At 51.3% G+C, this 71,479-nt stretch overlaps 1 protein-coding gene across 1 annotated transcript; it reads right to left on the bottom strand.

Annotated features, from left to right (window-relative positions):
- Positions 1-44,348: 44,348 nt before the first annotated feature.
- FGF4 (fibroblast growth factor 4) lies at positions 44,349-54,709 on the bottom strand. Its single transcript, XM_075567632.1, has 3 exons — positions 54,059-54,709; positions 51,689-51,792; positions 44,349-47,152 (listed from the first exon to the last, which is right to left on the bottom strand). The coding sequence occupies exons 1-3, from the start codon at positions 54,354-54,356 to the stop codon at positions 46,976-46,978; spliced, it is 579 nt and encodes a 192-aa protein (XP_075423747.1). The 5' UTR covers positions 54,357-54,709; the 3' UTR covers positions 44,349-46,975.
- Positions 54,710-71,479: the final 16,770 nt, after the last annotated feature.

Here is a 71,479-nt window from a genome sequence, read left to right as displayed (position 1 = left end):
GCACCCTCACACAACACCACACACACCGCACCCTCACACAACACCACACACACTGCACGCTCACACAACACCACACACACCACACGCTCACACAACACCACACACACCGCACGCTCACACAACACCACACACACCACACGCTCACACAACACCACACACACCGCACGCTCACACAACACCACACACACCGCACCCTCACACAACACCACACACACCGCACGCTCACACCGCCTCTTACGGCCTACACTGCCAACACACCTCCCCTTCACCTCACCGCACTGTCTCATCCTCACCTCTCCAACGGACACCGCACACCCCCCCCCCGAGGCAGCAGCGCTGTCTGATCCCCCCCTAACCACACCCCCAAAGCCCCCCACAAACCCCCCCTCTCACCCCGGCAACAGCGCTGTGTGATACTCACATCACCAACGGACACCGCACGTGGCTGCAGCTGGGGTCTGTGAGGTGCATGGACGCAGCCACAGTGATCGGCCAGAACGGGGACACATCATTCCCCCCCCCCCCATCTCCCCCCAGGGACAGCGCAACTCCGCGCCACTGACACCTTCCCCCCTACCTCTACTTGCGGCCACCGCCATCTTAGCCACTTGGCGCCGCGAGGGAGGAAGGGGTCCTTCAGCCTGCCGCCATCTTGGCCACTCAGCGCCGCGAGGCAGCCTGCCTGGCCACTGCCTGTTCCCCCACCGGGGAGGGGGGTGACTTGGAGCGCCGGGGAGGGGGGGGCATGTGCGGAGGGGGGGCATGTGGGGAGGGTGGTATTAACCCTCCCCCTCCTGAGGCAACAGCACTGTGTCATCCCAACATTAACCCCCCCCAGGCAACAGCGCTGTGTGATCCCAACATTAACCCCCCCTCCCCACCCCCCCCAGTCAACAGCGCTGTGTGATCCCAACATTTACCCCCCCCAACCGCCCCACCCCGAGGCAACAGCGCTGTGTGATCCCAACATTAACCCCCCCCACCACCACCCCCCCAGGCAACAGCGCTGTGTGATCCCAACATTAACCCCCCCACCTACAACCCCTCCCCCCCCAGGCAACAACGCTGTGTGATCACAACATTAACCCCCCCAACACCCCCCCCCCAGGCAACAGCGCTGTGTGATCCCAACATTAACCCCCCCACCCCCCCCCCCCCCCGAGGCAACAGCGCTGTGTGATCCCAACATTAACCCCCACCACCACCCACCCCCCCCCCCCCAGGCAACAGCGCTGTGTGATCCCAACATTAACACCCCCCCACCCCCCACCCCAGGCAAAAGCGCTGTGTGATCCCAACATTAACCCCCCCCCCCTCCCAGGCAACAGCGCTGTGTGATCCCAACATTAACCCCCCCCCACACCCCCCACAGGCAACAGCGCTGTGTGATCCCAACATTAACCCCCCCACCCCCCCGAGGCAACAGTGCTGTGTGATCCCAACATTAACCCCCCCCCAGGCAACAGCGCTGTCTGATCCTCACCTCTCCAACGCCCACCGCACGGAGCTCCTCCTGTGGACGCAACACACACACCCAGCATTAAAAAACCCCCACCCCTCCCCACATCACCACCCCCCCCCTAAAGCCCACATCCCCCCCCACCCCCGACCCCACATCCCCACCACCCCCCCAAAACCACATCCCCCCCAAACCCACACTCAATACAATCAAAATTTCAACGTACGTCTACACCAACACACCCCCTCCGCTGGAAACACACCTCCCACCAATACTCACCTCTTCTTTAAATAAAATATATTTGGAACACAATTAAAATTGAGCCGTCTGTGTCATTTATTGCACTAACACTCATCTCACCCTCACACACACACAACACCCACACACCCACACAACACTCACCAACACAACACACCTCATCCACACACACAACCAACCTTCACCGTGGTCACACACACACTACACTTAATATAATGCTAAATACCACGTGCATGCCAACACTCCCCTTCTACCACAACCAGCACGCACACACGCCATCAGCCACGCACACACGCACAAACACACACTCAACAAACCACAAACACACTCAATTCACTGCACTCATCTTTTCTTTACATTAATTTCAACAACACACACTTCACCATTACTACTATCAAAAATTCACATAACCATCTTTCACCAACACTTTCCAACACTAACATTTTCACAACTAACAACCGTAACAACTAACATACACTTACCAAAATTGCCCTCATATACATGTGCTTTCTACTGTTGTTGTTTTACAAATACACTTTTCACAAATATTACATAACATTCACATTAGCTTACAATTTTACAATACAACATTTACACATACTTATTCACACTTCACATCCCGGGCAACTCCGGGTCTCTCAGCTAGTGTATATATATATATACATATATATATATATATATATATATATACACACGTTGGGTATTGATTTATTTTACTTCTGTTGGAATGGGAGGAAAAATGTGTTGTGGTTTCCTACAAAACATGTTTGCACGCATTGTTTTTGTCTATATTTATGTGTGACTTTTTTTGTCCTGCATGGGATTCCCTAGTGGTCTAAGGCCTAGCCGCTATCCTGGCTAGACAAGCCTTCGTAAAGACTCGCTCTACTGGTAACCTGTGGTTTTGGGTACCGGGGGGCTTATACCATCCAGTGACAGACAAGACCACCGAGAGAATCTGCGAGACCTCTGCCATTAGCTGAATTACCTTCTTTTACACACTGGGTTATCCCACACCTCTCTGGAACAGTTATGTACTTGTACACTTGTTAAGAATTGTCCCAGTGGTTTCTGGGATAATGGGACCTATGGCAACTCAGAGACCACCGGGCTTTCAGAGAGCCCACAGAAACTCATCCAAATATAACCTTGGGGAGTCACTTTACTGGGAACGTGAGCTAACAATTAGCCAGGTAAGTATTTTAACTAATAGGCTTAAAAAGGTACAGAACACAAGAAAAGGGGGTTACATGCAAATCGGCGTCCGTAAAATAAAAGGAGAACGTACGTAAAATTCTAACACTAATACAGAAGGTAACCACACTGAGCTGGGTGCCTGTAGGCAGGGTGTTCTGATCTGTGGGGATGGAATGAGTCCTTGGAGCAGGGGCTTGGTTCCACAAATGAATAGCAGGGTTCCAGGTCCAGGGGTTCGGGCATAGTCAAGGTGTAGCCACCAAATTAACATGGCTGTAATTTCCCCCAAAGGAGTCCGTGGGTTAACTGCTTATTTTAGCATTTTGACCGATTTGAGAAGAAAAAAAAGAACACGGTGTTGTATATTTTTTATGGATACGTCAATATTATGGGCTTTTCCCCCCGCTCCATGTGACTGACACTTTATATATACACGAGGGATGTGTCCTAAGAATCATGCCATACAATCCTAATATCTGTATTCACGCCTTAAACATAGCAGTGCTGCTTTCAAGTTGCAAAATAGATGGCATACTATGTGAGAGGGGCAATTACTTCAATTAGTGAGGGTCTCATCATGTATGTTTAACACAATATAAACTCTTTTTAAGGCTTCATTTGCGCATACACTGAACACCCCATTGAGGATCAGGCAGCTGATGGTTTTTCTGGAAGGCTGACACATATCCTGCTTAAATGAACTAAGGTGCATTGACCTTTAAATAGTGTTTGCAGAACATCTGTGCTCTTAACACGGCTCGTCATGGCTAAGGTGAGGCTGCTGCTATTATCATGTCGTTCTAGGATTCATATGTGTGATTTGGGCATGAAATGTATAAGACTTTCCAGCTACCAATCACACTATAAAGACAAAATAGGTCCGGGCTGCAGAGCTAGGTGGGGGATACGAGACCGGGCATTCTGGCATTCTGCGACACATCAAAGCTTTATAGCTGTCTCTTCATTTGTCAGTTAAAATGGCATCTACCTTCTTGATTTCCCCCAAGAATTCAGTAATATCATCTTATCAAATTAGAACTAATTAACTTATTGTGTTTCTGTCTATCTTATTTTTCCCTGGTGCGCCCCTGCTGGAACAGCTCGCTGCTGTGTGTTCCGCGCGGGACAGGTCGCTGCTGTGTGTTCCGCGCGGGACAGGTCGCTGCTGTGTGTTCCGCGCGGGACAGGTCGCTGCTGTGTGTTCCGCGCGGGACAGGTCGCTGCTGTGTGTTCCGCGCGGGACAGCCGGCTGCTGTGTGTTCCGCGCGGGACAGCCGGCTGCTGTGTGTTCCGCGCGGGACAGCCGGCTGCTGTGTGTTCCGCGCGGGACAGGTCGCTGCTGTGTGTTCCTCGCGGGACAGCTCGCTGCTGTGTGTTCCGCGCGGGACAGCTCGCTGCTGTGTGTTCCGCGCGGGACAGCCGGCTGCTGTGTGTTCCGCGCGGGACAGGTCGCTGCTGTGTGTTCCGCGCGGGACAGCTCGCTGCTGTGTGTTCCGCGCGGGGCAGCAGGCTGCTGTGTGTTCCGCGCGGGACAGCAGGCTGCTGTGTGTTCCGCGTGGGACAGCCGGCTGCTGTGTGTTCCGCGCGGGACAGCCGGTTGCTTTGTGTTCCGCGTGGGACAGCCGGCTGCTGTGTGTTCCGCGTGGGACAGCCGGCTGCTGTGTGTTCCGCGCGGGACAGCTGGCTGCTATGTGTTCCGCGCGGGACAGCTGGCTGCTGTGTGTTCCGCGTGGGACAGCCGGCTGCTGTGTGTTCCGCGCGGGACAGGTCGCTGCTGTGTGTTCCGCGTGGGACAGCCGGCTGCTGTGAGTTCCGCGCGGGACAGCGGGCTGCTGTGTGTTCCGCGCGGGACAGCTGGCTGCTGTGTGTTCCGCGTTGGACAGCCGGCTGCTGTGTGTTCCGCGTGGGACAGCCGGCTGCTGTGTGTTCCGCGCGGGACAGCCGGCTGCTGTGTGTTCCGCGCGGGACAGCCGGCTGCTGTGTGTTCCGCGCGGGACAGCTGGCTGCTGTGTGTTCCGCGCGGGACAGCTGGCTGCTGTGTGTTCCGCGTGGGACAGCCGGCTGCTGTGTGTTCCGCGCGGGACAGGTCGCTGCTGTGTGTTCCGCGCGGGACAGGTCGCTGCTGTGTGTTCCGCGCGGGACAGCTCGCTGCTGTGTGTTCCGCGCGGGACAGCCCACTGCTGTGTGTTCCGCGCGGGACAGCCGGCTGCTGTGTGTTCCGCGCGGGACAGCTCGCTGCTGTGTGTTCCGCGCGGGACAGCCGGCTGCTGTGTGTTCCGCGCGGGACAGGTCGCTGCTGTGTGTTCCTCGCGGGACAGCTCGCTGCTGTGTGTTCCGCGCGGGACAGCTCGCTGCTGTGTGTTCCGCGCGGGACAGCCGGCTGCTGTGTGTTCCGCGCGGGACAGGTCGCTGCTGTGTGTTCCGCGCGGGACAGCTCGCTGCTGTGTGTTCCGCGCGGGGGCAGCAGGCTGCTGTGTGTTCCGCGCGGGACAGCAGGCTGCTGTGTGTTCCGCGTGGGACAGCCGGCTGCTGTGTGTTCCGCGCGGGACAGCCGGCTGCTTTGTGTTCCGCGTGGGACAGCCGGCTGCTGTGTGTTCCGCGTGGGACAGCCGGCTGCTGTGTGTTCCGCGCGGGACAGCTGGCTGCTATGTGTTCCGCGCGGGACAGCCGGCTGCTGTGTGTTCCGCGTGGGACAGCCGGCTGCTGTGTGTTCCGCGCGGGACAGGTCGCTGCTGTGTGTTCCGCGTGGGACAGCCGGCTGCTGTGAGTTCCGCGCGGGACAGCGGGCTGCTGTGTGTTCCGCGCGGGACAGCTGGCTGCTGTGTGTTCCGCGTTGGACAGCCGGCTGCTGTGTGTTCCGCGTGGGACAGCCGGCTGCTGTGTGTTCCGCGGGGGACAGCCGGCTGCTGTGTGTTCCGCGCGGGACAGCCGGCTGCTGTGTGTTCCGCGCGGGACAGCCGGCTGCTGTGTGTTCCGCGCGGGACAGCTGGCTGCTGTGTGTTCCGCGTGGGACAGCCGGCTGCTGTGTGTTCCGCGCGGGACAGGTCGCTGCTGTGTGTTCCGCGTGGTACAGCCGGCTGCTGTGTGTTCCGCGCGGGACAGCTGGCTGCTGTGTGTTCCGCGCGGGACAGCCGGCTGCTGTGTGTTCCGCGTGGGACAGCCGGCTGCTGTGTGTTCCGCGTGGGACAGCCGGCTGCTGTGTGTTCCGCGTGGGACAGCCGGCTGCTGTGTGTTCCGCGTGGGACAGCTCGCTGCTGTGTGTTCTGCTTGGGGATGCTCGCTGCTGTGTGTTCCGCGCGGGACAGCAGGCTGCTGTGTGTTCCGCGTGGGACAGGTCGCTGCTGTGTGTTCCGGGTGGGGACAGCCGGCTGCTGTGTGTTCCGCGCGGGACAGCTCGCTGCTGTGTGTTCCGCGTGGGACAGGTCGCTGCTGTGTGTTCCGCGTGGGGACAGCCGGCTGCTGTGTGTTCCGCGCGGGACAGCTGGCTGCTGTGTGTTCCGCGCGGGACAGCAGGCTGCTGTGTGTTCCGCGTGGGACAGGTCGCTGCTGTGTGTTCCGCGTGGGGACAGCCGGCTGCTGTGTGTTCCGCGCGGGACAGCTGGCTGCTGTGTGTTCCGCGTGGGGAAGCTTGCTGCTGTGTGTTCCGCGTGGGACAGCTGGCTGCTGTGTGTTCCGCGTGGGACAGCCGGCTGCTGTGTGTTCTGCGTGGGACAGCCGGCTGCTGTGTGTTCCGCGTGGGGACAGCCGGCTGCTGTGTCTTCCGCGTGGGACAGCTCGCTGCTGTGTGTTCCGCGTGGGACAGCTCGCTGCTGTGTGTTCTGCTTGGGGATGCTCGCTGCTGTGTGTTCCGCGCGGGACAGCAGGCTGCTGTGTGTTCCGCATGGGACAGGTCGCTGCTGTGTGTTCCGCGTGGGGCCAGCCGGCTGCTGTGTGTTCCGCGCGGGACAGCTGGCTGCTGTGTGTTCCGTGTGGGGATGCTCGCTGCTGTGTGTTCCGCGTGGGACAGGTCGCTGCTGTGTGTTCCGCGTGGGACAGGTCGCTGCTGTGTGTTCCGCGCGGGACAGCTGGCTGCTGTGTGTTCCGCGCGGTGAAGCTGGCTGCTGTGTGTTCCGCGCGGGACAGCTGGCTGCGGTGTGTTCCGCGCAGGGCAGCCGGCTGCGGTGTGTTCCTCGCGGGACAGCCGTCTGCTGTGTGTTCCGCGCGGGACAGGTCGCTGCTGTGTGTTCCGCGCGGGACAGGTCGTTGCGGTGTGTTCCGCGCGGGACAGCTCGCTGCTGTGTGTTCCGCGCGGGACAGCCCGCTGCTGTGTGTTCCGCGCGGGACAGCCCGCTGCTGTGTGTTCCGCGCGGGACAGCCGGCTGCTGTGTGTTCCGCGCGGGACAGCCGGCTGCTGTGTGTTCCGTGCGGGACAGCCCGCTGCTGTGTGTTCCGCGCGGGACAGCCGGCTGCTGTGTGTTCCGCGCGGGACAGCCGGCTGCTGTGTGTTCCGCGCGGGACAGCCGGCTGCTGTGTGTTCTGCTTGGGGATGCTCGCTGCTGTGTGTTCCGTGCGGGACAGCAGGCTGCTGTGTGTTCCGCGTGGGACAGGTCGCTGCTGTGTGTTCCGTGTGGGGACAGCCGGCTGCTGTGTGTTCCGCGCGGGACAGCTGGCTGCTGTGTGTTCCGCGCGGGACAGCCGGCTGCTGTGTGTTCCGTGCGAGACAGCTCACTGCTGTGTGTTCCTCGCGGGACAGGTCGCTGCTGTGTGTTCTGCGCGGGACAGGTCGCTGCTGTGTGTTCCGCGCGGGACAGCTGGCTGCTGTGTGTTCCGCACGGTGAAGCTGGCTGCTGTGTGTTCCACGCGGGACAGCTGGCTGCGGTGTGTTCTGCGCAGGGCAGCCGGCTGCGGTGTGTTCCTCGCGGGACAGCCGGCTGCTGTGTGTTCCGCGCGGGACAGGTCGCTGCTGTGTGTTCCGCGCGGGACAGGTCGCTGCTGTGTGTTTCGCGCGGGACAGCTGGCTGCTGTGTGTTCTGCGCGGGACAGCTGGCTGCGGTGTGTTCCGCGCATGGCAGCTGGCTGCGGTGTGTTCCTCGCGGGACAGCCGGCTGCTGTGTGTTCCGCGCGGGACAGCCGGCTGCTGTGTGTTCCGCGCGGGACAGGTCGCTGCTGTGTGTTCCTCGCGGGACAGCTCGCTGCTGTGTGTTCCGCGCGGGACAGCTCGCTGCTGTGTGTTCCGCGCGGGACAGCCGGCTGCTGTGTGTTCCGCGCGGGACAGGTCGCTGCTGTGTGTTCCGCGCGGGACAGCTCGCTGCTGTGTGTTCCGCGCGGGGCAGCAGGCTGCTGTGTGTTCCGCGCGGGACAGCAGGCTGCTGTGTGTTCCGCGTGGGACAGCCGGCTGCTGTGTGTTCCGCGCGGGACAGCCGGCTGCTTTGTGTTCCGCGAGGGACAGCCGGCTGCTGTGTGTTCCGCGTGGGACAGCCGGCTGCTGTGTGTTCCGCGCGGGACAGCTGGCTGCTATGTGTTCCGCGCGGGACAGCTGGCTGCTGTGTGTTCCGCGTGGGACAGCCGGCTGCTGTGTGTTCCGCGCGGGACAGGTCGCTGCTGTGTGTTCCGCGTGGGACAGCCGGCTGCTGTGAGTTCCGCGCGGGACAGCGGGCTGCTGTGTGTTCCGCGCGGGACAGCTGGCTGCTGTGTGTTCCGCGTTGGACAGCCGGCTGCTGTGTGTTCCGCGTTGGACAGCCGGCTGCTGTGTGTTCCGCGTGGGACAGCCGGCTGCTGTGTGTTCCGCGTGGGACAGCCGGCTGCTGTGTGTTCCGCGCGGGACAGCCGGCTGCTGTGTGTTCCGCGCGGGACAGCCGGCTGCTGTGTGTTCCGCGCGGGACAGCTGGCTGCTGTGTGTTCCGCGCGGGACAGCTGGCTGCTGTGTGTTCCGCGCGGGACAGCTGGCTGCTGTGTGTTCCGCGTGGGACAGCCGGCTGCTGTGTGTTCCGCGCGGGACAGGTCGCTGCTGTGTGTTCCGCGCGGGACAGCTGGCTGCTGTGTGTTCCGCGCGGGACAGCTGGCTGCTGTGTGTTCCGCGTGTGACAGCCGGCTGCTGTGTGTTCCGCGTGTGACAGCCGGCTGCTGTGTGTTCCGCGTGGGACAGCCCGCTGCTGTGTGTTCCACGTGGGGAAGCCCGCTGCTGTGTGTTCCGCGCGGGACAGCTGGCTGCTGTGTGTACCGCGTGGGACAGCTGGCTGCTGTGTGTTCCGCGCGGGACAGCCGGCTGCTGTGTGTTCCGCGCGGGACAGCCGGCTGCTGTGTGTTCCGCGTGGGACAGCCGGCTGCTGTGTGTTCCGCGTGGGACAGCCGGCTGCTGTGTGTTCCGCGCGGGACAGCCGGCTGCTGTGTGTTCCGCGCGGGACAGCTGGCTGCTGTGTGTTCCGCGTGGGACAGCCGGCTGCTGTGTGTTCCGCGTGGGACAGCCGGCTGCTGTGTGTTCCACGCGGGACAGGTCGCTGCTGTGTGTTCCGCGTGGGACAGCCGGCTGCTGTGTGTTCCGCGCGGGACAGCTGGCTGCTGTGTGTTCCGTGTGGGACAGCAGGCTGCTGTGTGTTCCGCGCGGGACAGGTCGCTGCTGTGTGTTCCGCGTGGGACAGCCGGCTGCTGTGTGTTCCGCGCGGGACAGCTGGCTGCTGTGTGTTCCGCGCGGGACCGCCGGCTGCTGTGTGTTCCGCGTGGGACAGCCGGCTGCTGTGTGTTCCGCGTGGGACAGCCGGCTGCTGTGTGTTCCACGTGGGACAGCCGGCTGCTGTGTGTTCCACGTGGGGAAGCTCGCTGCTGTGTGTTCCGCGCGGGACAGCTGGCTGCTGTGTGTTCCGCGTGGGACAGCCGGCTGCTGTGTGTTCCGCGTGGGACAGCCGGCTGCTGTGTGTTCCGCGTGGGACAGCCGGCTGCTGTGTGTTCCGCGTGGGACAGCTCGCTGCTGTGTGTTCTGCTTGGGGATGCTCGCTGCTGTGTGTTCCGCGCGGGACAGCAGGCTGCTGTGTGTTCCGCGTGGGACAGGTCGCTGCTGTGTGTTCCGGGTGGGGACAGCCGGCTGCTGTGTGTTCCGCGCGGGACAGCTCGCTGCTGTGTGTTCCGCGTGGGACAGGTCGCTGCTGTGTGTTCCGCGTGGGGACAGCCGGCTGCTGTGTGTTCCGCGCGGGACAGCTGGCTTCTGTGTGTTCCGCGCGGGACAGCTGGCTTCTGTGTGTTCCGCGCGGGACAGCAGGCTGCTGTGTGTTCCGCGTGGGACAGGTCGCTGCTGTGTGTTCCGCGTGGGGACAGCCGGCTGCTGTGTGTTCCGCGCGGGACAGCTGGCTGCTGTGTGTTCCGCGTGGGGAAGCTCGCTGCTGTGTGTTCCGCGTGGGACAGCTGGCTGCTGTGTGTTCCGCGTGGGACAGCCGGCTGCTGTGTGTTCTGCGTGGGACAGCCGGCTGCTGTGTGTTCCGCGTGGGGACAGCCGGCTGCTGTGTCTTCCGCGTGGGACAGCTCGCTGCTGTGTGTTCCGCGTGGGACAGCTCGCTGCTGTGTGTTCTGCTTGGGGATGCTCGCTGCTGTGTGTTCCGCGCGGGACAGCAGGCTGCTGTGTGTTCCGCGTGGGACAGGTCGCTGCTGTGTGTTCCGCGTGGGGCCAGCCGGCTGCTGTGTGTTCCGCGCGGGACAGCTGGCTGCTGTGTGTTCCGTGTGGGGATGCTCGCTGCTGTGCGTTCCGCGTGGGACAGGTCGCTGCTGTGTGTTCCGCGTGGGACAGGTCGCTGCTGTGTGTTCCGCGCGGGACAGCTGGCTGCTGTGTGTTCCGCGCGGTGAAGCTGGCTGCTGTGTGTTCCGCGCGGGACAGCTGGCTGCGGTGTGTTCCGCGCAGGGCAGCCGGCTGCGGTGTGTTCCTCGCGGGACAGCCGTCTGCTGTGTGTTCCGCGCGGGACAGGTCGCTGCTGTGTGTTCCGCGCGGGACAGGTCGTTGCGGTGTGTTCCGCGCGGGACAGCTCGCTGCTGTGTGTTCCGCGCGGGACAGCCCGCTGCTGTGTGTTCCGCGCGGGACAGCCCGCTGCTGTGTGTTCCGCGCGGGACAGCCGGCTGCTGTGTGTTCCGCGCGGGACAGCCGGCTGCTGTGTGTTCCGTGCGGGACAGCCCGCTGCTGTGTGTTCCGCGCGGGACAGCCGGCTGCTGTGTGTTCCGCGCGGGACAGCCGGCTGCTGTGTGTTCTGCTTGGGGATGCTCGCTGCTGTGTGTTCCGTGCGGGACAGCAGGCTGCTGTGTGTTCCGCGTGGGACAGGTCGCTGCTGTGTGTTCCGTGTGGGGACAGCCGGCTGCTGTGTGTTCCGCGCGGGACAGCTGGCTGCTGTGTGTTCCGCGCGGGACAGCCGGCTGCTGTGTGTTCCGTGCGGGACAGCTCACTGCTGTGTGTTCCTCGCGGGACAGGTCGCTGCTGTGTGTTCCGCGCGGGACAGGTCGCTGCTGTGTGTTCCGCGCGGGACAGCTGGCTGCTGTGTGTTCCGCACGGTGAAGCTGGCTGCTGTGTGTTCCACGCGGGACAGCTGGCTGCGGTGTGTTCTGCGCAGGGCAGCCGGCTGCGGTGTGTTCCTCGCGGGACAGCCGGCTGCTGTGTGTTCCGCGCGGGACAGGTCGCTGCTGTGTGTTCCGCGCGGGACAGGTCGCTGCTGTGTGTTTCGCGCGGGACAGCTGGCTGCTGTGTGTTCCGCGTGGGACAGCCGGCTGCTGTGTGTTCTGCGCGGGACAGCTGGCTGCGGTGTGTTCCGCGCAGGGCAGCTGGCTGCGGTGTGTTCCTCGCGGGACAGCCGGCTGCTGTGTGTTCCGCGCGGGACAGGTCGCTGCTGTGTGTTCCACGCGGGACAGGTCACTGCGGTGTGTTCCGCGCGGGACAACTCGCTGCTGTGTGTTCCGCGCGGGACAGCCCGCTGCTGTGTGTTCCGCGCGGGACAGCTGGCTTCTGTGTGTTCCGTGCGGGACAGCCGGCTGCTGTGTGTTCTGCGCGGGACAGCCGGCTGCTGTGTGTTCCGTGCGGGACAGCTCGCTGCTGTGTGTTCCGCGCGGGACAGCCGGCTGCTGTGTGTTCCGCGCGGGACAGCCGGCTGCTGTGTGTTCCGTGCGGGACAGCTCGCTGCTGTGTGTTCCTCGCGGGACAGCTCGCTGCTGTGTGTTCCGCGCGCGACAGCTGGCTGCTGTGTGTTCCGCGCGGGACAGCCGGCTGCTGTGTGTTCCGTGCCTGACAGCTCGCTGCTGTGTGTTCCGCGCGGGACAGCCGACCTGTACTTATTTGCATGTCATTTCCCAGAATCCTTGGCAGCAGTGGAAGCACTGCATGCTAAGAGATAATGGGGAAAGGCGGGGTAACAGACTTTTCTATGTGCTCACAAGGGGTATTTGTATTTGCTGTGTGGTGGAGGAGTTTTGTTCCTTTTCACTCACCATAACTTACTTTGTGTACCTCGTTATTAGCAGGACCCCTGAATTAGTGCAGTATCGGATTGTGGACGAACACGCTCTCCTGATTTATATTCTTTTATTATTGGAATAAATTGTTTCACAGGGACAGGTCCTAACTGATATACCATCGCATGATAATGAAACAGAATATATACCACCCTGTGTTCTTAAGCAAGCCGCTTGTTGCCATAAACCATTACAGTCACACAAGCCCTGATGCTGAACAGTTTGGGGTTAAGTAAGGGCAAAGGTTACCTGAAACGGCCTTCCTCAACAGAGCAAGTGACCTTATTAAAACTAATTAGAAGTAACAAACTAACAACAAATGTGATTAGATATCAGTTCAATTCTAACCTTCCTTTTAGATTGATCTTAATCAGCCATCCCCTTCAACACTGGACAGCATGAAACAACCCCAGAAAATGTTCATTACAGGAGAGGGGGGGGGGGGGGGGGGGTTTGGGACCAGCATCCTCCTTGTTTTCTTTCCTCTGTTACTCCCAAACTCCCCCTGGCTAATTATATCCCATTTCCTAGGCTCTCACTAGCGCAGTGTTTCCCAACTCCAGTCCTCAGGGAACCCCAACAGGTCAGGTCTTAAGGATATCCCTGCTCCAGCACAGGTGGGTCAGTAAAAATGACTGAGCCGCTGATTGACCCACCTGTGCTGGAACAGGGATATCCTTAAAACCTGACCTGTTGGGGTTCCCTGAGCACTGGAGTTGGGAAATGCTGCCGTAGCGAATATGTGTTTAGAATTGTGAGTGTCGTAATTCAAAAGTACAACCTGTTACTTTGGGTGTTTCCTCTGTATTGAAATGATGAGATTTAAACCCCTTTCATTCTGAACAATGAGATGTGGGGACCTTATGTGCCCTGTGAAGGAAGGGGAGAGAGAGAGGTATAATGCAGCCATAAATACTCTAGCACCTGGCATGAAGAAGTCACAGAAATGAATCATTCAGGGAAAATGCAATTAGGGGCAAGCGTTCAAAGTTAAGAGACAAGAGGTGGGAGACATGAAATAGTATTTTGTTCAGAGGTTTGCTCATGGAACAGCCACCCAGCTGAAGTGGCAAATAACAAAATAGACTTAAACGTTTAGGATGAGCACAAGAAAGAGGTGAAATCTCTGTGTAGGGGAAGACTCACAGATTTTCACTTAAAGTAAATAAGAAAATTGTCAGAGTTGGTGATCATTGCTTCATCAGTGTCCTCATTTAACCTGTTCAGTGCATCACTAACTTCCTTATTATACACAGTACTCTTTGTTTTTTTGACGTGCCGCAATGCTCAGAAGCAAAGTCTTGGGCTCATCCGGCCCTGGCAGGATACACATAAATGGTAGAAAGGGTCATTCCATTCAGCCGACTGTCCTATACTGAGACTTTGTGCATGGGAAAAACACTGCAGTATAGAATGAATTGCGAGTTTGTCACTTGCCATTATCTTTAAGTCTCTGATGTTATCTGTTGAGAAGGACTTCAAGTCATTCGTTTTGGATGTAATTTGTTCAATAGAGTGATCAGATTAACTCTTCCTTCAACGCCTGCCATCATTTCCCACTGTATTGCTGCTCATTAACATTAGTAATCCTCAAATCCTGACTTCCTTTGTGTGCTGTACCTGACCCCTTAGTATCCTGGCTTCCTTTGTGTGCTGTACCTGACCCTCAGTCTCTTGGCTTCCTTTGTGTGCTGTACCTGACCCCTCAGTATCTTGGCTTCCTTTGTGTGCTGTACCTGACTCCTTAGTATCTTGGCTTCCTTTGTGTGCTGTACCTGAACCCTTAGTATCTTGGCTTCCTTTGTATGCCGTACCTGACTCCTTAGTATCTTGGCTTCCTTTGTGTGCTGTACCTGACCCCTTAGTATCTTGGCTTCCTTTGTGTGCTGTACTTGACTTCTTAGTATCTTGGTTTCCTTTGTGTGCCGTACCTGAACCCTTAGTATCTTGGCTTCCTTTGTGTGCTGTGGCTGACCCCTTAGTATCTTGGCTTCCTTTGTGTGCTGTGCCTGACCCCTTAGTATCTTGGCTTCCTTTGTGTGCTGTACCTGACCCCTTAGTATCTTGGCTTCCTTTGTGTGCCGTACCTGACCCCTTAGTATCTTGGCTTCCTTTGTGTGCTGTGCCTGACCCCTTAGTATCTTGGCTTCCTTTGTGTGCCGTACCTGACCCCTTAGTATCTTGGCTTTCTTTGTGTGCCGTACTTGACCCCTTAGTATCTTGGCTTCCTTTGTGTGCCGTACCTGACCCCTTAGTATCTTGGCTTCCTTTGTGTGCTGTACCTGACCCCTTAGTATCTTGGCTTCCTTTGTGTGCCGTGCCTGACCCCTTAGTATCTTGGCTTCCTTTGTGTGCCGTACCTGACACCTTAGTATCTTGGCTTACTTTGTGTGCTGTGCCTGACCCCTTAGTATCTTGGCTTCCTTTGTGTGCCGTACCTGACCCCTTAGTATCTTGGCTTCCTTTGTGTGCCGTACCTGATCCCTTAGTATCTTGGCTTCCTGTGTGTGCCGTGCCTGAACCCTTAGTATCTTGGCTTCCTTTGTGTGCCGTACCTGACTCCTTAGTATCTTGGCTTCCTTTGTGTGCCGTACCTGACCCCTTAGTATCTTGGCTTCCTTTGTGTGCTGTGCCTGACCGCTTAGTATCTTGGCTTCCTTTGTGTGCTGTGCCTGACCCCTTAGTATCTTGGCTTCCTTTGTGTGCTGTGCCTGAACCCTTAGTATCTTGGCTTCCTTTGTGTGCCGTACCTGACTCCTTAGTATCTTGGCTTCCTTTGTGTGCCGTACCTGACCCCTTAGTATCTTGGCTTCCTTTGTGTGCCGTACCTGACCCCTTAGTATCTTGGCTTCCTTTGTGTGCTGTACCTGACCCCTTAGTATCTTGGCTTCCTTTGTGTGCGGTACCTGACCCCTCAGTATCTTGGCTTCCTTTGTGTGCTGTGCCTGACCCCTTAGTATCTTGACTTCCTTTGTGTGCTGTACCTGACCCCTTAGTATCTTGGCTTCCTTTGTGTGCCGTACCTGACTCCTTAGTATCTTGGCTTCCTTTGTGTGCCGTGCTGGACTCCTTAGTATCTTGGCTTCCTTTGTCTGCTGTGCCTGACCCCTTAGTATCCTGGCTTCCTTTGTGTGCTGTGCCTGACCAATTAGTCTCGTGACTTCCTTTGTGTGCTGTACCTGACCCTTAGTATCTTGGCTTCCTTTGTGTGCTGTACCTGACCCTTAGTATCTTGGCTTCCTTTGTGTGCTGTACCTGACCCCTTAGTATCTTGGCTTCCTTTGTGTGCTGTACCTGACCCCTTAGTATCTTGTCTTCCTTTGTGTGCTGTGCCTGACCACTTAGTATCTTGGCTTCCTTTGTGTGCTGTGCCTGACCCCTTACTATCTTGGCTTCCTTTGTGTGCCGTACCTGACCCCTTAGTATCTTGGCTTCCTTTGTGTGCTGTACCTGACTCCTTAGTATCTTGGCTTTCTTTGTGTGCCGTGCCTGACCCCTTAGTATCCTGGCTTCCTTTGTGTGCTGTACCTGACCCCTTAGTATCTTGGCTGCCTTTGTGTGCTGTACCTGACCCCTTAGTATCTTGTCTTCCTTTGTGTGCCGTGCCTGACACCTTAGTATCTTGGCTTCCTTTGTGTGCTGTGCCTGACCCCTTAGTATCTTGGCTTCCTTTGTGTGCCGTACCTGACCCCTCAGTATCTTGGCTTCCTTTGTGTGCTGTGCCTGACCCCTTAGTATCTTGGCTTCCTTTGTGTGCTGTACCTGAATCCTTAGTCTCTTGGCTTACTTTGTGTGCCGTGCCTGACTCCTTAGTATCTTGGCTTCCTTTGTGTGCTGTGCCTGACCCCTTAGTATCTTGGCTTCCTTTGTGTGCCGTGCCTGGCCCCTTAGTATCTTGGCTTTTTTTGTGTGCTGTGCCTGACCCCTTAGTATCTTGGCTTCCTTTGTGTGCTGTACCTGACCCCTTAGTATCCTGGCTTCCTTTGTGTGCTGTACCTGACCCCTTAGTATCTTGGCTTCCTTTGTGTGCTGTGCCTGACCCCTTAGTAACTTGGCTTCCTTTGTGTGCTGTACCTGACCCCTTAGTATCCTGGCTTCCTTTGTGTGCCGTACCTGACCCCTTAGTATCTTGGCTTCCTTTGTATGCCGTACCTGACCCCTTAGTATCTTGGCTTCCTTTGTGTGCCGTACCTGATCCCTTAGTATCTTGGCTTCCTTTGTGTGCTGTACCTGACCCCTTAGTATCTTGGCTTCCTGTGTGTGCTGTGCCTGACCCCTCAGTCTCTTGGCTTCCTTTGTGTGCTGTACCTGACCCCTTAGTATCTTGGCTTCCTTTGTGTGCCGTACCTGACCTCTTAGTATCTTGGCTTCCTTTGTATGCCGTACCTGACCCCTTAGTATCTTGGCTTCCTGTGTGTGCTGTGCCTGACCCCTTAGTATCTTGGCTTCTTTTGTGTGCCGTACCTGACCCCTTAGTATCTTGGCTTCCTTTGTGTGCCGTGCCTGGCCCCTTAGTATCTTGGCTTCCTTTGTGTGCTGTGCCTGACCCCTTAGTATCTTGGCTTCCTTTGTGTGCTGTACCTGACCCCTTAGTATCCTGGCTTCCTTTGTGTGCCGTGCCTGACCCCTTAGTATCTTGGCTTCCTTTATGTGCTGTACCTGACCCCTTAGTATCTTGGCTTCCTTTGTGTGCTGTACCTGACCCCTTAGTATCTTGGCTTCCTTTGTGTGCTGTGCCTGACCCTTTAGTATCTTGGCTTCCTTTGTGTGCTGTACCTGACCCCTTAGTATCTTGGCTTCCTTTGTGTGCTGTACCTGACCCCTTAGTATCTTGGCTTCCTTTGTGTGCTGTGCCTGACCCCTTAGTATCTTGGCTTCCTTTGTGTGCTGTACCTGACCCCTTAGTATCCTGGCTTCCTTTGTGTGCCGTACCTGACCCCTTAGTATCCTGGCTTCCTTTGTGTGCCGTACCTGACCCCTTAGTATCTTGGCTTCCTTTGTGTGCTGTGCCTGACCCCTTAGTATCTTGGCTTCCTTTGTGTGCTGTACCTGACCCCTTAGTATCCTGGCTTCCTTTGTGTGCCGTACCTGACCCCTTAGTATCTTGGCTTCCTTTGTGTGCCGTGCCTGACCCCTTAGTATCTTGGCTTCCTTTGTGTGCCGTACCTGACCCCTTAGTATCTTGGCTTCCTTTGTGTGCTGTGCCTGACCCCTTAGTATCTTGGCTTCCTTTGTGTGCCGTACCTGACCCCTTAGTATCTTGGCTTCCTTTGTGTGCTGCACCTGAACCATTAGTATCTTGGCTTCCTTTGTGTGCCGTACCTGACCCCTTAGTATCTTGGCTTCCTTTGTGTGCTGTGCCTGACCCCTTAGTATCTTGGCTTCCTTTGTGTGCTGTACCTGAACCCTTAGTATCTTGGCTTCCTTTGTGTGCCGTACCTGACCCCTTAGTATCTTGGCTTCCTTTGTGTGCTGTACCTGAACCCTTAGTATCTTGGCTTCCTTTGTGTGCCGTGCCTGACCCCTTAGTATCTTGGCTTCCTTTGTGTGCTGTGCCTGACTCCTTAGTATCTTGGCTTCCTTTGTGTGCCGTACCTGAACCCTTAGTATCTTGGCTTCCTTTGTGTGCCGTGCCTGACCCCTTAGTATCTTGGCTTCCTTTGTGTGCTGTGCCTGACTCCTTAGTATCTTGGCTTCCTTTGTGTGCCGTACCTGAACCCTTAGTATCTTGGCTTTCTTTGTGTGCCGTACCTGACTCTCAGTCTCTTGGCTTCCTTTGTGTGCCGTGCCTGACCCCTTAGTATCTTGGCTTCCTTTGTGTGCTGTACCTGACCCCGTAGTATCTTGGCTTCCTTTGTGTGCCGTGCCGGACCCCTTAGTATCTTGGCTTCCTTTGTGTTCCGTACCTGAACCCTTAGAATCTTGGCTTCCTTTGTGTGCTGTGCCTGACCCCTCCGTATCTTGGCTTCCTTTGTGTGCCGTACCTGACTCCTTAGTATCTTGGTTTCCTTTGTGTGCCGTACCTGAACCCTTAGTATCTTGGCTTCCTTTGTGTGCCGTACCTGAACCCTTAGTATCTTGGCTTCCTTTGTGTGCTGTACCTGAACCCTTAGTATCTTGGCTTCCTTTGTGTGCTGTGCCTGACCCCTCAGTCTCTTGGCTTCCTTTGTGTGATGTACCTGACTCCTTAGTATCTTGGCTTCCTTTGTGTGCTGTGCCAGACTCCTTAGTATCTTGGCTTCCTTTGTGTGCCATACCTGACCCCTTAGTATCTTGGCTTCCTTTGTATGCCATACCTGACCCCTTAGTATCTTGGCTTCCTTTGTGTGCCGTACCTGACCCCTTAGTATCTTGGCTTCCTTTGTGTGCTGTACCTGAACCCTTAGTATCTTGTCTTCCTTTGTGTGCTGTGCTTGACCCTCAGTCTCTTGGCTTCCTTTGTGTGCCGTGCCTGACCCCTTAGTATCTTGGCTTCCTTTGTGTGCTGTACCTGACCCCTTAGTATCTTGGCTTCCTTTGTGTGCTGTACCTGACTCCTTAGTATCTTGGCTTCCTTTGTGTGCCGTACCTGAACCCTTAGTATCTTGGCTTCCTTTGTGTGCCGTCACCCTGTGCTTTAGTAAGTGTGAGCTCAGCTTGAGCCTTCACTCTGTGCTTTAGTAAGTGTGAAATCACCTAGAGCATTACTTCTTACTTTAGTAAGTGTGAACTCACCTAGAGCCTTCACTCCATGCTTTAGTAAGTGAGAATTCACCTAGAGGGGTCCCCAACGCGGTTCCCGCGGGCACCATGGCAACAGCTTCTGCAGCACTGGAGGCCACCTCCCAATTTAAGTGTGTTGTGTGTCTGTGTGTGCGTTTGTCTGTATGTGCGCGTGTCTGTGTCTCTGTGCACGTGTCTGTGTGTGCACGCGTCTGTATGTGCGCGTGTCTGTGTCTCTGTGCGCGTGTCTGTGTGTGCGCGTATCTGTGTCTCTGTTTGTGCGCGTGTCTGTTTGTGCGCGTGTCTGTGTGTGAGTGCGTCTGTGTGTGCGCGCGTCTGTGTGTGCGCGACTGTGTGTGCACGTATCTGTGTCTGTTTGTGCGCGTGTCTGTTTGTGCGCGTGTCTGTTTGAGCGCGTGTCTGTGTGTGCGCGTGCCTGTGTGTGCGCGCGCCTGTGTGTGCGTGCGTCTGTGTGTGCGCGTCTGTGTGTGCGTGCGCCTGTGTGTGCGTGCGTCTGTGTGTGCGCGTCTGTGTGTGCGCGTATCTGTGTCTCTGTTTGTGCGCGTGTCTGTGCGCGTATCTGGGTGTGCGTGTCTGTGTGTGTGCATGTCTGTGTGTGCGCGTATCTGGGTGTGCGTGTCTGTGTGTGCGCGCGGGTCTGTATGTGCGCGTGTCTGTTTGTGCGCGTATCTGGGTGTGCGCGTGTCTGTTTGTGCGCGTGTCTGTGTGTGCGCGTATCTGTGTCTCTGTTTGTGCACGTGTCTGTGCGCGTATCTGGGTGTGCGTGTCTGTGTGTGTGCGTGTCTGTGTGTACGCGCGTCTGTGTGTGCTCGTGTTTGTTTGTGCTCGTGTCTGTTTGTGCGCGTGTCTGTTTGTGCGCGTGTCTGTTTGTGCGCGTGTCTGTTTGTGCGCGTGTCTGTTTGTGCGCGTGTGCCTGTGTGTGCGCGCGCCTGTGTGCGCACGTCTGTGTGTGCGCGTATCTGTGTCTCTGTTTGTGCGCGTATCTGTGTCTCTGTTTGTGCGCGTATCTGGGTGTGCGTGTCTGTGTGTGTGCGTGTCTGTGTGTGCGCGTGTCTGTTTGTGCGCGTGTCTGTTTGTGCGCGTGTCTGTTTGTGCGCGTGTGCCTGTGTGTGCGCGCGCCTGTGTGCGCTCGCGCGTCTGTGTGTGCGCGCGTCTGTGTGTGCACGTATCTGTGTCTCTGTTTGTGCGCGTGTCTGTGCGCGTATCTGGGTGTGCGTGTCTGTGTGTGTGTGTGTCTGTGTGTGAGCGTATCTGGGTGTGCGTGTCTGTGTGTGCGCGCGTCTGTGTGTGCGCGCGTCTGTATGTGCGCGTGTCTGTTTGTGCGCGTGTGCCTGTGTGTGCGCGCGCCTGTGTGCGCGCGCGCGTCTGTGTGTGCACGTATCTGTGTCTCTGTTTGTGCGCGTGTCTGTGCGCGTATCTGGGTGTGCGTGTCTGTGTGTGTGTGTGTCTGTGTGTGAGCGTATCTGGGTGTGCGTGTCTGTGTGTGCGCGCGTCTGTGTGTGCGCGCGTCTGTATGTGCGCGTGTCTGTATGTGCGCGTATCTGGGTGTGCGTGTCTGTGTGTGTGCGTGTCTGTGTGTGAGCGTATCTGGGTGTGCGTGTCTGTGTGTGCGCGCGTCTGTGTGTGCGCGCGTCTGTATGTGCGCGTGTCTGTATGTGCGCGTATCTGGGTGTGCATGCGCATTGGTTGGTGCCCTCTACTCTGCCCTTGGGAACAAAAAGGCTGGTGATCCCTGGTGTAAGAGGTGTGTTGTGAGACACAGATAATAACGTGGTCACTTTCTGATGACCGGCTGTTTCCTGCAGAGCATCGTGACTGTAAAACATAGGGTTCAAAACTAAGAGGAAGAGAGACAATGAATATGATCTCACAAGGGAGTTTCTGCCCCCGGAAAATACAAGGACAAGCAGTTGCCGACACTTAGCACTGCCTTGCAAGTTCTGTCTTCCAAAAGACTTCATTTGCATAGCTTTAGCACTGAGCACGTCATAATTAGAGGAACGGCGGTAGTCTTTCAGCAAACAGTGAGCCCCTGACAGCTTCAATGTGTATGCATCACGTTTCTGCTTGGATGTTTAGCTCGCACGTTGGTGATAATAATATGCTTGGAAGGTAATTAGATCATGCATATTCACCACGGGAATGAGTTCTAACTCAAATACATACATCTGTGGCTCTCTCTGTTAAAGGGTAATCATTTCAAACAGACATGAAACCAGAACCACTTTGCGGACACTGTTACAATGTTCATTATAGAACAATATGCACTCCAGGGAACATGTCCCTGGTTTATCACTGAGTGACATATTTGTGTTGCACCTGTGCTAAAAGCCATTCTTATGATGCCTTCATTCCCAGATACTCATCTTTTTTGTTCTTGTTTTACACTCACCGCACATCTTTGGGAAACCCTTAAGAAAATGTATAGTAAGGAGTAAGGAGAAATACTAATGTAAAGTAGTGTGCCCGTGTAGATATAACAGTCAATACACATTTTAAAAAAATCATAATATGAGATCTCTCCAATCTCTCTCTCTCTCCAATCTCTCTCTCTCTCTCCAATCTCTCTCTCTCTCCAATCTCTCTCTCTCTCCAATCTCTCTCTCTCCAATCTCTCCAATCTCTCTCTCCAATCTCTCTCTCTCCAAACTCTCTCTCCAATCTCTCTCTCTCTCTCCAATCTCTCTCTCTCTCCAATCTCTCTCTCTCTCCAATCTCTCTCTCTCTCCAATCTCTCTCTCTCTCCAATCTCTCTCTCTCTCTCCAATCTCTCTCTCTCCCTCCAATCTCTCTCTCTCTCCAATCTCTCTCTCCAATCTCTCTCTCTCCAATCTCTCCAATCTCTCTCTCTCTCTCCAATCTCCTCTCTCCAAACTCTCTCTCTATCTACAAACTCTGCCCTCTCTCTCTATCCCCTCCCTCTCCCTTCTCTCTATCCAAACTCTCTCTCCTCTCTCCCTGGATGGTTCTTGTCCCGGGAAGGGTGGTTAGGCCAACCAGGGGGTTGCTTGAGGGTTAACCCCTTCTTTGCCATAGCGGTTACAACCACTAAGGTAATTAAGGGGTTAACCCATCCCGCATCCCTCCCGGGAGGCCTAACCACCCTTCCCGGGGCAACTACAGAACACCTTTTACCCATCCCAATAAAACACCAGTAACCCCTTAATTATCTTAGCGGTAGTAACCGCTAAGATAATTAAGGGGTTACTGGTGTTTTAATAGTTGGGCATTGGCCCTTACATGTACAGGCAGAAGATGAGGACACCTTTATCCTGGCAGGGGTAAGTAAAACATTTATTAATAATTTAATTTGTTATGTATTTTACTGTATTTGAATGGGCAAAAGTGCAAGTAGCCGAAATCCAGTATGAAAGTGTGATGTCATAATGAAGGATGAATGATTAGCAAATGCTTCGAGCTAAATGGTATCTCCTACGTGATTGCGATATACTTTGTTTTTTTCCCATCTCAGAGCTCAGCCGGGCGGGGAGAGACACGCACGGAAGTAACAAGTAGCACTGGGAGAAGAAGTAACACCTATAGGGGAGGGTGTCATTATGAGATGACGAGGCAGTGTCCTAACTTTATTATTTTTGTCATTTAGTAAGGTGACATCCATCGGAAAAGGGAACTATTACAGTCAAGTAGAAATCCATTACGTTTTTATGACTGATTTAATTCCAGTAATTTTAAATATCGCCATTTCACGTCAAGGCGCTAAAATACGAGACAATTATTCGCCCCGACAGACCTTTCCAGGTCAACAGGACAAGCCAATGAAATAATGGATATTCTGGCACAAGCCCACTGTGGCAAGTGAGTAGGATCAGGTAGCTAAACTCTTCTCCCTTAAATGCACACGGGGTCCTGCTATTTTCTGTCACTTTTATTGGAGGGGGTATGCAGAGGGGATAAAATAACTGGCAGGTAACATTTGTGGGGAGAAGGTGAACATGAATACTTTTCTGGGGGAGCAGTGAAGGGTGCATCTACTCACTGTGTCTGCTGATAGTAAAAGAAAGCATGCTTTCCTGTCCAGACAGGAACAAGCAAGTGGGGCATAGTAATTAACAGAGGAAGGCAAGGGGAGAAGGCTAAACCAACTCAAGTTTGAGCAGAGGGAGGTTGCCAAGGCAACTGGCTGGGAAGCCACAAGGGGTAGCAACATTGTTGCAACTACACTGAGGACCAATGGCTGCCCGAGAACAGAGAAACCAAACATGCAGAGAGGTTCCAGGACAAGGGAATAATCCCATATATACAGGACATGTGGCAACTCTAGCTATGTAACGATGTAACTGTATTGTACCTGCTTATTCCCTGTGAAACAATGGCAGAGATTATTGTGCACGCAAATTAAAAGAATAAGATGCACCGTGTGTGTGTCGTTTCAAGTTCACATGAGTCAGGGCTTACTAACGGACAGGCATATCTCTGCTGGGTCCGTGCAATTAAAAACTGGTCACGTGAACATTAGACAAACGTCGCAGAGCACTTTTGCTGACCTCATTGCTGACTTGGATGACAAGAGATTACAGGATGGGTATGCTTGGCACATGTTAACAAGCTTTATTGCAGGAAATGCATTTAGTATCCCTATCCCTGGGTAACTTAAATAAGATAAGTGTTTGATGTGTAAGGCTGAGATTATACTGTGTGCTTCAGCGTGCGCGTTCTGACGCTCAAGCGATCTCTGCACATACTGATTAAAGTAATGGGGGGACGTGGTGGAGGCGTGGCCATGACATCACAGAGCTGGTTCGTCGTGATTGGCTGAACCGCTCACGTGACGCAGCCATCGCTTGAAAAGACAACGTTTTTTGTCTTTTCAAAACGCGCCGCAGCATCGCGCTCCGTCGTGCGCATGTGCACTAGGAGGCGGCCTCTAAGGATCCTGCAATTTGTACTTGGCGCATGCGCGTACACGCGCGCTTAAGCGACCTCGCACACAGTATGATCTCAGCCTAAGACACAATGGGCCATGTTTACTAAGTGTTGCTTTGCCATAAAACACCTTCCAGTGCCAGGAGACACCTCACCCCATACTCGCAGTAAGGTTTCCTCCAAGGCAGCAACATTCCGGAAATATACGGTATATGAAGAGCTGTACAGGTGGATTTATAGCGAGATTTGTCCTCTTTAAACTCTTCGCCATGACGTGGCAGGAGTGGCCATTGGTCAGAAAAGAATGATGTCATTATCTCTTTGACATGGTTAATTCTCTTGCTGTACACAGGTTTCCCCATCTATGCACCAAGCTTCCGACTCTTTAGGCATGTACATGTTTTATCTTCCGCCCTGACGGAAGCGCGGGGCCACATAGCCTCACACGGGATTATTTTCTGTCTCAGCTCCAGGCTGCATGCTTTGGCTGATTCCACCTTTCGGCCTATCTCTATACAGGAGAGACGCAACGTCAAGGCATTGTGTGGTGTAGCATTACTTTGTGCAACATAGCTTGGTGTGGCAGTGTAACATATCTGTGTCCCCAACCCTAGGCTGCCCTCCTACAAAATATGTCTTAATGACCCAATGATTTGTTACACGATGTTATGGAATGATGGTAGTGCGCGCACTCAAACAAACAGCTGATAGTGGGGTGCTTAACCGCCGATGCGCTGGTTCTGGGGAGGTCCTGATGTCCCAAATAGATCCAGTGAAGAAGAAGAATCAGGCACACGGTCTTAATCATCAATGAAAAGGGGGGTTTATTGTGCCAAGAAATCTAACGTGTCGGCAGTAATACTGCCTTTGGTAGCATACACCTTGAGAAAGGCAGTATTACTGCCGAAACGTTGGATTTCTAGGCACAATAAACCCCCCTTTTCATTGATGATTAAGACCGTGCGCCTGATTCTTCTTCTTCACTTACACTATGTTATGCCATATAGTGCTATGTTACACTATCTTATGCCATATAGTGCTATGTTACACTATCTTATGCCATATAGTGCTATGTTACACTATCTTATGCCATATTGTGCTATGTTACACTATGTTATGCCACACAGTGCTATGTTACACTATCTTATGCCACACAGTGCTGTGTTACACTATGTTATGCCACACAGTGCTGTGTTACACTATCTTATGCCATATTGTGCTATGTTACACTATGTTATGCCACACAGTGCTATGTTACACTATCTTATGCCACACAGTGCTGTGTTACACTATGTTATGCCACACAGTGCTGTGTTACACTATCTTATGCCACACAGTGCTATGTTACACTATCTTATGCCACACAGTGCTATGTTACACTATCTTATGCCACACAGTGCTATGTTACACTATCTTATGCCACACAGTGCTATGTTACACTATCTTATGCCACACAGTGCAATGTTACACTATCTTATGCCACACAGTGCTATGTTACACTATCTTATGCCACACAGTGCTGTGTTACACTATGTTATGCCACACAGTGCTATGTTACACTATCTTATGCCACACAGTGCTATGTTACACTATCTTATGCCACACAGTGCTATGTTACACTATCTTATGCCACACAGTGCTGTGTTACACTATGTTATGCCATATCGTGCTATGTTATGTCACACAGTGCTGTGTTACACTATCTTATGCCATATAGTGCTATGTTACACTATGTTATGTCATATTGTGCTATGTTACACTATGTTATGTCATATTGTGCTATGTTACACTATGTTATGTCATATTGTGCTATGTTACACTATGTTATGTCACACAGTGCTGTGTTACACTATCTTATGCCATATAGTGCTATGTTACACTATGTTATCTCATATTGTGCTATGTTACACTATGTTATGCCATATTGTGCTATGTTACACTATCTTATGCCACACAGTGCTGTGTTACACTATCTTATGCCATATTGTGCTATGTTACACTATGTTATGCCATATTGTGCTATGTTACGCTATTTTATGCCATATAGTGCTATGTTACACTGTTATGCCATATTGTGCTATGTTACGCTATCTTATGCCACACAGTGCTGTGTTACACTATCTTATGCCATATTGTGCTATGTTACACTATGTTATGCCATATTGTGCTATGTTACGCTATTTTATGCCATATAGTGCTATGTTACACTGTTATGCCATATTGTGCTATGTTACGCTATCTTATGCCATATAGTGCAATGTTACACTGTTATGTCACACCCGTTAAATGTTACACCACACAGTGCTGTGTTGCACTAACAATATGAAATCAAAATATGCTCGGGTGGATCTGTACATAGCGCATATAATGAATATAAATTTAAGGTGGTTCTTAAAACACCCTTTAAATAGTCCAGCAGGGTTCCTAGTAGGTGGTTGTGGTGCTTCTTGCATGAAAATAAGATTTCCCAGTCTTCTTGTAAGCAGGCGAAGAATACTATAAAACAGAAGAGCACACACAGAAAGCACTTATCTAGTGCCGGGCTCTTTATTAGAAGGATCAAGTGGCTTTTAAAGCTGCAATCAGGGGCGTAGCTATAGCCCGGGCAAAGCCTGGGGGCCCGTGCTCTTCGGGGGCCCGCTCACCCCCCCTCCCCCTGACGGCGGGACGGCCCCCTGCCCGCATATTACTTAAACAGAGAGAGAAGGGCAGAGAGAGAGAAGGGCAGAGTGAGAGAGGGGCAGAGAGAGAGAGGGGCAGAGAGAGAGAGGGGCAGAGAGAGAGGCAGAGAGAGAGAGGGGCAGAGAGAGAGGGGCAGAGTGAGAGAGGGGCAGAGAGAGAGGCAGAGAGAGAGGCAGAGAGAGAGAGGGGCAGAGAGAGAGAGGGGCAGAGAGAGAGATGGGCAGAGAGAGAGAGGGGCAGAGAGAGAGGCAGAGAGAGAGAGGGGCAGAGAGAGAGAGGGGCAGAGTGAGAGAGGGGCAGAGAGAGAGGCAGAGAGAGAGAGGGGCAGAGAGAGAGAGGGGCAGAGAGAGAGATGGGCAGAGAGAGAGATGGGCAGAGAGAGAGAGGGGCAACGTCAGAGAGAGGCACGGGCAGAGAGTGAGGCAGGGGCAGAGAGTGAGAGTGGCAGAGATGGGCAGTGAGGGAGGGGGCAGAGAGAGAGAGGGGCAGAGAGGGAGATGGGCAGAGAGAGAGATGGGCAGAGAGAGAGAGGGGCAACGTCAGAGAGAGGCACGGGCAGAGAGTGAGGCAGGGGCAGAGAGTGAGGGTGGCAGAGATGGGCAGTGAGGGAGGGGGCAGAGAGAGAGAGGGGCAGAGAGGGAGATGGGCAGAGAGAGAGATGGGCAGAGAGAGAGAGGGGCAACGGCAGAGAGGGGCAGGGGCAGAGAGAGAGGCAGGGGCAGAGAGTGAGGGTGGCAGAGATGGGCAGTGAGAGAGGGGCAGAGAGAGAGATGGGCAGAGAGAGAGGGGCAGGGGTAGAGAGAGGGGCAGGGGCAGAGAGAGCGGCAGGGGCAGAGAGAGAGGCAGGGGCAGAGAGAGAGGCAGGGGCAGAGAGTGAGAGTGGCAGAGAGTGAGAGGGGCAGAGAGAGCAGAGACATGAGGGGGCCCTGAAAATGTTTTTGCTCGGGGGCCGCACATGTCTAACTACGACTCTGGCTGCAGTTCAAGCAATATCCTACATGTGTCTGGGTTTGTTTTTTTAAATAAACCAGTTCTGTACTATGAGAAAATACTTGAAGCATTAAAAAAAAAAAAAAACAGGCATTTTTGTTCCTATAGCAATCATATACAAAGTCACATCCCCTTCCCCTTCTGAAACAGCATCACCTTTTTGAGACCTGCCCTCTCTAGCAGTGAACCAATTGAATGCCTGGTCACATGATCTTCCTCACAGAACTTTGCCTGTCAGTGCAGCAGGAGAGGACCCAAGATGCATTTAGTGAACCCCAGCCGAATTTCAGCGATCGATTAGAAACTTAGCTAATCACTTGTCAGTGTGCAGATTGTATTGATGCACGTATTGAACAGAAAAAATTTCAATGGCAGCTTGAACTGTAGCTTTAAAAGCGAATCCTCATGTTACACGTGTTGCAAAATTGCATTTAATGCCAGTGTTAGTAAGGGTATTTTCTTGGACTCCTATTAGATTCTCATGAACTGTTTACATGAAGCAAGCACAAGAGTGTAACTGATATAGGAGTTAACAAGACAAACGTGTGTGTGTGTGTGTGTGTGTGTGTGTGTGTGTGTGTGTGTGTGTGTGTGTGTGTGTGTGTGTGTCAGGGTGTGTGTGTGTCAGGGTGCTCGATGAATATGGCTTTCGGAGCTGTATTGTAAAGCAGGATTGCTATTTATATTCTTGGTATACGGTAGGTTGCTGAGTGTGCTCTGCCTCTGCCTCTGCTCTGTATGCTCTGCCTCTGCCTCTGCTCTGTATGCTCTGCCTCTGCTCTGTATGCTCTGCCTCTGCTCTGTATGCTCTGCCTCTGCTCTGTATGCTCTGCCTCTGCCTCTGCTCTGTATGCTCTGCCTCTGCTCTGTATGCTCTGCCTCTGCTCTGTATGCTCTGCCTCTGCTCTGTATGCTCTGCCTCTGCTCTGTATGCTCTGCCTCTGCTCTGTATGCTCTGCCTCTGCTCTGTATGCTCTGCCTCTGCCTCTGCTCTGTATGCTCTGCCTCTGCTCTGTATGTTCTGCCTCTGCCTCTGCTCTGTATGCTCTGCCTCTGCCTCTGCTCTGTATGCTCTGCCTCTGCCTCTGCTCTGTATGCTCTGCCTCTGCCTCTGCATGCTCTGCCTCTGCTCTGTATGCTCTGCCTCTGCCTCTGCTCTGTATGCTCTGCCTCTGCCTCTGCTCTGTATGCTCTGCCTCTGCCTCTGCTCTGTATGCTCTGCCTCTGCCTCTGCTCTGTATGCTCTGCCTCTGCCTCTGCATGCTCTGCCTCTGCTCTGTATGCTCTGCCTCTGCCTCTGCTCTGTATGCTCTGTCTCTGCCTCTGCTCTGTATGCTCTGCCTCTGCCTCTGCCTCTGCTCTGTATGCTCTGCCTCTGCTCTGTATGCTCTGCCTCTGCTCTGTATGCTCTGCCTCTGCTCTGTATGCTCTGCCTCTGCTAGCCACCTCGGCAGGTTCTTACACAGTGCTATGGTCCCAGATCCGACACATGCATGCTTTACGCTCATTTATAGTATTGACCAATGGGAAAGGAGATGTATTTGTTGTTTTCCAGCCAGCTTTGAATTTTTCTGCCTTTTACCTCAGAAACATACAAGTACCAGGTGTTGTACATGTACATACAAGTACCAGGTGTTGTACATGTACATACAAGTACCAGGTGTTGTACATGTACATACAAGTACCAGGTTTTGTACATGTACATACAAGTACCAGGTGTTGTACATGTACATACAAGTACCAGGTGTTTTACATGTACTGTGACAAACGCCCCTCTTTTGTAGCGCTGACATCTGTCTGGGTTCTTCCCGACACAGTCTTATAGGGTTAATTATACAACAAACAGGAACATGCAAAGTATTACGTTGCTTAACTCAGGCTTCTGCCTGCTTTATTTTCATCCAAATAAGGGACTGCAGCTTTAACATGTGTAGGCAGGAGGCATTCAGACATTAACCTTCAGCGGTTTACTCATATCAGTGTTATAGCATTTCACAGTGTCACTTTTAAGAACCAAACCAAATCAAATAAACAAAATCCTATCCCATTCAGGGATCTAACTACACAGCAGAATCAGCCTCTCTAACTGCTGCTGGGCCAACTAACCTGGTTCCCCAGTTTAAAACAATGCCCTCTCATTTAGGGTCATTAGATAAAGCATACAGTATTTTGATACGGCAATAAACATGTGCTTGTCTTATCTGTTCGTGGTGGGAACTCGGTCCCAAGTGTCCAGGCAAATCTTCTGGTACTGTGATACTTGAAGGGGCCGTCCACCCCAAACTGGATACAGGGGAGCAGCGAAAACCCCCAGTCTCCAGGCTCTAAGAAGAGAGACTGAAATGCAAACCTCTCTGCTCTATATACCTGTGCTAGTGATTAGGAGAGCAGGTGAGGGAGAACTAGACACATTGTAATCTGTGGTCTGGATTTTCCATCCACCAGCCTGAGTTAATGTGAAGCTGTGGAATGGATCATTTTGAACTATTCCTGCACTTTCTGACCTAAAACGGGGCAGAAAGCTGCATAACGTCTTTGGACTATGTCACAGTACATACAAGTACCAGGTTTTGTACATGTACATACAAGTAGCAGGTGTGTTCGTTTTTGTTTAGATGGCATAATGTACTACCATTTACCCTGTCTCTCTCAGACATACAGTGGAAGTTTCTTACACAGGGGTCGGAGGTTGTGTCTGGGTAGAGCGCTCTCATTTATGTAACTTTCCAATATCTCATCTCTAAGTTTGCGTGGGATTTTCGCCAATGGAACGGATGTTTTTTTTTCACCCGTCACTACAGCCTGTAAATAAACCGAGGAAATAACTAAGAACTCTATCATTATCGCAAGATGTCCTGATTATGTCATTGCCCATGAAAGTGTTAAATGAGTGTCGGAAAGAGAAGAATACGAGCATTGAGAGGATGGTCCGTGGGAGACGCAGAGCGGGATATGGGAGCACATTAGTGCCCTCCGTCTAACAAGAAACGCTCTGTAATCACCAAGTGCACTTTGCATTTGCACCAGCTCAGTGTTTGTTTTTCTGTCTGTCCTCATTACATGGAGTTCCCTAGCACGTCCTCTTGCTATATAAAAGAAAAGGTCATTGTTTAGAGGTGCTGCTGAGTGCGTTCTCCGAATATGTAACTGTGGGTATAATAATCAGCAGAGCAGTAACTTCTCCAGAGAGAACCCGCTGGTCTTCGTATTGTTAACACAAAGGGAAGCATGAACGTTTAGAGCATGGAAGAGGTGACACGTTTTCCCGAACATACTGTAGACACATAGAATGTGACGGCAAGTAAGAACCATTTGACCCACCTGGTGAACCCTTTCTCCTACCTGCTGCAAAGCCTCCGACACTCTGATCCGTGGGGCTAGGATTTCGCTTTATGCCTATCCCAAGCATGTTTGAATTCTCTTACTGTATTATCCCCCACCACCTCTGCTGGTAGATTATTCCACGAGTCCACCACCCTTTAGGTCAAGAAGTACTTCCTCACATCATGAAGACATGCTCATAAGTATCAAGCCCCATCTGTGATACCTACAAACCTTCTGATTATTATAGACAGGAACTTTAATTTTTTTTTTACAATAGACATAAATGCAATAAGAATCTGAAGGTATGATTGGAGATTTACCAGCATTGGTTGGCTCATCCCACCTCTCTCACAATCTAACAGTGAGCGGTCACAGTTTGACCAATCTCTTCATTTGTCCAAGCATGGGTTAAATACTCATCAGTCAGTAAGCGTAACCCCTCCATCCGTAATAAATAAGGGAATAACCTCCTGTAGGGGGCGGCTACCAAATTTCCGCAAGGCTCAGACGAGACGGGTTAATCTGCATAATTTGCCGTGTAGATTAGAAGACTGCTTCAAGCTGCCATTTACATTTTTTCCTCCATACAATATGTGGATCAATACAATCTGCACACTGACAAGTGATTAGCTAAGTTGCCGATCGATCCTGTAATCGATCGCTTTGCTCTGGGTTATTTAATTCTGTTATTGCTGCAGAACAGTACCCACGATGAAAAGTTCTGTGGGGAAGCACATGTGACCAGGCAGTTACTAGATACAATTGGTGCACTGCTGGAGAGAGGGCAGGGTCAAGAGCCAGAGTCTGTTTCAGAAGAGGAAGGGGATGTGACTTTGTAAATGGTTTCTATAGAAACAAAATGCTTGTTATATTAGAATACATTAAAAATGTCTTTAATTTTTTTTTAAAATAAATGCTACAAGTATTTTCTCATAGTAAAGAACTGATTTATTAAAAAAAAAAACAACAACACGTAGGATATTGCTTGAACTGCAGCTTTAAAATGGAAAAAGTAGAAAAGAAAAATATATATTTTTGGATCGCTCCTTAATCACTGCTAATGTATTGCATTGTATTGTATGTCTTTATTTATATAGCGCCAAAAGTGTACTCAGCGCTTCACAAAGAATACAGAGCAGGGAATTATAATAATACAATAAGTGCAGGAAAATCAGACAATAGGGAAGGAAATCCCTGCCCCGAAGAACTTACAATCTAAGTCGTATGATGGGAAACTTACAGAGACATCAGGTGAGGGAATAAGTGCAGTAGATGGCAGTGCTTGGCCACAATGGTAGGTAGGAGTGTCAGTGGCTGTGTATGTGGTTGGGTTCAGGCTTAGGGGAGATCCCCAGCAGCAGGAAGGAGTAGATAGAGGGTGTAAATAGAGGATTTGTGTGGGTGCTTTATATTGAGGGGTAAAGAAGTTGCTGGGAGAGAAGTGTATAAATAATGGTGCAGTGGGGAGTGGGGACGTTGGAGAGAACCATGTTTAACTGATATGTCCATCTAAAAATAATATAAAAAAGAGGGGAAATTAGACAAATGGGGGGAATAAACATATCTAAAATACCCATGCCATAATATCAGTTATATATTAATACAGTATTTATGTAATTTTAGTACAGGGGGCCCTTCTGGCATTCTGCATTAATCAATAAAACCTCATATAGTGACATAGATCATTTAGATGTGGTATATATTCATATGACACACACACGACACATCTCTCCTCTCGTGATGCCTTTTCTGGGTGGGTTTTTGATTTACTTTTCTTTTTAATGTTATCTTCCATACTTTAATTAAAATCAAAACATAACATAACAGTTTTGTTATAAACAAGCCATTTAAGCTGGCGTCGGCTATACCTGACCTATCTGTGCAGGTTTCGGCCATATTCTGGGTAGTCAGCCAGCGCTCTCTCTACCTTCCATGGAATGTTTCTCTAGATAATACAGTTAGTGTCGCCAACCTCTTATCTGAGAAGGTGTATCACACATGGGTTTGCTGAGCATGAGATGGGTGACCGCTTTTTATTTTAGATGCATATGGGGTGGTTCAGTCTTCAACAAAAAGCTTCTTAGAATTGGGTGGCAAATGCTCTCATTTATTTCCCATATGAGGGCTGAACATGCTCCGTTTTGGACTAGTTGTCACGTCACATGGATAATTATGCACATGACTTGTTTTTTTCTTGTCCTATTCTTCCTACATCATTACTTACTGTACATTCAGATGCAGCCTGAGAAACATCTTCACAGGACATGTCATCGTTTTGTTTATTGGGTTGTTACTTGTCTGGGGCACAGTTTAAAGTTGGCACAATGGGACTTCTGCCAATCGGAATGATTGTCCACCTTCTAAATAAAACAGGGCTTTTTAAGCTTTTTGCAACTTCATTTATGTGCAAATTAGGCTTAAAGTCAGAGCTGTCAAGTGCACTTTGATTCCCCGGGGCTTGAGATTTTAGTACAAACTGGAGGCACAGAAGGGGAATCCCATGAGCATTTATATAGGCAGATCATTGCCAAGCACAGAGCTCAGGTTTCAAGCAATCAAACGGGAAAGTAGCTCACATATAGCCACGTACAGTACTACTGTGTATGCTTCACAACATTCCGTGGTGCTGGTGACGATGGTAGCAGGGTGGACATTGTGCAAACCTAATGTATATAGCTTGTTCTCGGATACTAGGCCGAGTATTTATGGAAATCGTCTGGCTGCAAAAGCTCACATGAACCAGATAAAACCAGTTGCAGACCTAACATGTACCCTAACTGGAACCAAGATTACAGCCACGTTCTCCCACAATTAAGGCGATGTTGTTACCGTTGGGAATCTCTGCATTCTATTGTAAATACTTTTATTTCACATTGCTAAAAACATTTGAAATTCACAAGCGTAGCATGTTCAGAGATGGCCGGAACCTCCCTGGTCAGTTCTTGCTATAGCAGACATATTGGAGGCGGTTTGGGGCCTCAGTTAGCAGCTTTCAGGACGTTCTGCTCCCTTTTACTGCACTGTGTATTTGTAGGCTTTAGATATGGTCAATACCTGTGCTCCCCTTTGTCATAGAACATATGTGGGAAACAACCCATTGTGACGGAGGGAACAGCTTCTCCTAATAGAGGTTTCCAATTGTTTGCTTGGGAGGGGTTGGGGGGAGGGGAGGGGAGGGGGGGACTGTTTGCTCTCTACTTACTGTAAGTCTGCCATGACACTTCTAAAGAGCCAAAAACAAATCATGTGTGAATCTCTGCAGCACTTCCTGCTGTGATCTGTATTTGGTTATGCTATTGATGTTACTAATTCAATTACTAGGAATACCCTCATTTTACAAATGAATAGGCAAGGACTTCCTGTAAGCCCCCTAGAGCAAGCTGGCCAGATGGCAATATACAGTATACCAGGGGACTGGCTCACCTTGTGTACAGTATGTATGTCTGTATATCTTTATTTATATAGCGCCAAAAGTGTACTCAGCACTTCACAAAGAATACAGTACAGGGAATTAAAATACAATAAGCACAGCAAAATCAGACAATAGAAAAGGAAATCCCTGCACCGAAGAGCTTACAATCTAAGTGGTATGATGGGTAGCTTACAGAGACAGCAGGTGAGGGAATAAGTGCTGTAGATGGTAGGAGTGACTGTGGGACAGTAGCCATGAGTGCAGGCTATTGGGTTACTTGATTTGTGAGGTGATTTAAGGTTAGTCAGTTTTAAATAGTATAGGGTATGTATGTATGTATGTCTTTATTTATATAGCGCCATTAATGTACATAGCGCTTCACAGCAGTAATACACCTGACAATCATATAAATAACAAGTAATACCATATCCATGGTAACGCTGGTAAAAAGTGTGAGGCTAAAGTTAAGCAATGCTGGCTTTCACTGAGACATTAGTAAGTTTTACTCCAGAGCGAGGCAAACAATTGCAGACGTTGTCATCAAGGCAATGGTTACCCAAGACTATGGCCCTTATTCTGTAAGGTGTGATAGCGCAGATGGCGTGCTATTGCATGGAAAGCCCCATTAAAGTCATTGCGGTAGCACGTCACCCCCGCTTATCACACCTTACAGAATAAGGGCGTATGGGAGGCCCATCAAATGTGTCGGGAAATGCACATGAAATAACCGTGAGGCTGATGTGGGGTCTTTTTCCTACTGGAGCTCCGATAAGTATCCCAGTGACTGTTTCTAATTCTCCCAGTAAGGATACCAGTTGAGGATGTCTTTGACCAGGGGTTTGCAAACGGGGGTGGGGGGGGTGGGGGGGTGTGCAAGATTCTCCAGGGGGGGCGCGGGCGGTTGCAGATGTCCCGCGCTCTTCCCCCAAGGCATTTAAATTAAATGCCGGGGGATCGTGTGAGGCCTCTGCAACTTCCCTTACCTTGTCTTCGGCGACGTGTCGCCATGGCAAGGCGGCATCAGGTGACATCACGTTGCCATGGCAACGTAACGTCATGTGCCCCCCGCAGCGTCATTTGACGCCGGAGACAAGGTAAGGAGGGGGGGGGCACGAAAAAGGGGTGGCGCAGGGGGGAAAGTTTCACACCCCTGTTTTAGACTAGCAGCATGAGAGCTCTTCATAGAATCAGATTTTAGATCTCTGTTTCGTTTCTACGTATGTCCCTTTATCTGTGTTCTTATGCGGTCTTAGAGTGTGTGTGCAAATACATTTGTGTAGAATGATTAGGTCCAATAAGCGGTACCACATCTTGTGACGTCACCCGCCGTGCGCTCTGTCTCTGCAGTCCGCTACAGACAGCGGCAGGAACCGAGACTTCTCCTCAGGGATATTGGCAACCAGCCAGGTACCAAGTAAACCCGTTGACCCCACGCGTTTTGCGATAGCAATCACTTCACCGAGGGATTAGTTAATCTATGGCGCTTTCCTCATTTTACATTAGAGGTAATTGATAGTGAATTAACGGAGTGACCATTAAATTCACTAAGTGCATACAAGGTGTATCTGTTAGTTCAGATCATTTTAAACCAGAATGATTTCAAAAGGTCCATAAAAAAGACATAAACTCCTAATAACGGGGAATAGAAAAAGAACCTACACACAGTTTTACTTATATAAAGAAATCTGTACGGGGAGGCCTTTTTGGGGGTTTATTTAAACCAGTTGTTACTTCCTGCATGTGCAAATAGCAAAGTGTATTATTATGGGCTTCTCCATATAGAAATGTCAACACAAAAAAATACTACATGTATGGTACATATATGTGGTTACAAGGAGGATATTCTATTTGGGAGATGTCCCTAAACAGAACATTACAATCTTATTATATTCAAAATAGTTAAAAAAAAAAAGAATTCTGTAACAGAATGGCTTAACAAACATAATTCATCCTCAAACTAGAAGTAACAGAACATGGTTTCACCCAATGAACTATGTTGCACGATTATAAAAAAACAACACACATATATACTTATTTATATCCACTATTATATACATGGAAGAATGAATAGAGAATCGCATGTATTAAAGCTGCAGTTCAGTCAATATCCTGCATGTGTGTTTTTTTTTAATAAATCAGTTCTGTAGTAAGAAAAAATACTTTTAGCATTTTCTGTTTTTTAAAAAACAACTTTGAAAGACCAATTTTCTTGTATTCTATTTTAACAGCCATTTGCTAAGGCACTGCCCCTTCATGTCCTGTCACAAGCCCTGGCACACCCCTTTGTCAGCCCTGCCCTCCCTCTAGCACTTGTCAGTGCAGGAATGCTCATGAATATTCATGAGCTTCCACTGCCAGTCAAGCAGATTATAAACAAATGCCAGCTTTTAATATGTCACCAAATTTCGACCTATCAATACATGGAAAATGAATTGACCTGCAGCTATACTGTTCTTTAGGTAATTAGAGATTGCACACATAAAACTATTGAAGTAAAAAAATAAATGTAAAAAAAAAAAAAAAAAAGACTGAACTGCAGCTTTAAATCACTATTTGTGACATAATGCCCGCATAATATACTATTAAAAAATCTCCAAACCCATTATAGTAGTTTAAGAATGGATATATGGGCATGGTTATCTACAAATCAAAGGAGAGAGATTGGGATAAAGCTGACATAAGACGCACCCGTTACTACATGCTATGCATTACTTACTGCTGCAAAGGCAGAAACATGTAAAGAGGATAATAGTTTCAACACAGACATATACAGTCAAATTAGTTTAAAAAAAATATATATACACACGCGTATGTGTGCTCATGTGCGTGTCATTTCCCAGAATCCCTTGCTGCAGTGGAAGCCCTGTATGCTAGGCGATAATGGTGAAAGCAGTTGTAGACCTGACTAAGACGTGAATGTGCTCACAAGTTATATTATGAGCCATGTGCTCACAAGTTATATATGTGTATAGGGAACCATGTTAAAAATGGTTTTTGAAGCAAAAAGTGGCACTGTGTGCACATTTGCATGTCATTTCCCAGATTTCCCTTGCTGCAGTGGAAGTGCTGTGTGCTGGGTGATGATGGGGAAAAGCGGGGTTGCAGACCTGCCTAAGACATGCAGATGAGCATACAGTTGTATTTGTATATATATATATATATATATATATATATATATATATATATATATATATATATGTATATATGTATATATATATATATATATATATATATATATATATATATATATATATATATATATATATATATATCTATGTATGTATGTATGTATGTATGTGTGTGTGTGTGTTTGTGTGTAACAAAAGAAAATTCAGACAGAACAGTATATTAAGCATATTTAAATTGTGTTTTGTATTTCTAGACCCTTCCCAAGATCTAAGAGGAGGGGTCTTTCACAGGACTATAGAAAGGAGATGATGTCAATCTCATTTAACCCATTGGGTATCATTGTGTTCAGTGAATAAATCCAAAAGGACTCTCATTGTGCCAGTTATATCAGATATCTGTTCACTGGATAATTGTTATCCCTTATTTTCTCTCCGCATCTTTATATTATAAAGCACACCGCATCACTTTGTAGCGCACTAACCCTTTCCCCACACATAACATATTCTAACAGTCATTGCGACTGAGAAAGGATACTCAGAAGGGTGCTTCTCTTATCTAAAACCGTGTGTTATCTTAATGCCAAGATAACTACCGTGTTAAGGATCATTAGCCCTTAAATGAGACAGCAATTCATCTTAATAGAAAAGATAACCTCATGATGTCTCACAACGCCCTGTCAGGGACACTCACACTTCCCTCGCTGCTGCTGCTCAGGTACCCAGCTCTGCCAGTCTGCTGCAGTGATTCTCCCATCACCATCACTGCTAGAGATGGGGGAGCGTCTCTCCGTCCCCGTCACAAATATTTCACAATATCTGTAAAGAGAGATGCTTCCTCAGCACGGACTTTGCGCAGATTTCCACACGCACACATGTTCGCCATTTCTGCTGCAAAGGTTTGTGATTTTTACGACCAACTTTACGCAAATAGAAGGATATTTAGAGCCAGCATCTTACTGTTGGTCACTGGGTAGAAACCAAATGGTTGTCTCACAGGCACTACAGGTGGTGGTGACCCCAGAAGCCTGCTCTATTACCATTGGACATAGTGGGATTAAGGGCCCATTGTTTAGAATTCCCAATTTCACACTATACAGGTAGTCGGCAATTGTGCAGTCAGTGGAAATAACCAATGCCCCAATAGGCCTGGCAGGGAGCAGGTTCCCGCACACACTTAGGGTTGAGGCCAGGCAGGGAGCAGGTGCCCGCACACACTTAGGGTTGAGGCCTGGCAGGGAGCAGGTGCCCGCACACACTTAGGGTTGAGGCCTGTTCATCCTCCACCTCACTGTGTAAAAGTCAGTAATCAATCATCATCAGCCACCACATGCTGAGTAATCTCTCACCACATGTGATCCATACATGTGATCCATACATGTGATCCATGCAGTGCACGTCCGTACTCTTTACCATAATGTTATTGATATGATTACAGACAGATTGTTACAGTGGGGATAATCGATGCTTAGCATGTTAATTACAAGCACTAGCTGCCGGCTAACAGTTTGCATTAGGCAGCCCAGTAGACTCCAATTCCCATTGATAAAAGCAAAAATATAGTGCCACACTAACAAACTCGAGCCCCAATAGGCAAAGGGGGTATGTCTGTATCTGTATGTCTGTGTGCCTACTGTATATGCCTGTGTGTCTGTGTGTCTGTGTGCCTATATGCCTCCTATATGCCTGTGTGAATGTATGCCTGTGTGCCTATATGCCTGTGTGCCTGTATGTCTGTATGTCTGTATGCCTATATGCCTGTATGTCTGTATCTGTATGTCTGTGTGCCTACTGTATATGCCTGTGTGTCTGTGTGCCTATATGCCTGTGTGAATGTATGTCTGTGTTCCTGTGTGCCTATATGCCTGTGTGCCTGTATGTCTCTATGTCTGTATGTCTGTATGCCTGTGTGCCTATATGCCTGTGTGCCTGTATGTCTGTATGCCTGTGTGCCTGTATGCCTGTGTGCCTGTATGTCTGTATGTCTGTATGCCTGTGTGCCTATATGCCTGTGTGCCTATATGCCCGTGTGTCTGTGTGCCTATATGCCTGTGTGCCTATATGCTTGTGTGCCTATATGCCTGTGTGTCTGTGTGCCTGTGTGTCTGTGTGCCTGTGTGTCTGTGTGCCTGTATGCCTGTGTGCCTATATGCCTGTGTGTCTGTGTGTCTGTGTGTCTGTGTGTCTGTGTGTCTGTGTGCCTGTGTGTCTGTGTGCCTGTGTGTCTGTGTGCCTATATGCCTGTGTGCCTGTGTGTCTGTGTGCCTGTGTGTCTGTGTGCCTGTGTGCCTGTATGCCTGTGTGCCTATATGCCTGTGTGCCTATATGCCTGTGTGCCTGTGTGTCTGTGTGCCTGTGTGTCTGTGTGCCTATATGCCTGTGTGCCTGTGTGTCTGTGTGCCTGTATGCCTGTGTGCCTATATGCCTGTGTGTCTGTGTGCCTGTGTGTCTGTGTGCCTGTGTGTCTGTGTGCCTGTGTGCCTATATGCCTGTGTGTCTGTGTGTCTGTGTGCCTGTGTGCCTGTGTGCCTGTGTGTCTGTGTGCCTGTATGCCTGTGTGCCTGTGTGCCTGTGTGCCTATATGCCTATGTGCCTGTGTGCCCGTGTGTCTGTGTGCCTGTGTGCCTGTGTGCCTGTGTGCCTGTGTGTCTGTGTGCCTGTGTGCCTGTATGCCTGTGTGCCTGTATGCCTGTGTGCCTGTATGCCTGTGTGCCGGTATGCCTGTGTGCCTGTATGCCTGTGTGCCTGTATGCCTGTGTGCCTGTATGCCTGTGTGCCTGTATGCCTGTGTGCCTATGTGCCTGTGTGTCTGTGTGCCTGTGTGTGCCTGTGTGCCTGTATGCCTGTATGCCTGTGTGCCTATATGCCTGTGTGTCTATATGCCTGTGTGCCTGTGTGTCTGTGTGCCTGTGTGTCTGTGTGTCTGTGTGCCTGTATGCCTGTGTGCCTGTGTGCCTATATGCCTGTGTGCCTATATGCCTGTGTGCCTATATGCCTGTGTGCCTGTGTGTGCCTGTGTGCCTGTATGCCTGTATACCTGTGTGCCTATATGCCTGTGTGTCTATATGCCTGTGTGCCTGTTGTGTCTGTGTCAACAACTTCGAGGTTTTTGCAAGTGGCAAAAGTCCAAAACACCAGTTTTGCAAAGTTGTTCAGAAGTAAGAACGTGTAATAATTGATCATTTAACATGGGCTGAAGGAGCGGCTGAGTGAGTAAAAACGGACTCTGTAAACAATTACACAGAGGGCGAATCAGGGGAGCTGGTGTCGGCTGCTTGTGACCTTGGGGAAGTCACTTTATCTCCCTGTGCCTCAGGCATCAAAACAGATTGTAAGCTCCACGGGGCAGAGACCGTGTCTGTAACATTCCCATGTGCTGCGTACCGCGCGCTGTACTGTAATTTTGACGGTCTCTGAGTCCCATTGGGAGAAAAGCACTATAGGATGAAAGTGATTATTAGTATTATTATTAGTATTATTATTAACATGCTTTCCCCTTAATGCATAACATTTATACAAATCCCTTCGTGATGTCCTTAACTTTCAGACTGTTAATATTTAATTGGACCACTCTACATATTAGTAACTCAGTAAATCATGTGATGACTGAATGTTACCTGTGAGAAAGAAAAATCAAATGTTCCAGTAGCAAAAAGGCAAGTACTCCAAGAAGTAAGCAAAGTAACGTAATTCCCTGGGCTAACAAAGCTTTCTCTGACCTGGAACCCCATGATCCAGTACCAACGTTGGCTCTGTGCTGTCCCACTTATTGTATCACTGTGTTCCTCCTGAAATGATAAGAATTAGGTTGCAAAGTCTTTGGCTGGGATCTCTTGTGTCTCTGGAGGGGTATAGTGGCTACGCAAATAAATGCTATCCTATAGTACTCATCATTCTATTACTCACTCTGATCCGGTGGGTAAGGTTGTTCTTAGTACGCCCTTTAACATATTCTTATAGTTTTTAATCTTTTTCTTCTTCTGAACCTTTTTACTTCCATTCAAACTTTTTCAGTTGAGCCAGGTGTATTTTATCGCCCAGGTGTATTCTATCGCCCAGGTGTATTCTATCGCCTATCGCCCAGGTGTATTCTATCGCCTATCGCCCAGGTGTATTCTATCGCCTATCGCCCAGGTGTATTCTATCGCCTATCGCCCAGGTGTATTCTATCGCCTATCGCCCAGGTGTATTCTATCGCCTATCGCCCAGGTGTATTCTATCACTTATCGCCCAGGTGTATTCTATCGCCTATCGCCCAGGTGTATTCTATCACTTATCGCCTAGGTGTATTCTATCGCCCAGGTGTATTCTATCGCCCAGGTGCATTCTATCGCTTATCGCCCAGGTGTATTCTATCGCCCAGGTGTATTCTATCGCTTATCGCCCAGGTGTATTCTATCGCCCAGGTGTATTCTATCGCTTATCGCCCAGGTGTATTCTATCGCCCAGGTGTATTCTATCGCTTATCGCCCAGGTGTATTCTATCGCCCAGGTGTATTCTATCGCTTATCGCCCAGGTGTATTCTATCGCCCAGGTGTATTCTATCGCCCAGGTGTATTCTATCGCCCAAGTGTATTCTATCGCCCAGGTGCCCAGGTGTATTTTATCGCCCAGGTGTATTTTATCGCCCAGGTGCATTCTATCGGCCAGGTATATTTTATCGCTCAGGTGTATTTTATCGCCCAGGTGTATTCTATCGCACAGGTATATTTTATCGCTCAGGTGTATTTTATCACCCAGGTGTATTCTATCGCACAGGTATATTTTATCGCTCAGGTGTATTTTATCACCCAGGTGCATTCTATCGGCCAGGTATATTTTATCGCTCGGGTATATTTTATCGGCCAGGTGTATTTTATCGCCCAGGTATATTTTATCGCCCAGGTGTATTTTATCGCCCAGGTATATTTTATCGCCCAGGTGTATTCTATCGCCCAGGTATATTTTATCGCCCAGGTGTATTCTATCGCCCAGGTGCATTTTATCGCCCAGGTGTATTCAGTAGCGGTTCTGTAATTACACCCTCACTACTGTTATTGGCCTCTGTCATGTTCATTTCACACTGTCCCCCCAGGTTAAACAATGTGGTTTACTGATGTTTGAAACAATTACGTTGTGTATTTTATAAACTGCCGGCTAATCACATCGCCTCTGAAGTGCAGATCAGAGATTCTCCTGGGCTTTGTTTTTTTTTCTGGATGTGTCAATTCAACGTGTCAACCATTTGGTAAAGTCCTGTATTATCTTGTGAGTAAATATGTACGTACCCAGCGCTAACACCTGCATTCCATTTTAGGCTCAATGAGATGTAGAACTGTGATCTGATGTTAAAAGAAACAATGTCCCACTTACATTCAGCATGAATGTTTCCTTCACCATTGTACAAGAACAAGAAATAGCCGAGTACACAAAATTATAAATGGCATCTATGTAAGAAGAGAAGTAGATAGTCATGTGGTCTTTAGTCGGTCAGCGGGGGTCATTCCTCGCTTAAATATGCAGACGTAGATAGCGCACCGGGCACTCTTCAACACCGTATATTTAAGTCAATATATATGCACCGCAGTTTTGACATTTCGGTCCAGACACGAGCCTTCGTCAGGGCTACAGAAGGGCCGTGTCTGGACCAGAACGTGGGGAAATTAGGAACACGTGTGTTTACGTAATAATAAGAAATGTTGTTGCAGAGTGGCCGGCCCGTGTTATCAGCTCCTTCCCCGCCGTAACAGCTGCAGCACGGGGGGAACCGCGTTAAAAAAGAATACAAAATGTGTCATCTGAAAATGCAAAGCCAGAAATACATCAGCATGGTATCAATTTATGGAAACATTCCTTACATTTGGGGGGGTGGGGGGGGGGGTGGGGGGGGCAGGGGAGGGGTTGCTGCTTTAAAATATATTTCATATGAACACTTCTAGCTACAAATTGTTTTAAGTGTATGAAATAAGCTTTGCACTTGGGGCTAAGAAACACACACATTTTAGCAGTAAAAAAAACACCCGCTGTACTCCTTTTTGGACTGTAGTGAAAGTACTGATCTGAAAGAATAGTCAGCCAGTACCAGCTCATTGTCCCCTTCCTTGCGATGTCCCTGTACCTGTGTAACTATGTCTACAGGATATTGAAAATGTAGTATACTTATTATATGCTCTATAAACTGAGTGACATTTGCATTGGGAATGTGTATGTGTGTATACTGTATATATGACTTGCACATACACGCCCTCTCGTCTTCCGGGTGAAGAAAAGCAAAACATTGGATATTCTTGGGTAGCACCGGACAAATATGTGTACATGTTATACCCTTGCTAAGGGCACACACATTCAGCTGCAATTCTAGCAATCTCCTGTTTTTCTTTAAAAAAAATAAATGGTTTGTACTCCCTTAATGTATAAATATTTTTGTACCTTTCATTGCGTTTGTCTCCATCTGTAACTTACAGAATTAATTTAATGGGTTGACTTGTGTTTTGCGTTGTAAACTGATGTGTGCAATATTCTACTTTACAAGGCATCACCACAACATCCCTTACTTTTGCCTTTTGGACAGTCCACATGAAATTCTGATTTATTACATCTGTGTTGACACTTTAGGATTTGCCCATTTACACTTTCCACGGAGACAAAGGGCAGGATGTAATCTAGTTTGCATACATGTGTAGTTTAAATAGCATTTAGAAGTCCCTGATAACATATAACGTAAGACTCCAATGCAAAGTGCTTTAATAGAGGGGTGGGTGGGGGGGGGGGGGGGGGGGCGTCTGTTTTGTTCTTTTTCCAAGGAATATTTTAATCTTTGAGTGAATAACACCAATGCACAGTGTAAACATTTACCGTTTAATATACATTTTGATTGTGCACAGCACATACATCACAATATTGAGTGGCACCTGTATAAAACTACAGACAAATCCTGGAACATTGTAAACGGCTTCCCCTGAAAGGGTTAACCCTGTACCCGCAGTGCCCACGTGCAGTTATAACCACGAAAGAAAGCTTGAAATTGCTCCATAAATTGCATTTAATCTTAACACAGAAACCCCAGCAGCCTCAATGCCTTACAGTTATACTGGGAAAACAGGACGTGTCTGGATGCATCAATACTGCAGAATTCAGCCAGTAACAGTATCGTCATGGGAGTGATCAATAAACAAATTCATGGCAATCGCCAGCAGCCATATTCAGAACCAGTACCACCTTCCAGCTTCAACTGAGTGAGAGTGGGGATTTGTATCTCACAATAGGACAGAAAAGTAGCTGTAACTTTCACCACAAACTATTTCTAGTTCTGCCGCGGACGCTTTCTCCCCGTTGGTTTGATTTTTGGAACACCGAGTTAACAAGGAATGTAAATAAAAACCCAGCAAGGACTTAGCATGGCTGAATTTTCTATCCTGTTTTGGGGACTGGTGATATAAATTATTTCAGACCAGGTCCATGAACTGAACCCTCCCAGATTTAAGGGACCACGTAAACGTTCTCATATTGATGACTGCAGTTTAACCAGGTGTAGTCTCTTGTGTTTCATGGATAACTTTTAAACATTGTGTCACAGTCCCAGTCTGCGTTTTTGTTTGTTTGAATCCAGGTTTCAGTAGCACGGACTAGATTGGCAAAGTATACATGTATAATGGCAAATACAGGCAGTCCTCATTATCCAACGTTTCACTTTACAACGAATGGCATATCCAACGTTTTACAATGCAACCCTATGGGCCGGTTTTCCATGCCAGAATGCGTTATCCGACGCTCACCGCCACTGATTAATATGGGACTCCCTTTACAACGGTTTCACTATCCAACGCTACTCCCAGAACGGATTCCGTTGGATAACCGAGGACTGCCTGTATAGGGTTACTGGATGACCATACAGTATAGCACAGTCCAACAGCTGCTTGTAAATGTTTTCACCAGGATTACCGTTACTAAAGTAAGTCACTGCGTACAGAGCCCAAACGTGACAAGGCTCAAATACACAGCAACGCCTTTTGCCTTGAATACGTTTGGCCACGTATGGGAAAATACAGGTCCAAGGCTGCATTAAACGAGTACATATTGGTGCTTATTAATTACTGAGGTAGACATTAAACAGCTTTAATGGGAATGAGTAAAATAAATCAGCATCAATCTCCTTCTTCAGAACCCTGTGCTATCCCCCACAAGAACAGAAGGGCATTTAAATCTACTGGATGTTCCTTTTATCTACGAGACATTAGCTTTTCCTCTGATCAATAATGGTGCGCGTATATACAGTATGAATATATAAATACGCAGATACAATTTCTAAAAAGAGAGAGATAATCACATTTTATCACGTTACCCAAAAGGTAAATAATAGTTTTTTGACACAATTTTGGATCCTGCCTTTGTTTTTCGAAATCCATGTAATATATATATATAAATAATTTGCATGTAATTTCCCAGAATCCTTTGCCACAGTGGAAGCACTGTATGCTTGGTGATAATGGTGAAAGGCATGGTTGTAGACCTGTCTAAAACATGTGAATGTGCTCACAAAGTGATTTTATTTATTGGCTATATGCTTACGGTGGAGGTTTCTTGTCGCCTTTTTCACCCACCATAACTTAAATAATGTGTATGATATATATATACACACACATACATACACACCTAAGGTATATCCTTCTTTTGGCCTTGTAGGGATAGCATGATTTGTAATGATTGATGTTCCCTCCAACTGCAGACCACAGAGCAGCTCCCAAATTGACATTTAACTGTTTCAATCCTAAATCTTTTGTGCCGCAGAACTGCTAAGCCATAGACACGCGAGCACAGAAGTGGTTAAAAATGTGTTCCTTGGAGACGTTACAAAGATTGATTGCAGAGAAGTTCAGAGTTCAGCTCCGACAGGTCTAAAAACAGATTTGTGGCGTGTCCCTTTGCACTTTCTGCACTAGAGGGAAACTGATACAGCTTCAGTTTAATAGTAACAGTGGGGAAAACATTGTCAGGGGCTTCAGCCCAACACTTGTTTCAACTTATCTGCTTTATCCAAGCAATATGTGCAGACAGTGACAGTGTGCCCGCATGTAAACAGTGCACTGTATGTGGCCATGAGGTGTAGTTTGTTTATATCAGAGAGTAGCAGCGTGGCAATGAGATGTAGTTTGTATATATCAGAGAGTAGCAGCGTGGCCATGCTAGAGCAGCCCTGTCTCACAGTACATTGCATGGAAACACGTGGGCCATTTCACAGCCAGGGAGTGAGAAGCAAGACCAAGCAAAACCTCAGAATTCCCAAAGTGGCGCCCCACCAAAAGGAATCAAATATTACAGAAGTATACAAAAGAAAGAACTATAAATAAACTTTTCCCGACCCATATATACAGAATTAAATAATTAATTTAAATATGTTTCATCAGCTCTTGCATAAAACTCTCAAAAAAAAAAAGTGCACCAAGTTCTCGCCTCCCAGATTGTCCGTCGGGATTTCCCAGGCAATAGTGTCACATCCGAGGAAGAAAGTGTGTCAGCGTCATTGTCGGGGAGACTCTGTTTCCTTTCTTTGTCCTCCCGTTTTTGTTTAGCGCGATGTACATCCCTGGGTATCGCCTGGATTCGTACGCGTTGTAGTTGTTTGGCAGAAGTCTCTCTTTGAATTTGCACTCATCGCTGAAATGTCTCTGGAAACAAATACGAAATGCATATTAAACACCATCACTTCGATGCATCGAAATAGAAGAGGTACATCAGGGCCCTATTCTGTATGCACAAAAGGGTCTGATCTCGCTGTTTTTGGCCCCAAAAACCCCCATAGACTTCAAAAGGGATTTTCAGATGAAAACGGCCACTTATGTGTGTATATAGAATTATGTGTGTATATAGAATTACCACCCTTAGGGTCAGACACACACGGATAGGCTATTTTAATTTAAAACCATTGAAAAAGAAAGGCCCCACATATTTACTCAGAACGTAAAGTTCTAATGCAGAATATTCGGCGTGAGGACTACCTGAGAATAGTGTAACTGTAACCACAGCCTGTATAGCACAATATTTCTAATATTCGTGACAAGCCCACCTAGTTAAACATAAAAATATCCGTCAGCCCTAACCCTTCACCCTCCGACTGTCTCTGGAAGTTCTCCCTTATTACACTTAGATTGTAAGCTCTTCGGGGCAGGGACCCCCTTCCTATTGTTACTGTCATATCTAAAGTGCTTAATCCCATTATGTGTTATATTATGTCACGTGTATTACTGCTGTGTAGCAATACATACATAAAGGGCGCGATATAAATAAAAATATACATACTGTACATACATAATATGTGCTTCATATATACATAGAGTATGAGCTAATAAATGTCACTTTTTTTATATATATATACACACACACACACACACACACACACACACACACACACACACACACACACACACACACACACACACACACACACACACACACAGTGGCAAGAAAAAGGTTTTGAACGCATTAGGATTTTCACATATTTAAAACATAAAATGTTATTAGAACTTAATAGAAGTCCTAATTAAAGATACAGATAACCTGATCAAACAAATGACACAAAAACATGACACTTTTTTTCAACATTTATTTTTCCACAAATGATTCAACATTCAATATCCATGTGTGAGACCGTGTGTGACCATTCAGTGCCGGGTGGCGCCCCCTGGAGCAGCAAGGACTTCAGCTAAGCGTTTCCTGTAACCGGCGGTCAGTCTCTCACATCGGGTTTCAGGAATTTGGGCCCATTCCTCCTTACAGAACTGCTTCAACTCTGGGACATTGGAGGGCTTCCTTGCATGGACAGCTCGCTTCAGGTCCTGCCACAACATTTAATTGTGGAAAAAATTAAGCGCAATTTGTTGAATTTAGATTGCGCTTCTTATTTCCAATCCCTGCCACACCGTTTCAATGGGATTTAGGTCCGGACTGAGACTAGGCCATTCTAAAACAGAATTTCTTCTTCTGCAGCCATTCTTTCGTATATCTCCTTCTATGTTTAGGATCATTGTCTTGATGCATGAGCCACTTTCGCTTCAGCTTCTGCTCACGGACGAATGGCCTGACATTCTCCTCTAGAGTATTTCTATACAATGCAGAATTCATGGTTATGTCAGTGATGGCAAGCCGTCAGGACCAGGGCCTGAGGCAGCAAAGCAGCCCCAAAGCATCACACTCCCACCACCATGCTTGATGGTTGAGATGAGGTTCTTCTGTTCGAACGTAATTTTGGTTTTCACCAAACATAACGTTTCTCATTGAGGCCAAAAAGTTCTACCTTTGACTTTCTCCATTTGTAGACTATCTGTCTGACAGTGGATTGGTGGAGCCCCAAATGCTTAGAAATTGTTGTGTAACCCTTTCTAGACGGATGAGTATCAATAACTGCTTTTCTGAGGTCCTCAGAGATTTCTTTTGATCGTGGCATGACGTGTTTCCACACACCTGTATGAGGAAGACCAAACTCACAAAGTTTCTGATATTTATATACTCTAGGGTGGGGCCTCCCAAACCCACCTGAAGATCTACTTAATTATTTAAACACCCGATTGTAATGATCGCATTTAATTTAGCTGATAAAACAGGGTGTCACTTACTTTTGCACACACCTTGACTCTTAATTACTCATTATTTGTCTAATTCATACATCATTATGTTTCAAAACACATGGCATTGGTTAATATAAACCCTGTTGATATTTAAGAAAAACTGGTTTTGATTGAAGACGGTTATCATGGGAAAACAATGGAATTTCCTTAATTATCATTGGGGTTACCAAACTTTTTCTTGCCACTGTGTGTTTGTTTATACAGTATGTATATACAGTATATGTGTGTGTGTGTGTGTATATATATATATATATGTGTGTGTGTATATATTCCTATGGGAAAATCACACTCGTATAGTGCCATATTTACTAAACGGTCCCATTCCATATGGTACCAAATGGCCCATTCACTGTCTGGGCCCAAACATGACAATTTGTAGCACAAAGAAGATGCTGAAGGTGGAGGCCCATGATATCTAGTGGATAATAAACACCTTATCAGACATCTCCATCCGCCAATAATCCCATAGCAGAAACCTTCTACAAATACCAACATAGTTCTGTATATACTTCTAGGTACAAAGGCAAATCTGCAGATTGGAGCGTGTGAAGGGGTTTGGAAGGGAGGAGTGGGGCATTTCCTTTATCAGCGCTGTAATAAAAACTGTTATTTCACAGTGATTTGAGGGAATTGCCCGAATTTGGTATAACTAGCAGTACATCCAAAAATAGTGTAAGTAATTACAGGGCTTGGTTATGGGATCAAGGTCATTTGCATGTTGTATTGTTTGCTCGGGAAAATCAGTACAAAAAACAAACAAACATTTATTTCTAAACATATTCAATAAATACATTTAAAAATATCTTCTAATTAGTATTCACAGACATTAGCAGCAACTAACATTTGTTTAACCCACTTACAGTTCACAGACCAAAGACCTTTTAAAAACAATAACACAAAGTAAGTCACGGCGAGTGAAGAAGGGACAAAAACCCTCCAGCAAATAAAAATACCACTTATGAGTAAATTCACATGCCTCAGAAAGGTCAATTAATTTGCATGTCCTTACCCAGAATCCCTGGCAGCAGTGGAAGCACTGTATGCTAAGAGATAATGGGGAATAGCAGGGTTGCAGACCTGTCTGAGACATGTGGGATTTGTATTTGCTAAAAAATAATAAGAAATATAATATATATATACGTGTGTGTATATCATATGTATGTGTATCTATCTATCTATCTATCTATCTATCTATCTATCTATCTATCTATCTATCTATCTATCTATCTATCTATCTATCTATCTATCTATATATCATTGTTAAAAGACAGAGACTTTCTATCATAAATCCTATTTAAAATTTGTTTTTGAAAAAAAATGTAATATTTCCGAATCAAAGGAACTCTCGGCCACTTTGGCTGCAATATGAGCAAGTACTGCGTTAGGAAATAGTGCCGGTGTGACCGCGTGTAACTGCGCAGATCTGTTTCACCTTTGCTGTGTTTAAGTAACCAGTTTCCTGCCTCTTTGCACACTAACGTTTTGAAATGTAAAACCTGAGCACAGCACGTGCAGAGCAGATAAAGCAGCTCCTGGCACCTGCAGAGGGAGCAGCGCAATAACCCACATTCATGGGCACATCCGGTAATTAGCGTCAGACAGTGGATCTAGGATGGTCCAATATGCAATTTATCACCAGATAACAGACAGATATTATCACTTTGCCAAATATCACTTTGCCAAATGCAATACTGCCAACTTAACCCCTTCACCTCTGGAATTGGTCATCTCCCTCCTACTGTCTCTATACGTTCCCCTACCTACCAATTAGATTGTAAGCTCCTCGGATCAGGGACTCCTCTTCCTCTCTTCCTTAATGTTACTCTTATGTCTGAAGCACTTATTCCCATGACCTGTTATTTATATTATTTGTTATTTATATGATTACCACGTGTATTACTGCTGTGAAGCGCTATGTACATTAATGGCGCTATATAAATAAAGACATGCAATACAATACAATCTATGTATGTTGTGTGCTGTGACTTTGTATATGGCATTGCAGGGCTTGCCATCACTGAGGGATACAGGACCAGTATTCCCTATATCGGCCGGACGCCAGAATTCACCGAACGGAGAATGAAAAGTAAACTGATGGCATTGGTTCCTATTTTCAGGCACGTTTTGCAGTATGGGTGGTCAGATTTTTTTTTTTACACCAGAGAAGACATTAATTAATTACCCTGGCTAGCAATTCACAGAATGGCATATACATCAAGGCACGTGATCGCTAGCTGAGGCATTGCAAAAACTCTCCCTGCTTACAGATTGCTTTAAAACACCCATCCCACTTGGCAATAACATATATGAGAATAATGGTATATTAGCAATGCACTCAATCACGTCATTTCTTCTCTATCACTATCCATTCTTGTGTCACAATTTACTAAGTGTTTACCAGAAATAAAAGCAATAGCGTAGGACAATGTGATCAACATGACATAATAAAGGAAAGGCAATAAGAAATAGATTTGTTTGTGTACTGTGAATGCGGGTCTTTATGTTACAATGTATTGTAATAATACAGCAGCACTTGGGGATTGAACCAGCACAATAAGTCCAATAAGTCCTGTTACTTACAGATCCGTACAGCTTTCCTTTCCCATTCATGGCAACGAAAAGTCCACTTTTAATACCATACAGGCTCACCACTCCGACTTCCACTGGCGAGATCTCCAGCAAGCCTAAAACACAAACAGGAGCTTATATTCAGTGGTCAACAAATCACCAAAAAATCTACTCGCCGAACAAAAAAATCTACTCGCCACCTAGTACCACACGTGTGCTGCTTGGGCCAATAGGAGCTCGCCACGATGTTAAATCCACTCGCCCGGGGCGTGCAAATGTATAGGTTTGTCGAACACTGCTTATATATATATATATATAAGAGGCCGCATACAGTACATTCATTTTTAAGATGTCTGTTACGTATTAATATTTCATCTTGATTAATTCTTCCAAGGTTTAAGGTGTAGCGGTTCCATCTCCCCGCAGAAATATGCATTCACCGTACGGGCTTTCGTGCTCGAGACTGGAGTACTGTAACAATACAAAGGGATCCCATTCCTCGCAGAGCTACGGGCAAGTAGTATTTTAGTAGCTCAGGTCTGACATCTTTTTAAAGGGAGAACAGGGGATGCCCAAAATATACTAAATCCCATGATAATATATGTATAGAGAAACTTGTATCTTAACTCTTCCTGTGCTTCAAATAAACACAAGTTCTTCTCGCACGACAGCCTCGTGCTCTCAGCATCAATTACGTACTTTAAATTCTGATTGTTTCCCCTTTACATGGCAACTGATTTATCTCTCATATTGTACTTTCTTTAATCTATTAAAAATGTGTATTTATGTTTAAAAAACCCCCCAAAGAAACAGGTTTACATTTCACAGCGGCTGCTTGTTCATACAACGCGAGCCGCAAAGGCTTATATCCGGATCGCATAAAGGAGTTTTATTGTCATTATAAAATCTGCCATATTAACCCTTCCAGCTTGTGTCACATTCATGATCTGCAGCTAACATCACTCAGGGCTGACTGTTAAGCATTTGTCATCGTGCTGTTTAAGCCTAAATCCTATTGTTTCCATTGGGTATCAAGTAGTGTTATAGGGCAAGGGGTTAAGTCACGAACAGATGCTTTTCTGCCGGACATCCAGATTTAAGAGTTACTTTTGTGTCACAGAGTTGTAAGTTGATGTGCATGATCGCCGGGCAATACGGACACGATAAAAACACGAAATGAGAAACAATTCCAGCTTTTACAAGCGCTCTTCATGCTTGTCCCCCTGAGATGTAACAATGAGAACGCGTCTGTGTCAGGCTACTTATTCCCAACAGTCTGCATATCATTTTAGTTATACTATGGACACTCCAAAAGGGATTTATAAAGCCCTCAAACTAATTCCAGCTGGTGAATCATACTGTATAACTATCATTTGCCTCTGGCCTCATTGGGAGACAGAGGGTCAGGAAGGAGCACTCACATCAAGGGGTATATAAAAAAAACACACACAAATAGTGCAACAAAGACACACACACAGGACTAGCCTGTCACTGCGGGTTAACAGGTGGAAAGCACAGTCACCAGTTGAATTTTCACTACAAAGATGGAGCTTTTAGTGTTTTGTGAAAGTGATTATCAGATGACAAAAAAGTAATTGAATCCACCAACCCTCTACCTGCTGAAATCCAACACCTGGGAACAGCCCCAGCTTCAAGAAATTCTCTCTCTGACAGAACAGATCGCTGGGGCAAGTGAGCGATTATGTCAGCTTCAGGAGCCTTCGTTAGTTCCCCTTGAAAAACCCCCACATGCATTCAGTTTTACTGGGAGCATTGAGAGTATTTCCCGCTTTTCTTTTTTTTTTAATAATAACATTGTCAAATGAACAAGGAACGGTCCCCTTTCCACTGACACGAACCTAGCTGCACACGTGCAACGCCAGCCCAGCTCGGCATTAAGTGTCACTTCCCAAATGTCCTAACTTCACCTGTGAATGTGCTGAGTAACATGGACTTGAGCGCAGTGAATCTCACCTAACTTTGGGAAACACAGCAACGGCTCCTCCACCAGCAGAAATAAAAGCAACATCAAAAGAGAACGGCTCCAAATAATCTGGGGTGGAGAGACCTTTAGCAAACCGCTCAGCAATGAACAGCACCGAAGAGGTTAAAATGTTCCTCACATGCTACGATACTACTGTTTTATCAGTGACGTCCGTTCTTACATTAAGTTAAATCCTAAGATAAACGACAAATTCTATTCCATTTACATAGCACATATAAAAATATATAAAAAAAAACTGCTTTGAAACCCCAGCACTTTAGGGCAGGACTAGCTGACCTTTCCTTTGCCGGCAATGTCAGGCGTTACCTTCGCTTCCACGGCTGGGCTGGAGTGTGTTAACAAAGCAAATCCGTATAAAGTAAAAAGACAGGGCTTACTGTATCGGCTTTCACTGTGCATCCCGTTTATTCTGCCATCTGGTGAAACCTGGATATGGAACCCGATGCCCACATTGCAGTAAAGACGTCGCTGCCTTTTGATGCCCAGCAAATAGTCACTTTCCCCATTCATCTCTTTTCTCTCCCCTGGGATCCTGGCCATAGATCTGGAGAAGAGGGTCTCCCAGCGACGTTCCAGGGTGTCATTTCGCTGGGATGACGAGAGCGACATGCACTGCACCATACTCCAAACCAGCCCCAGGAGCAGGATTGGCACAAGGGCCGATTGAACAGTCATCCTGATCAACGTGGGCACACGTGGTTTAAGGAGTCAATTGCTCTAAAAATACCTCAACTCCAGCTCCACTTATACTTAGATCAAAGAAACCAACTGCTTAGCTCCAAAAGGAGGTGTGGTTTGCTCTCTTAGCCTGCATGGGGACTTCTCTAAAAGGGGGTTGACTCAAGGAAAGTTTATTCGAACTTGATCTCAACTTGTCGTTAGCTGCCGTGGACCCGTCTGAAGTGTTGATATTCTCCAACAGCTCAGCCATGCTACTTTACCCCTGGCCACGATATTTATATCTATCTGCTTGCTACCTATTACATCACCACCTCCTGCTCATCTCCAAGCAGAAACTGCCAGCCTTGATGCCGCTCTGAGCATACTGAGAGAATAAAGAAGACCATGTTTGAGGATCACTCTACAGAAGCACTCACAGAAATGTCCCCTTTTTTTTTTATAGCTGGCCCAGATATAGCTCTATTGTAGAACTTTGCCAATACTAACGCAGAGCGCATTAGCAGAATGCCCGCAGCACGCGTTCCATACAATGTGTTACTTTGTGAAAATCTGTGGAATTTAGGCTTTCGCTGTAACCAGGCGACATGGTTTCCAGTTTGCATTGTGCAAAAAATTCCCTTCATTAAAATCCAAAACAGCTTATGCATGGGAGTTGGAAATGAAAAATGAACACAATCAAACAATGCATTTTTTTTTATAATGAAACCAACGTTATTGTAAAATAATAATGTGATAAAATCATTCAAAACTAATTTTTCCTTTTTCATCTTTAACGCGTTTTATTTGAACGAACCGGTCATCTGCGGACTTTTCACTAGTATGACAGGTTGAATAAAATCGTAGATCTGTATTTCATAATAAAACATAAACATCAACGTCTTTGATGGTAGGTGGGACTGAGAACATTCATTGCGTTTATTATTTTTTAAATTAGAAGCAAACCTGTATTAGGAATAGCCGTACATTAACGTGGACCTACGGCTATACGGGGTGCTGAAGAACTGTACTTCAGGTTATAGTCTCACTCTGAACTCTGCCAGACAGAATCCCAAAGTTTTACCCGGAGCCCAGAGCCCAAAGAGGCTGGAAAAGTGTCCTGAGCTAAATTGCAGCATAAGTACAGTAGGTGTGAAAACCTGAGGCCTTCCCCCAAACTAAACAAACACAGCTACAGCACTCTCATTTCTAGCTGTGTAATCCACAACTACAACCTACCATTAACTCAACCACAACTACAAGCTCCTCACCCCTACCACACGCAGCACTAATCATCTGAGGTCAGACTCCAAAAGACTGTTCATGGTCCCAAGGTTCAGCAAAGTATCCGGCCGTTCCTCCTTCTCTTACCGTGCACCCCAAAACTGGAACAGGCTACCGGAGACTCTCACAGCCGCCACCAGTCTAAGCTCTTTCCAGACTAAGACTGTCTCACATTTTAACCTGGTCTGTAACTGTTACACACGCCTATAACATGTATTATCTGTAACTGTTACACACGCCTATAACATGTATTATCTGTAACTGTTACACACGCCTATAACATGTATTATCTGTAACTGTTACACACGCCTATAACATGTATTATCTGTAACTGTTACACACGCCTATAACATGTATTATCTGTAACTGTTACACACGCCTATAACATGTATTATCTGTAACTGTTACACACGCCTATAACATGTATTATCTGTAACTGTTACACACGCCTATAACATGTATTATCTGTAACTGTTACATACGCCTATAATATATATTATCTTTAACCACCCAGCATGTGTGTAATAACAGGGGGGCTCATACTAATGCCAGGCCACGGTACCACACAGCATGTGTGTAATAACAGGGGGCTCATACTAATGCCAGGCCACGGTACCACCCAGCATGTGTGTAATAACAGGGGGGCTCATACTAATGCCAGGCCACAGTACCACCCAGCATGTGTGTAATAACAGGGGGCTCATACTAATGCCAGGCCACGGTACCACCCAGCATTATGTCTAATAACAGGGGGCTCATACTAATGCCAGGCCACGGTACCACCCAGCATGTGTCTAATAACAGGGGACTCATACTAATGCCAGGCCACGGTACCACCCAGCCTGTGTGTAATAACAGGGGACTCATACTAATGCCAGGCCACAGTACCACCCAGCATGTGTGTAATAACAGGGGGGCTCATACTAATGCCAGGCCACAGTACCACCCAGCATTATGTCTAATAACAGGGGGCTCATACTAATGCCAGGCCACGGTACCACCCAGCATGTGTCTAATAACAGGGGACTCATACTAATGCCAGGCCACGGTACCACCCAGCCTGTGTGTAATAACAGGGGACTCATACTAATGCCAGGCCACGGTACATACCCAGCATGTGTGTAATAACAGGGGACTCATACTAATGCCAGGCCACGGTACATACCCAGCCTGTGTGTAATAACAGGAGGCTCATACTAATGCCAGGCCACGGTACATACCCAGCCTGTGTGTAATAACAGGGGACTCATACTAATGCCAGGCCACGGTACATACCCAGCATGTGTGTAATAACAGGGGGCTCATACTAATGCCAGGCCACGGTACATACCCAGCCTGTGTGTAATAACAGGGGACTCATACTAATGCCAGGCCACGGTACCACCCAGCCTGTGTGTAATAACAGGGGACTCATACTAATGCCAGGCCACGGTACATACCCAGCATGTGTGTAATAACAGGGGACTCATACTAATGCTAGGCCACGGTACATACCCAGCATGTGTGTAATAACAGGGGGCTCATACTAATGCCAGGCCACGGTACCACCCAGCATGTGTGTAATAACAGGGGACTCATACTAATGCCAGGCCACGGTACATACCCAGCATGTGTGTAATAACAGGGGACTCATACTAATGCCAGGCCACGGTACATACCCAGCCTGTGTGTAATAACAGGGGGCTCATACTAATGCCAGGCCACGGTACCACCCAGCATGTGTGTAATAACAGGGAACTCATACTAATGCCAGGCCACGGTACCACCCAGCCTGTGTGTAATAACAGGGAACTCATACTAATGCCAGGCCACGGTACCACCCAGCATGTGTGTAATAACAGGGGACTCATACTAATGCCAGGCCACGGTACCAACTCAGCCTGTGTGTAATAACAGGGGGCTCATACTAATGCCAGGCCACGTTACCAACCCAGCCTGTGTGTAATAACAGGGGGCTCATACTAATGCTAGGCCACGTTACCACCCAGCATGTGTGTAATAACAGAGGACTCATACTAATGCCAGGCCACGGTACATACCCAGCATGTGTGTAATAACAGGGGGCTCATACTAATGCTAGGCCACGGTACCACCCAGCATGTGTGTAATAACAGGGGACTCATACTAATGCCAGGCCACGGTACCACCCAGCATGTGTATAATAACAGGGGACTCATACTAATGCCAGGCCACGGTACATACCCAGCCTGTGTGTAATAACAGGGGGTTCATACTAATGCTAGGCCACGTTACCACCCAGCATGTGTGTAATAACAGGGGGCTCATACTAATCCCAGGCCACGGTACCACCCAGCATGTATGTAATAACAGGAGGCTCATACTAATGCCAGGCCACGTTACCACCCAGCATGTGTGTAATAACAGGGGGCTCATACTAATGCCAGGCCACGGTACCACCCAGCATGTGTGTAATAACAGGGGACTCATACTAATGCTAGGCCACGTTACCACCCAGCATGTGTGTAATAACAGGGGGCTCATACTAATGCCAGGCCACGGTACCACCCAGCATGTATGTAATAACAGGAGGCTCATACTAATGCCAGGCCACGGTACATAACCAGCCGGTGTCTAATAACAGGGGACTCATACTAATGCCAGGCCACGTTACCACCCAGCATGTGTGTAATAACAGGGGGCTCATACTAATGCTAGACCACGGTACATACCCAGCATGTGTGTAATAACAGGGGACTCATACTAATGCCAGGCCACGTTACCAACCCAGCCTGTGTGTAATAACAGGGGGCTCATACTAATGCTAGGCCACGGTACATACCCAGCATGTGTGTAATAACAGGGGACTCATACTAATGCCAGGCCACGTTACCAACCCAGCATGTGTGTAATAACAGGGGACTCATACTAATGCCAGGCCACATTACCACCCAGCATGTGTGTAATAACAGGGGACTCATACTAATGCCAGGCCACGGTACCACCCAGCATGTGTGTAATAACAGGGGACTCATACTAATGCCAGGCCACGGGACATACCCAGTATGTGTGTAATAACAGAGGACTCATACTAATGCCAGGCCACGGTACCAACCCAGCATGTGTGTAATAACAGAGGACTCATACTAATGCCAGGCCACGGTACCACCCAGCATGTGTGTAATAACAGGGGGCTCATACTAATGCCAGGCCACGGTACCACCCAGCATGTGTGTAATAACAGGGGACTCATACTAATGCCAGGCCACGATACCACCCAGCATGTGTGTAATAACAGGGGGCTCATACTAATGCCAGGCCACGGTACATAACCAGCCGGTGTGTAATAACAGGAGGCTCATACTAATGCCAGGCCACGGTACCAACCCAGCCTGTGTGTAATAACAGGGGACTCATACTAATGCCAGGCCACGGTGCATACCCAGCCTGTGTGTAATAACAGGGGGCTCATACTAATGCCAGGCCACGTTACCACCCAGCATGTGTATAATAATAGGGGACTCATACTAATGCCAGGCCACGGTACCACCCAGCATGTGTGTAATAACAGGGGACTCATACTAATGCCAGGCCACGGTACCACCCAGCATGTGTGTAATAACAGGGGGGCTCATACTAATGCCAGGCCACCGTACCACCCAGCCTGTGTGTAATAACAGGGGGGCTCATACTAATGCCAGGCCACAGTACCACCCAGCATGTGTGTAATAACAGGGGGCTCATACTAATGCCAGGCCACGGTACATACCCAGCCTGTGTGTAATAACAGGGGACTCATACTAATGCCAGGCCACGGTACATACCCAGCCTGTGTGTAATAACAGGGGACTCATACTAATGCCAGGCCACGGTACATACCCAGCCTGTGTGTAATAACAGGGGACTCATACTAATGCCAGGCCACGGGACATACCCAGGTCGGGATAAGCAGACTGATATTCTCTTAGTAAAAGCGCTAGTTTCTGTACCTAGAAATGCAGGTCAGAGCTGCACAGTTACTGGGGAGCGCTGCTCATCGGGCATGTCAGTGCTGCACAGTTACTGGGGAGCGCTGCTCATCGGGCAGGTCAGTGCTGCACAGTTACTGGGGAGCGCTGCTCATCGGGCAGGTCAGTGCTGCACAGTTACTGGGGAGCGCTGCTCATCGGGCATGTCAGAGCTGCACAGTTACTGGGGAGCGCTGCTCATCGGGCAGGTCAGTGCTGCACAGTTACTGGGGAGCGCTGCTCATCGGGCATGTCAGTGCTGCACAGTTACTGGGGAGCGCTGCTCATCGGGCAGGTCAGTGCTGCACAGTTACTGGGGAGCGCTGCTCATCGGGCAGGTCAGTGCTGCACAGTTACTGGGGAGCGCTGCTCATCGGGCATGTCAGTGCTGCACAGTTACTGGGGAGCGCTGCTCATCGGGCAGGTCAGAGCTGCACAGTTACTGGGGAGCGCTGCTCATCGGGCAGGTCAGAGCTGCACAGTTACTGGGGAGCGCTGCTCATCGGGCAGGTCAGTGCTGCACAGTTACTGGGGAGCGCTGCTCATCGGGCAGGTCAGTGCTGCACAGTTACTGGGGAGCGCTGCTCATCGGGCAGGTCAGTGCTGCACAGTTACTGGGGAGCGCTGCTCATCGGGCATGTCAGTGCTGCACAGTTACTGGGGAGCGCTGCTCATCGGGCAGGTCAGTGCTGCACAGTTACTGGGGAGCGCTGCTCATCGGGCAGGTCAGTGCTGCACAGTTACTGGGGAGCGCTGCTCATCGGGCAGGTCAGTGCTGCACAGTTACTGGGGAGCGCTGCTCATCGGGCAGGTCAGTGCTGCACAGTTACTGGGGAGCGCTGCTCATCGGGCAGGTCAGTGCTGCACAGTTACTGGGGAGCGCTGCTCATCGGGCAGGTCAGTGCTGCACAGTTACTGGGGAGCGCTGCTCATCGGGCAGGTCAGAGCTGCACAGTTACTGGGGAGCGCTGCTCATCGGGCAGGTCAGTGCTGCACAGTTACTGGGGAGCGCTGCTCATCGGGCAGGTCAGTGCTGCACAGTTACTGGGGAGCGCTGCTCATCGGGCATGTCAGTGCTGCACAGTTACTGGGGAGCGCTGCTCATCGGGCATGTCAGTGCTGCACAGTTACTGGGGAGCGCTGCTCATCGGGCAGGTCAGTGCTGCACAGTTACTGGGGAGCGCTGCTCATCGGGCAGGTCAGTGCTGCACAGTTACTGGGGAGCGCTGCTCATCGGGCAGGTCAGTGCTGCACAGTTACTGGGGAGCGCTGCTCATCGGGCAGGTCAGTGCTGCACAGTTACTGGGGAGCGCTGCTCATCGGGCAGGTCAGTGCTGCACAGTTACTGGGGAGCGCTGCTCATCGGGCAGGTCAGTGCTGCACAGTTACTGGGGAGCGCTGCTCATCGGGCATGTCAGTGCTGCACAGTTACTGGGGAGCGCTGCTCATCGGGCAGGTCAGTGCTGCACAGTTACTGGGGAGCGCTGCTCATCGGGCAGGTCAGTGCTGCACAGTTACTGGGGAGCGCTGCTCATCGGGCATGTGAGTGCTGCACAGTTACTGGGGAGCGCTGCTCATCGGGCAGGTCAGTGCTGCACAGTTACTGGGGAGCGCTGCTCATCGGGCATGTCAGTGCTGCACAGTTACTGGGGAGCGCTGCTCATCGGGCAGGTCAGTGCTGCACAGTTACTGGGGAGCGCTGCTCATCGGGCAGGTCAGTGCTGCACAGTTACTGGGGAGCGCTGCTCATCGGGCATGTCAGTGCTGCACAGTTACTGGGGAGCGCTGCTCATCGGGCAGGTCAGTGCTGCACAGTTACTGGGGAGCGCTGCTCATCGGGCAGGTCAGTGCTGCACAGTTACTGGGGAGCGCTGCTCATCGGGCAGGTCAGTGCTGCACAGTTACTGGGGAGCGCTGCTCATCGGGCATGTCAGTGCTGCACAGTTACTGGGGAGCGCTGCTCATCGGGCAGGTCAGTGCTGCACAGTTACTGGGGAGCGCTGCTCATCGGGCAGGTCAGTGCTGCACAGTTACTGGGGAGCGCTGCTCATCGGGCAGGTCAGTGCTGCACAGTTACTGGGGAGCGCTGCTCATCGGGCAGGTCAGAGCTGCACAGTTACTGGGGAGCGCTGCTCATCGGGCAGGTCAGTGCTGCACAGTTACTGGGGAGCGCTGCTCATCGGGCAGGTCAGTGCTGCACAGTTACTGGGGAGCGCTGCTCATCGGGCAGGTCAGTGCTGCACAGTTACTGGGGAGCGCTGCTCATCGGGCAGGTCAGTGCTGCACAGTTACTGGGGAGCGCTGCTCATCGGGCAGGTCAGAGCTGCACAGTTACTGGGGAGCGCTGCTCATCGGGCAGGTCAGTGCTGCACAGTTACTGGGGAGCGCTGCTCATCGGGCAGGTCAGTGCTGCACAGTTACTGGGGAGCGCTGCTCATCGGGCATGTCAGTGCTGCACAGTTACTGGGGAGCGCTGCTCATCGGGCAGGTCAGTGCTGCACAGTTACTGGGGAGCGCTGCTCATCGGGCAGGTCAGTGCTGCACAGTTACTGGGGAGCGCTGCTCATCGGGCAGGTCAGTGCTGCACAGTTACTGGGGAGCGCTGCTCATCGGGCATGTCAGTGCTGCACAGTTACTGGGGAGCGCTGCTCATCGGGCAGGTCAGTGCTGCACAGTTACTGGGGAGCGCTGCTCATCGGGCAGGTCAGTGCTGCACAGTTACTGGGGAGCGCTGCTCATCGGGCAGGTCAGTGCTGCACAGTTACTGGGGAGCGCTGCTCATCGGGCATGTCAGTGCTGCACAGTTACTGGGGAGCGCTGCTCATCGGGCATGTCAGTGCTGCACAGTTACTGGGGAGCGCTGCTCATCGGGCAGGTCAGTGCTGCACAGTTACTGGGGAGCGCTGCTCATCGGGCATGTCAGTGCTGCACAGTTACTGGGGAGCGCTGCTCATCGGGCAGGTCAGTGCTGCACAGTTACTGGGGAGCGCTGCTCATCGGGCAGGTCAGTGCTGCACAGTTACTGGGGAGCGCTGCTCATCGGGCAGGTCAGTGCTGCACAGTTACTGGGGAGCGCTGCTCATCGGGCAGGTCAGTGCTGCACAGTTACTGGGGAGCGCTGCTCATCGGGCAGGTCAGTGCTGCACTGTTACTGGGGAGCGCTGCTCATCGGGCAGGTCAGTGCTGCACAGTTACTGGGGAGCGCTGCTCATCGGGCATGTCAGTGCTGCACAGTTACTGGGGAGCGCTGCTCATCGGGCAGGTCAGTGCTGCACAGTTACTGGGGAGCGCTGCTCATCGGGCAGGTCAGTGCTGCACAGTTACTGGGGAGCGCTGCTCATCGGGCAGGTCAGTGCTGCACAGTTACTGGGGAGCGCTGCTCATCGGGCAGGTCAGTGCTGCACAGTTACTGGGGAGCGCTGCTCATCGGGCAGGTCAGTGCTGCACAGTTACTGGGGAGCGCTGCTCATCGGGCAGGTCAGTGCTGCACAGTTACTGGGGAGCGCTGCTCATCGGGCATGTCAGTGCTGCACAGTTACTGGGGAGCGCTGCTCATCGGGCAGGTCAGTGCTGCACAGTTACTGGGGAGCGCTGCTCATCGGGCAGGTCAGTGCTGCACAGTTACTGGGGAGCGCTGCTCATCGGGCAGGTCAGTGCTGCACAGTTACTGGGGAGCGCTGCTCATCGGGCAGGTCAGTGCTGCACAGTTACTGGGGAGCGCTGCTCATCGGGCAGGTCAGTGCTGCACAGTTACTGGGGAGCGCTGCTCATCGGGCAGGTCAGTGCTGCACAGTTACTGGGGAGTGCTGCTCATCGGGCAGGTCAGTGCTGCACAGTTACTGGGGAGCGCTGCTCATCGGGCATGTCAGTGCTGCACAGTTACTGGGGAGCGCTGCTCATCGGGCAGGTCAGTGCTGCACAGTTACTGGGGAGCGCTGCTCATCGGGCAGGTCAGTGCTGCACAGTTACTGGGGAGCGCTGCTCATCGGGCATGTCAGTGCTGCACAGTTACTGGGGAGCGCTGCTCATCGGGCAGGTCAGTGCTGCACAGTTACTGGGGAGCGCTGCTCATCGGGCATGTCAGTGCTGCACAGTTACTGGGGAGCGCTGCTCATCGGGCATGTCAGTGCTGCACAGTTACTGGGGAGCGCTGCTCATCGGGCAGGTCAGTGCTGCACAGTTACTGGGGAGCGCTGCTCATCGGGCATGTCAGTGCTGCACAGTTACTGGGGAGCGCTGCTCATCGGGCAGGTCAGTGCTGCACAGTTACTGGGGAGCGCTGCTCATCGGGCATGTCAGTGCTGCACAGTTACTGGGGAGCGCTGCTCATCGGGCAGGTCAGTGCTGCACAGTTACTGGGGAGCGCTGCTCATCGGGCAGGTCAGTGCTGCACAGTTACTGGGGAGCGCTGCTCATCGGGCAGGTCAGTGCTGCACAGTTACTGGGGAGCGCTGCTCATCGGGCAGGTCAGTGCTGCACAGTTACTGGGGAGCGCTGCTCATCGGGCAGGTCAGTGCTGCACAGTTACTGGGGAGCGCTGCTCATCGGGCATGTCAGTGCTGCACAGTTACTGGGGAGCGCTGCTCATCGGGCAGGTCAGTGCTGCACAGTTACTGGGGAGCGCTGCTCATCGGGCATGTCAGTGCTGCACAGTTACTGGGGAGCGCTGCTCATCGGGCAGGTCAGTGCTGCACAGTTACTGGGGAGCGCTGCTCATCGGGCAGGTCAGTGCTGCACAGTTACTGGGGAGCGCTGCTCATCGGGCAGGTCAGTGCTGCACAGTTACTGGGGAGCGCTGCTCATCGGGCAGGTCAGTGCTGCACAGTTACTGGGGAGTGCTGCTCATCGGGCAGGTCAGTGCTGCACAGTTACTGGGGAGCGCTGCTCATCGGGCATGTCAGTGCTGCACAGTTACTGGGGAGCGCTGCTCATCGGGCAGGTCAGTGCTGCACAGTTACTGGGGAGCGCTGCTCATCGGGCAGGTCAGTGCTGCACAGTTACTGGGGAGCGCTGCTCATCGGGCAGGTCAGTGCTGCACAGTTACTGGGGAGCGCTGCTCATCGGGCAGGTCAGTGCTGCACAGTTACTGGGGAGCGCTGCTCATCGGGCATGTCAGTGCTGCACAGTTACTGGGGAGCGCTGCTCATCGGGCATGTCAGTGCTGCACAGTTACTGGGGAGCGCTGCTCATCGGGCAGGTCAGTGCTGCACAGTTACTGGGGAGCGCTGCTCATCGGGCATGTCAGTGCTGCACAGTTACTGGGGAGCGCTGCTCATCGGGCATGTCAGTGCTGCACAGTTACTGGGGAGCGCTGCTCATCGGGCAGGTCAGTGCTGCACAGTTACTGGGGAGCGCTGCTCATCGGGCATGTCAGTGCTGCACAGTTACTGGGGAGCGCTGCTCATCGGGCAGGTCAGTGCTGCACAGTTACTGGGGAGCGCTGCTCATCGGGCAGGTCAGTGCTGCACAGTTACTGGGGAGCGCTGCTCATCGGGCAGGTCAGTGCTGCACAGTTACTGGGGAGCGCTGCTCATCGGGCAGGTCAGTGCTGCACAGTTACTGGGGAGCGCTGCTCATCGGGCAGGTCAGTGCTGCACAGTTACTGGGGAGCGCTGCTCATCGGGCAGGTCAGTGCTGCACAGTTACTGGGGAGCGCTGCTCATCGGGCAGGTCAGTGCTGCACAGTTACTGGGGAGCGCTGCTCATCGGGCAGGTCAGTGCTGCACAGTTACTGGGGAGCGCTGCTCATCGGGCATGTCACTTTGATGTTCAGTCAGGTTGTTGAGGAAAGAGGGATCAAATACTTATTAAAGTGTCACTCGGACAAAACATGAAGCCTTTCTTATGTTGTATCTCAGTCAAAGCAAACACGGATCCCTGCTTTATGCGGTGTCGCTGGGGCCCGCAGCGGGCAGACTCTCTCACACTCACGTCTGACTGATTCTCTATGAGCAGAGGGCGCAGACCCCCAGGAGAAGGGGCCGGGCTGGAATGCATGCGGCACTGGGGGGCTGTACCCCGCTTTGGTGTGACATAGGAGGCCTCCTGTTCTAGGTCTGCTGCTTTTCTAAGTGCTGTGTGTACAGGGCACGGCTCTATTTGATCTCTGTGTGCCTGTGTGGCAGTCCCTGCTCGCTGGCAGTCGCCGCCCCAGATAGAAACCTTATTATCTCCGCCCATGTTCTGCGGATATATGTTGGGGGCAGTGGAGTATAGCAGAGTCCAGGGACAAAAGTGGTCGGCATTTGTCAAAGGCATTAATAACATTGGCCAGAATGTATTTCAAGACCCGAAAAAGAGGCATATTAAAGGAGATAAATGTCATTTTATTTGCAATGCAATAGAGGTTTTTCAGCAGCTGCGTTGTCGTACTTTGACTCTTGGAAGGACTTGTTATTGTAACTCCGGTGGCCAAAGATATATATTTTTTAAGATTTAGAGTCTTTGATTAAATGTTTTCTGCAAATTCCTATTACAGGTGTTTTTTCTCCAAATAGCAGCTTCTTAAATGCAAATTTATTGGATTGCCAGGCGGCTTCTCCGAAAATACTGGACACAATGGTGAAAAGGTGCGACACGCTCGAGACACACACACACACCTCTCTCCGCTCCATGCTGTTTCCTCCTTTCCTTGGTCCACCCCCGGGCTCCTGACATCTCTTTCTGATTGGCTGCATTACCCAGCAGCAGCCAATCAGGATGGTTGAGGCTGTTCAGCCCCCTAGCAACAGCCGCGCTCTCTCCCTGCTCGGAAAATCCCGCGGCCCCCCCCCAAACACGTCAGGTCACTATGTCCAGAGAGGTAATACCGGACACATACATGTCCTGTATTACCTCTCATTTTCTACTGGACAGTGTCCAAATGCAGGACAGTCCGGTTCAGTACTGGACACCTGGCGCCCCTAGATGCAATACAGTAGGGCCCAGTCACACGGCGGGTTCTGTTCCGGGCCGCCGGCGCCTGAACGCGGGGCCCGGCTGTACTGTACTGTACCTTTGGAAACAGAGACGCAGAGCTGTAACCCGACTGTTTCGCTGACAAATGGCACCTGACAAGGAGTTGCGCACGCGCTAAAACTGCGGCTTAGTGACAGCCGGATACTCACCTGCTGAGCGCGTCATGCTGAAAGTCGCCAGAAAAACAGAACAAGCGCCGAACCCAATGAACATGGGTATACATTGGGAAACGCCGTAAAGCGCGGCCCTGCTGTGAGAGCGCGGCCCTGCTGTGAGAGCGCGGCCCTGCTGTGAGAGCGCGGCCCTGCTGTGAAAGCGCGGCCCCTGCAGTGAGAGCGCGGCCCTGCTGTGAGAGCGCGGCTCTGCTGTGAGAGCGCGGCCCTGCTGTGAGAGCGCGGCCCTGCTGTGAGAGCGCGGCCCTGCTGTGTGAGAGCGCGGCCCTGCAGTGAGAGCGCGGCCCTGCAGTGAGAGCGCGGCCCTGCAGTGAGAGCGCGGCCCTGCAGTGAGAGCGCGGCCCTGCAGTGAGAGCGCGGCCCTGCAGTGAGAGCGCGGCCCTGCAGTGAGAGCGCGGCCCTGCAGTGAGAGCGCGGCCCTGCAGTGAGAGCGCGGCCCTGCTGTGAGAGCGCGGCCCTGCAGTGAGAGCGCGGCCCTGCAGTGAGAGCGCGGCCCTGCAGTGAGAGCGCGGCCCTGCAGTGAGAGCGCTGCTGTGAGAGCGCGGCCCTGCAGTGAGAGCGCGGCCCTGCTGTGAGAGCGCGGCCCTGCTGTGAGAGCGCTGCTGTGAGAGCGCGGCCCTGCAGTGAGAGCGCGGGCCCTGCTGTGAGAGCGCGGCCCTGCTGTGAGAGCGCGGCCCTGCTGTGAGAGCGCGGCCCTGCTGTGAGAGCGCGGCCATGCTGTGAGAGCGCGGCCCTGCAGTGAGAGCGCGGCCCTGCAGTGAGAGCGCGGCCCTGCTGTGAGAGCGCGGCCCTGCAGTGAGAGCGCGGCCCTGCTGTGAGAGCGCGGCCCTGCTGTGAGAGCGCGGCCCTGCAGTGAGAGCGCGGCCCTGCAGTGAGAGCGCGGCCCTGCTGTGAGAGCGCGGCCCTGCTGTGAGAGCGCGGCCCTGCTGTGAGAGCGCGGCCCTGCAGTGAGAGCGCGGCCCTGCAGTGAGAGCGCGGCCCTGCTGTGAGAGCGCGGCCCTGCAGTGAGAGCGCGGCCCTGCAGTGAGAGCGCGGCCCTGCTGTGAGAGCGCGGCCCTGCAGTGAGAGCGCGGCCCTGCAGTGAGAGCGCGGCCTGCAGTGAGAGCGCGGCCCTGCTGTGAGAGCGCGGCCCTGCAGTGAGAGCGCGGCCCTAGAGCGCGGCCCCCTGCTGTGAGAGCGCGGCCCTGCAGTGAGAGCGCGGCCTGCAGTGAGAGCGCGGCCCTGCAGTGAGAGCGCGGCCCTGCCGTGAGAGCGCGGCCCTGCCGTGAGAGCGCGGCCCTGCTGTGAGAGCGCGGCCCTGCAGTGAGAGCGCGGCCCTGCTGTGAGAGCGCGGCCCTGCTGTGAGAGCGCGGCCCTGCAGTGAGAGCGCGGCCCTGCTGTGAGAGCGCGGCCCTGCTGTGAGAGCGCGGCCCTGCTGTGAGAGCGCGGCCCTGCAGTGAGAGCGCGGCCCTGCAGTGAGAGCGCGGCCCTGCCTGTGAGAGCGCGGCCCTGCAGTGAGAGCGCGGCCCTGCAGTGAGAGCGCGGCCCTGCTGTGAGAGCGCGGCCCTGCAGTGAGAGCGCGGCCCTGCTGTGAGAGCGCGGCCCTGCTGTGAGAGCGCGGCCCTGCTGTGAGAGCGCGGCCCTGCTGTGAGAGCGCGGCCCTGCTGTGAGAGCGCGGCCCTGCAGTGAGAGCGCGGCCCTGCTGTGAGAGCGCGGCCCTGCTGTGAGAGCGCGGCCCTGCTGTGAGAGCGCGGCCCTGCAGTGAGAGCGCGGCCCTGCAGTGAGAGCGCGGCCCTGCAGTGAGAGGCGCGGCCCTGCAGTGAGAGCGCGGCCCTGCTGTGAGAGCGCGGCCCTGCTGTGAGAGCGCGGCCCTGCTGTGAGAGCGAGGCCCTGCTGTGAGAGCGCGGCCCTGCTGTGAGAGCGCGGCCCTGCTGTGAGAGCGCGGCCCTGCTGTGAGAGCCGCGGCCCTGCTGTGAGAGCGCGGCCCTGCTGTGAGAGCGCGGCCCTGCTGTGAGAGCGCGGCCCTGCAGTGAGAGCGCGGCCCTGCTGTGAGAGCGCGGCCCTGCAGTGAGAGCGCGGCCCTGCTGTGAGAGCGCGGCCCTGCAGTGAGAGCGCGGCCCTGCTGTGAGAGCGCGGCCCTGCAGTGAGAGCGCGGCCCTGCTGTGAGAGCGCGGCCCTGCTGTGAGAGCGCGGCCCTGCTGTGAGAGCGCTGCTGTGAGAGCGCGGCCCTGCAGTGAGAGCGCGGCCCTGCAGTGAGAGCGCGGCCCTGCAGTGAGAGCGCGGCCCTGCAGTGAGAGCGCGGCCCTGCTGTGAGAGCGCGGCCCTGCTGTGAGAGCGCTGCTGTGAGAGCGCGGCCCTGCTGTGAGAGCGCGGCCCTGCAGTTAGAGCGCGGCCCTGCTGTGAGAGCGCGGCCCTGCAGTGAGAGCGCGGCCCTGCAGTGAGAGCGCGGCCCTGCTGTGAGAGCGCGGCCCTGCAGTGAGAGCGCGGCCCTGCAGTGAGAGCGCGGCCCTGCTGTGAGAGCGCGGCCCTGCAGTGAGAGCGCGGCCCTGCTGTGAGAGCGCGGCCCTGCTGTGAGAGCGCGGCCCTGCTGTGAGAGCTCGGCCCTGCTGTGAGAGCGCGGCCCTGCTGTGAGAGCGCGGCCCTGCTGTGAGAGCGCGGCCCTGCAGTGAGAGCGCGGCCCTGCTGTGAGAGCGCGGCCCTGCTGTGAGAGCGCGGCCCTGCAGTGAGAGCGCGGCCCTGCAGTGAGAGCGCGGCCCTGCTGTGAGAGCGAGGCCCTGCTGTGAGAGCGCGGCCCTGCTGTGAGAGCGCGGCCCTGCTGTGAGAGCGCGGCCCTGCTGTGAGAGCGCGGCCCTGCTGTGAGAGCGCGGCCCTGCTGTGAGAGCGCGGCCCTGCAGTGAGAGCGCGGCCCTGCAGTGAGAGCGCGGCCCTGCAGTGAGAGCGCGGCCCTGCAGTGAGAGCGCGGCCCTGCAGTGAGAGCGCGGCCCTGCAGTGAGAGCGAGGCCCTGCAGTGAGAGCGCGGCTCTGCTGTGAGAGCGCCTGCTGTGAGAGCGCGGCCCTGCAGTGAGAGCGCGGCCCTGCTGTGAGAGCGCGGCCCTGCAGTGAGAGCGCGGCCCTGCAGTGAGAGCGCGGCCCTGCTGTGAGAGCGCGGCCCTGCAGTGAGAGCGCGGCCCTGCTGTGAGAGCGCGGCCCTGCTGTGAGAGCGCGGCCCTGCTGTGAGAGCGCGGCCCTGCTGTGAGAGCGCGGCCCTGCAGTGAGAGCGCGGCCCTGCTGTGAGAGCGCGGCCCTGCTGTGAGAGCGCGGCCCTGCAGTGAGAGCGCGGCCCTGCTGTGAGAGCGCGGCCCTGCAGTGAGAGCGCGGCCCTGCAGTGAGAGCGCGGCCCTGCAGTGAGAGCGCGGCCCTGCAGTGAGAGCGCGGCCCTGCAGTGAGAGCGCGGCCCTGCTGTGAGAGCGCGGCCCTGCAGTGAGAGCGCGGCCCTGCTGTGAGAGCGCGGCCCTGCAGTGAGAGCGCGGCCCTGCTGTGAGAGCGCGGCCCTGCTGTGAGAGCGCGGCCCTGCTGTGAGAGCGCGGCCCTGCTGTGAGAGCGCGGCCCTGCTGTGAGAGCGCGGCCCTGCTGTGAGAGCGCGGCCCTGCTGTGAGAGCGCGGCCCTGCTGTGAGAGCGCGGCCCTGCAGTGAGAGCGCGGCCCTGCAGTGAGAGCGCGGCCCTGCAGTGAGAGCGCGGCCCTGCTGTGAGAGCGCGGCCCTGCTGTGAGAGCGCGGCCCTGCAGTGAGAGCGCGGCCCTGCTGTGAGAGCGCGGCCCTGCTGTGAGAGCGCGGCCCTGCAGTGAGAGCGCGGCCCTGCAGTGAGAGCGCGGCCCTGCTGTGAGAGCGCGGCCCTGCTGTGAGAGCGCGGCCCTGCTGTGAGAGCGCGGCCCTGCAGTGAGAGCGCGGCCCTGCAGTGAGAGCGCGGCCCTGCTGTGAGAGCGCGGCCCTGCTGTAGAGCGCTGCTGTGAGAGCGCGGCCCTGCTGTGAGAGCGCGGCCCTGCTGTGAGAGCGCGGCCCTGCTGTGAGAGCGCGGCCCTGCAGTGAGAGCGCGGCCCTGCTGTGAGAGCGCGGCCCTGCTGTGAGAGCGCGGCCCTGCTGTGAGAGCGCGGCCCTGCAGTGAGAGCGCGGCCCTGCTGTGAGAGCGCGGCCCTGCTGTGAGAGCGCGGCCCTGCAGTGAGAGCGCGGCCCTGCAGTGAGAGCGCGGCCCTGCTGTGAGAGCGCGGCCCTGCTGTGAGAGCGCGGCCCTGCTGTGAGAGCGCGGCCCTGCTGTGAGAGCGCGGCCCTGCAGTGAGAGCGCGGCCCTGCAGTGAGAGCGCGGCCCTGCAGTGAGAGCGCGGCCCTGCTGTGAGAGCGCGGCCCTGCTGTGAGAGCGCGGCCCTGCAGTGAGAGCGCGGCCCTGCTGTGAGAGCGCGGCCCTGCAGTGAGAGCGCGGCCCTGCTGTGAGAGCGCGGCCCTGCTGTGAGAGCGCGGCCCTGCTGTGAGAGCGCGGCCCTGCTGTGAGAGCGCGGCCCTGCAGTGAGAGCGCGGCCCTGCTGTGAGAGCGCGGCCCTGCTGTGAGAGCGCGGCCCTGCTGTGAGAGCGCGGCCCTGCTGTGAGAGCGCGGCCCTGCAGTGAGAGCGCGGCCCTGCTGTGAGAGCGCGGCCCTGCTGTGAGAGCGCGGCCCTGCAGTGAGAGCGCGGCCCTGCAGTGAGAGCGCGGCCCTGCAGTGAGAGCGCGGCCCTGCAGTGAGAGCGCGGCCCTGCTGTGAGAGCGCGGCCCTGCA

This window comes from Ascaphus truei, chromosome 12 (assembly GCF_040206685.1).
Source record: "Ascaphus truei isolate aAscTru1 chromosome 12, aAscTru1.hap1, whole genome shotgun sequence".
NCBI lineage: Eukaryota > Metazoa > Chordata > Amphibia > Anura > Ascaphidae > Ascaphus > Ascaphus truei.
This window is presented reverse-complemented; position numbering and strand designations above follow the sequence as displayed.

What these genes read in the sequence shown, in the direction of transcription:
- FGF4 (XM_075567632.1), bottom strand. Translation starts at nt 54,356, where the DNA reads ATGACTGTTCAATCGGCCCTTGTGCCAATCCTGCTCCTGGGGCTGGTT. An exon ending in GCACAGTGAAAGCCGATACA is followed by an intron (nt 51,793 to 54,058) that starts GTAAGCCCTGTC and finishes TTTGTGTTTTAG; the next exon opens with GCTTGCTGGAGATCTCGCCA. An exon ending in AAGGAAAGCTGTACGGATCT is followed by an intron (nt 47,153 to 51,688) that starts GTAAGTAACAGG and finishes ATTTGTTTCCAG; the next exon opens with AGACATTTCAGCGATGAGTG.